This window comes from Dendrobates tinctorius, unplaced genomic scaffold (genome assembly GCF_039654945.1).
Source record: "Dendrobates tinctorius isolate UK_male_01 unplaced genomic scaffold, ASM3965494v1 ptg000208l, whole genome shotgun sequence".
NCBI classification, from domain to species: Eukaryota; Metazoa; Chordata; class Amphibia; order Anura; family Dendrobatidae; genus Dendrobates; species Dendrobates tinctorius.
The window spans coordinates 9,915,604-9,987,692 of record NW_027361875.1 but is presented as its reverse complement, the minus strand read 5'-3'; the positions used below and the strand labels follow the sequence as shown (position 1 = coordinate 9,987,692).

Below are 72,089 nucleotides of genomic sequence, written 5' to 3'. Positions count from 1 at the left end.
TTTGTTAATTGTCAGATTTATCCATGTTCATTGCTGTTGAACCACAAATTCAAGGCAATTTTTTAATGGACCGTTTTTTTTTTGTCCATAAATAGACATTGACGGCTGCTGACTAGCCGGCTCGCAGTATTTGTTAGCACAGGCCGGAAATGAGAGGTTAACAAGACATACGGACATTCCCAATTCTCAAATGGATAAAGAACAAAAACAGGAGGAAAGTGGGAAACTTAAGTTTTCATCCAAACAATGCGAAGAAAAAAAAACAGGTCCCTACTGTACCGGAGCTGTTACCGCTTTCCACAGAAGAACTATGTCCTTTTGACTCTTCATAGAATTTGCCAACAATACCTTTTATTTCATTTTAACTGATGCCAACTTTTGCATATGGTTGAGGCTCTTTGATAATATTCAATAGTTGATATAACAAAAAAAGTGGTTGTCCTCCTCCATCGGAGGTGACCCAAGATCAACAGGCACCTTGCTGTTCATAGGACATGTACATGACATCTGCCGGTCAGCATACACTTCAGTAGTCATGTGCAGCTGTAACGTTATTGGCACCAATCTCGTCCGATGTGGACGCGACAGGCGAAGGACAACCACATTAATTGGATATATGTCCATAAATACAATTTTGAGTCTTTGCTTTGAGATATTCCTGCTTTAGGGCAGGTGCAGACAAGCATACGTTCCCTCATCCGAGAGAATCAGACAATTCTGCAAATCACACTCTGATCGGATTCTCCATCTTCTCCATTGTATCAGTCTGTGGAAATCAGACTGAACTCATATGTCATGTACTGTAAGTACGATGTTTTCCACAGACTCATCGACTTGCTTGTCCAAGTGTGATCCGAATATCAGATCAAACTAGAGCAGGTAGCGTTTTTTTTTAATCACCTAGACCGGCTCTGTTCAATGTTTTGTCGAATTACATTCTGATCAAATATACTGTACGCTTGTTAACACCTGCCCTTAGATAAAGGCATCACCACATTGATGGATACAGCGGAGTACACTGTACATTGATGCGAGAGGGCCCATTATACATGTTAAAATGTAATGGGTGAGCTGCTTCAGAAAGCACGTTAGCTGTATGCTCATTTCCAACATTCGCACCCCTCTGGTCATCGACTTGCATCGATACAGAGGTCTTTGTCCATGCCAGTTAACAGATTGAAATGCGATTTGCCAACACGGTGGAAATCCACTCTGCATATGTTGCAGTGACTGTGGCAGTAGCAAGGAGCCCTGACACAGTATGTCATGTCGTATAGCCTGGGCCAATGCAGTACGGATGTGGTGCATATCACGTTTACAGAGTGGGAACAGATTAAGGACCTCTGCACCCTTCTGCACAGTTCTGAAATGGCTACTAAGATGGTTAGTGCTGACGCCACCATCATCAGTATCACTATTCCGGTCATCTACACTCACTGGCCACTTTATTAGGTACACCATGCTAGTAACGGGTTGGACCCCCTTTTGCCTTCAGAACTGCTTCAATTCTTCGTGGCAGAGATTCAACAAGGTGCTGGAAGCATTCCTCAGAGATTTTGGACCATATTGACATGATGGCATCACACAGTTGGCGCAGATTTGTCGGCTGCACATCCCTGATGCGAATCTCCCGTTCCACCACATCCCAAAGATGCTCTATTGGATTGAGATCTGGTGACTGAGGAGGCCATTTAAGTACAGTGAACTCATTGTCATGTTCAAGAAACCAATCTGAGATGATTCGAGCTTTATGACATGGCGCATTATCCTGCTGAAAGTAGCCATCAGATGTTGGGTACATTGTGGTCATAAAGGGATGGACATGGTCAGCAACAATACTCAGGTAGGCTGTGGCGTTGCAACGATGCTCAATTGGTACCAAGGGGCCCAAAGAGTGCCAAGAAAAAATTCCCCACACCATGACACCACCACCACCAGCCTGAACCGTTGATACAAGGCTGGATGGATCCATGCTTTCATGTTGTTTACGCCAAATTCTGACCCTACCATCCGAATGTTGCAGCAGAAATCGAGACTCATCAGACCAGGCAACGTTTTTCCAATCTTCTACTGTCCAATTTCGATGAGCTTGTGCAAATTGTAGCCTCAGTTTCCTGTTCTTAGCTGAGAGGAGTGGTACCCAGTGTGGTCTTCTGCTGCTGTAGCCCATCTGCCTCAAAGTTCGACGCACTGTGCGTTCAGAGATGCTCTTCTGCCTACCTTGGTTGTAACGGGTGGCAATTTGAGTCACTGTTGCCTTTCTATCAGCTCGAACCAGTATGCCCATTCTCCTCTGACCTCTGGCATCAACAAGGCATTTCCGGCCACAGAACTGCCGCTCACTGGATTTTTTTTCTTTTTCGGACCATTCTCTGTAAACCCTAGAGATGGTTGTGCGTGAAAATCCCAGTAGATCAGCAGTTTCTGAAATACTCAGACCAGCCCTTCTGGCACCAACAATCATGCCATGTTCAAAGGCACTCAAATCACCTTTCTTCCCCATACTGATGCTCGGTTTGAACTGCAGGAGATTGTCTTGACCATGTCTACATGCCTAAATGCACTGAGTTGCCGCCATGTGATTGGCTGATTAGAAATTAAGTCTTAACACACAGTTGGACAGGTGTACCTAATAAAGTGGCCAGTGAGTGTATATGCTGGAGCAGACTTTGAATAGCCTGCTGGAGGAGATGGTGGTCCCAGAAGAGGAGGAGAAAGCAGAGGAGGGTGCAGGAGGGATAACTTTGTCTCTAAGTTCAAGACTATAATCACACAGTCGGGTGCCAAGGGGGGCTGGTGATCAAGGGGGGGGGCTGGTGATAACAGACAAACTGTTATCGAAGGTGCCAGATCCGAGGAACAAATGAAGGAGGAAGAGGTGATAGGTGAGTAACTGTCAGATGAAGAGAATAAACCTCCCCTCTCTGATGTTTGTGGTTGGTGGGAGGGAAGGAGGAAACAAGCCTCATTATTACCCAGCCACCAACTCAGCATGGGCTTGGACCTCATGGTAGAGCCCGACATATGATTGCCTTCTTGATGCAATATCTGCAACATGATCCCCGTATAGTTATGATTAGGAATAATGCTGACTACCGGGTTGCCACTTTGCTAGATCCACGTTATAAAACCAAATTTTGCCAGATGATTTCCACCCTAGAAAGGGACCTGCAAATGCTGGAGTATCGAAATATGCTTTTACACAACCTTAGTGCTTTTACTCAAGACAGCAGTGAAGCACACAGTTCGCATTGCAGCTGTAGACTTCTAACCTCCGGAACATCAATTTGTCAATGCCAAAACATTAGCAGCAGCAGTGGTGGAAGAAGCAATTTCTGTGAGTCCTTTAACACTTTTTTAGACTAACTCATGCACCAGCACAACAGAGTCCAAGTCTTATACGTGGTGAATGAATGGAGAGGATGGTGCAGGAGTATCTAGAACTAAATATCAATGCCATCAGGGAGGGTTTGGACCCTTTAACATTTTGGTCTTCCAAAATTGACAAGTGGCCTGAGCTTGCTTCACACGCCTTGGAGGTTTCATCGTGCCCAGCAGCCAGCGTTCTCTCAGAAAGTGTCTTCAGCACTGCTGATGGTGTCCTGATGGATAAGCGCAGCCAGACGTCCCCTGAAAGTGTAGACTGCCTAACTTTCATTAGGATGAACAACTCCTGGCTCTCCAAGGACTTTTGCACCCCAATCGCAGACTGTACAGACTTGGTGATATTGCATTTTTTAGTGTGATGCATTAATGTTACGTAACTGCACTCTGTGATATCTTTAGTGTGGCTTCTGTGCCTGCTGTCGCTGCTGCTGTTGATGTTAACACAAATTTGTGGAGATGTGAACAGTCAAGGTTGGTCTTCATATGCTGGGTTAGCTGTAGTGGAAAACGTCTCGGTCACAATTATACTATTTCTATTCTCGTTATTCCATTTCGGTGGTGTCAGGCACTCAGTTTTTAAAATGTGAACATTCCTTGTTGGGTGTCCATCTGCTTTATTGGGTGTAGTGGAAGAACTGTCAGTCCCTATTATACTATTTCTACTGTGGCAAAATTGATGCCACTTTGGTGGTGTCTACCAATAATGTTTGGAAATGTGAACACTCCTGGTTGGGTGTCCATTTGCTGTATTGGGTGTAATGAAAGACCTGTCGGTCCCTATTATACTATTTCTACTGTGGTGAAATTGATGACAGTTTGGTGGTGTCTGCGAATAATTTTTGGAAATCTGAACACTCCTTGATGGGTGTCCATCTGCTGTATTGGGTGTAGTGGAAGAACTGTTGGCCCTTGTAATACTATTTCTACTGTGGTGAAATTGATGCCAAGTCTGTGGTGTAAGGCCATCATTTCTTTAAATGTGAACACTCCTTGTTTGGTGTCCATCTGCTGGATTGGGTGTAGTGAAAGACCTGTCAGCCCTATTATACTATTTCTACTGTGGTGAAATTAATACCACTTTGGTGGTGTCTGCCAATAATTTTTGGAAATGTGAACACTCCTGGTTGGGCCTCCTTCATGCGTGTTGCCTGTAGCAGTAGGCCTCCGAGACCATCAGGCCTCCACTTCCTTGGACTCAACTACCCGTGTTAATATCCTTAAATTATTCTGACAATGAATGGTAGTCTACAAAACTGATATTTGTGCCACCTGAGTGTGGCTCTGCATGAAAGCAGGTAGAGGTGTTGCATTTGGTATCAGGGCTCCCAGCAAAGAGGCCCTACACTGATCCCTCACCCATCTTGTCTTACTGTGACATTCAGTTGAAAGCTGTAAATGATGCTGTCCCAGACCCTGATACCTCATGCCTGGCTGATTGCTGCAGTGCCATGCTAAAATCTGTACTGTGGGGGAATTGAGGCCACTTTCCTGGTGTCTGTCCCTCATTTGATGTGTTTTGGCAGCATTTGGGGCCGCTATAAGGTGTTGTGCATGCGTTTGATTTTGCCTACCACTGACGTGAATGGCGTACGGTTATGGTCGGTGAAAATTCGACGAATTAATCAGCAAATATTGCAAATTCGGCGAACATAGTCCGGACCGAACATTGAAATATTCGCTCATCTCTACCCACCACTAACATTGACACTGGAAAACACATGTCAGCTGCATGCAAATATTACATTACCTTCATTCACAAATTTGCCTCTGCTTCTATAAAATAAACTGGGTTGTTTGTTAAGGAAGGATGAAATACTGCTGCTCTACATAGTGAATCAAGTATATTGTGCTCGTGTAAGGCTAGTTTCACATTTGCGCTTTATAGCGCAGCGACGGCCTGGGCACGGTTGCCGCTAAGCCCCACCCCCTGCCGGCTCCCTGCCCGCCCCTTCCGGTCATCGCCGCCTTCTAGCGCACATGGGCGCTTGCGATCTGTGCACCCTATCTTTAGCATAGGGTGCGCAGATCGTGCGCTGGCCGTGTGCTAGCAGGATTTTGCCGTGCACTGCGCACTTTTGAAGGTGCTCCCGTGTGCGCCGAACGCAGCATGCTAAAGATAGGGTGCACAGATCGCAAGCGCCCATGTGCGCTAGAAGGCGGCCATGACCGGAAGGGGCCCGGCAGGGGGTGGGGCTTAGCGGCGGCCGTGCGCAGGCCGTCGCTGCGCTATAAAGCGCAAATGTGAAACTAGCCTAAGAGAGAGGAAAGAAGGGAGAATCTTGCACAGAGGCTCACCGGAGGATTCTCCTGTTCCCCTGATGGCTGGTCCTTTCCTGGCCACAATAATCGTGATAACAATAATGAATGTTTCACTTTATATTTGTAATTAGTAAAAAGCCATTTTAATGCAAATTATATAATGAATTAATTTATGACATAACAAAGAGGGAGAATATCAACGGATACAACTGATAAGTACATTGTTAGAGAATTGCTATTTAATTCCCAATACTGTATATTCTTTAAAGTGTCAATATACAGTGTATTTCGATGACACTTTGCTCTGCTTTGTTAATTGGGAATGCGATCCTTTCTAAAGAGGAAAGAGACTTTTATAGCAAATTATCTCTATTAACCTCTAGCAAGCAACTGGTCTGTAAATAACCAACGTTCCATCGAGATCCTCCCAGCTGTTACCACAAATAATGCAAAGTACAGCATTGACAGTGTATGGCCTTGTCTCCATTCCAGAAAATTACTGTCTGCTTTTGTTTTATTTTGTGTTCAATTAGCAATTGATTTAAAAAAAAAATTACAGTTCTCTTTTACAGAACAAAATTAGATCCACGGAAGCCAATTATTCATCAATCTGGCTCAAAGTGAAATGAGACACGAATGAGGAAACACAGAATGAGCTCCATCTACTTTCCATTACCTTGTGTGCTGCCGAGAACGTATTGAAAATTCGCTTTGTTATTGTGGCCTTGTGTGATAGGCATGAAAATGGTTTCTTGTGTTTTGGGATGAATAGTATAGTTGCATTTGTTTTTTTATGACATACAACAGAAAAACGAAGCATCATAAAGATGATGAAGAGATCAGTTACAGAACGCTGCATGGAGCACTAACAATGGATCACAAACTGTATGTCTATGTGTGCGTCTCCATACTTAGCGGAAATGTGTCAGATGGGGTTACAAAAGTGGAGTTTTTTTTTCTTCCCTATATATTGCCGACTGCCTATATGCTTATACACACTTACTGATTTGATTAAACTAATAACACTAGATGCGATAGCATCACACCTCTTGCCATGTTAATCCTCAACACACACACTCCTCTCACCTTTCACTCCACATACGACCCCTTCTCTCACTCTGTCTCTCATACTCACGCTGCCATCGCCGCTGTTCCACGATCCCCGACATCTTCTTCCGCCGGCGCCATCCTGGATCCAGACGTTGTCCACGCCGGCGACATGTTCTTGCGGCGACGCCATCTTGATTATCGTGAAATCCCGCGATACTAAAGATGGCGTCGCCGGAAGAACATGTCGCCGGCGTGGACGACGTCGGGATCCAAAATGGCGTCAGCGAAATCTCGCGAGTTTTCGCCGACGCCATTTTGGATCCCGACATCGTCCTCACCGGCGACATGTTCTTGCGGCGACGCCATCTTGAGTATCGCGGGATTTCGCCGATCCAAAATAGCATCGCCGCAGGAACATGTCGCCGGTGTGAATGCTGTCGGGATCCAAAATGGCGGCGGCGAAATCTCGCGAGATTTCGCTGACGCCATTTTGGATCCCGACGTCGTCCACGCCGGCGACATGTTCTTGCGGCGACGCCATCTTGACTATCGCGGGATTTCGCCGATCCAAAATGGCGTCATCGCAAGAACATGTCGCCGGCGTGGAGGACGTCTGGATCCAGGATGGCGCCGGCGGAAGAAGATGTCGGGGATCGTGGATCAGTGGCGATGACGGCGTGAGTATGAGAGACGGAGTGAGAGAAGGGGTCATATGTGGAGTGAAAGAGTGAGTGGAGATGGTGAAAGGCGAGAGGAGTGTGTGTGTTGAGGGTTAACATGGAAAGAGGTGTGCGGTGACGTCACCGGTTACAACTGGACGGAAGTTGTTACAACTGGAAGCTGCTTAGGGCATTATTATAGATGAAATAAAAAAAATGCTTTTTCATTTATTTTTACATATTGACTGGAACCTCACAAAAATTTTGGCATACCATAAATTTTACCATTGGAAGTTTTAAAAAAGTGAGCTCTTACTCTAACTCAAAAACGACGTTGCACATTCCTGTTGGAGGAGTGGAATCAAAAGTGACTAAACACTCTGTTTTTGGCATTGGTGGATTCCCAGCGTTTACCCCCCATCACCTTCCTGATTACATAGCAAAAAAAAAGCAGGTTCCCGAAGTTTTACCGGGCAAAACAATTGGTCCTGGATAGAGATGAGTGAACCCCTGGATGTTCAAGTTTGACAGGTTCGGCCCAACAGTGAAAAAAAAGTTCTATTAACAGAACAGTACCCAAACTCGGGCCCCATTCACTTGAATGGGGGCCCAAACATCTAGCATTTGCCATGCTGACATGTGCATGATAGCATGGCAAACACTGCCTCTGATCGACAGTAAAGTCATTACCATTGGTCAGAGCTGCGGTTTCCACGCTGCGCGAGCCCGCAGCTGTGATTCTAAGTAAAAAGTTTACATCTGATCACTGGCGTCAGCTGAAGGGACTACAACTCCTATCAGCCTTTGCCTGCTGCCGCTAATAACAGCAAGAGCAGGAGCAGCTGATTGAGTATTCATCAGCCGGCGCTTGCGCTTGAAATAAATAATTTAAAAAAGCTGGCGTGGGTTCCCCTGCATTTTTGATAAGCAGCCAGGCAAAATTGACAGCTTCAGGCTGCAAACTTCAACTGTCAGCTTTAGCAAGGCTGTTTATCAAGAATACAGGGTTCCACACTCTGTTATTTTTAATTATTTACGTAAATTATTTAGGCTGGTTTCACACTTGCGTTTTTTTGCGCAAGAAAACTCATGCGTTTTTTTCCCTATACTTTACATGGGTGCGCATACACATGCGTTTGTACGCGTTTGTATGCGCATGCGTTTTTTTTGTAGTATGCGCTTGGGCACACAAAATGCATCCTGTTGCATTTTTTGTGCGTCCGACTTGTCCCAAAAAAACGCATGCAATGCGTTTTTTTTCACCCAAACACCCATTATAGTCTATGGGTGCACCGATGTGCGCATGATAATGTGCATGTCAGCGCCAAAAAAAGCATGCCTTTTTTTAAAAAAACATGCTCAAAGCCTCAAAAAAACGCTCACAAATGCATGATGCGTTTTTTATGTGCGTTTGCACTGCGCACGGTGCGTAGCACAAAAAAACGCAAGTGTGAAAGTAGCCTTAAAATAACGGTGTAGGGTCCCCCCTATTTTTGAAAACCAGCCAAGCCAAATCAGACAGCTGGGGCTGGTATACTTAGGTTGGTAAAGGGCCATAGATATTGGCTCACCCAACCTAAAAATAGCAGCCACCAAGAAAAGACGCATCTACTTGATGTGCCAGTCTATAAGATGCCTATTATTAATCCTATAAATTTCAAAACCTGACCGTCACATCCAAGCATAAGCATAGTGCGAACAGGTGCTTAACCTAGAGTCACCAACTCAAGCAAAAAAGGAAGCACACTGTAGCGCCAAACCATGCAAACATGAAAAATGAATAATGAATTGCATTACTGTATTAGAAGCGTGAAAAATTGAGAAAGCTTAGCGCATAAAATGGCCAAGTTATGTGTACCTGGAAGCCACGTTAAGGCATTTCTCATTTTCCAGGTCCCTATTCTATGCCAATCCTCACTAAGACTGTAGTCTCCATCTGAATGGGATTATTAATCCTATAGTTATATTGTAAATAAACAGACAGCCAGAATAAAGTTCTTTATTTGAAATAAAACAAACACACTTTTACATTTTTATTTATAAATAGCAAACACAGTTTTACTCCCCTAACTCCCATTCCATTGGTCCATGGTTCACAGTTTTCAACCTGGATGTTACCAAGATGCGATTGTCCAGGCTGAGAACCACCTAGGAAAGAGCTGCTGCGAGCACAGCCACAGTGACTAGCGGTGATGTCATCGAGTTTACCGCAGGTCAATGAGGCTATTTTCCCAGCCAATCCAATGAACTGTGGTGAGATCGGCGCTAATGCAGTAAGAAAAAGTCTCACGGTGTAAGGGTGAGTTCACCGCCGTTCACAGGGAGACTTTTTCTAATTGTGCTAGTGATGATCTAATCGAGGTCACCGCAATTCAGCCCGGTGGAGAAGACAGCCACAGTGACATGCAGTAACCTTGATGACGTCACCGCTGGTCACTGACGCTGCGTTCGTAGCAGCTCATTTCTTTGTAGTTCTCACACTGGACAGTCACATCTTGGCAATATCCAGGTTGAAAACTGTGTATCCCCAAACATGGATTATGCTGTGGGACAGAACGATGGACAGGTGAGGGATATGGTTGTTCCTTATTTTATGTTTTTTTTTTGTTTTTTTTACATGAGACCATGGCTTCCATGGAATGGGCGCTAGGTAAGTATAACTGTGTTTGTTATTTTTAAACAAAAAAAGTAAAAGTATGTTTTTCTTATTTAAAATAAAGGGTTTTATTCTGGCTGTGTGTTTATTTACAATAAAAACTCTCAGAGATTGATGTGAAATAAATCATATGGATTCTGTGGATTTCCCCAGCAGTAATAGGGACAATGGGAGGAATTTCATAATAAATAGAATAAGTAGGTTACTGCAGAGCTGAGGGTCTGGTCCAGTGGTAAATGTTCAACTCCCGGCATCAATAGAACAAGATCAGCATGAGTTGGAGTTTGTTGCTCGACAAGTTCTCTCACAGACCAGATGATTTATTTCACATCATGTGCTGATTTTATTGTTTAGATGGTTACTGATTTTCAATGATTGTCACTCATTTGTCTGGATTTTCACTAATTTTTTTGAACTTTTTATGATTTTCACTGAATTCAACTGATTCAAATCAATGTGACAAAAATGTGGCAGATTTCACTGATTTTAGGGGAAAACTTAAAAACTTAGGAAGTAACTCATGTGAAAATGCTAAAAATCACAAGGATGCACACTCATCCGTAAAAAAACTAGGAAACAAGTTAAAATCTAGAAAAATAGTGAATATCTAGAAACATATACCGATACAATGAAGAAAAATCTGATATTTATGTGAAATAAATCATCTGGACTCTCAGCATATCCCTGAAAACAATAATTAACTCTTTAAATATTTACTGTCTGAATGGGGACAGTTGAACCGGTAAAGTAAAGACCAATTGCAGAGCTGCTGCCCACCAGGCCAGTTATCCCAGTAATCGCCTAACCAGCACATTCTATTATTATAATCACCCCCAATAGCGTATTTAACTTGACAGTTATGGGGAATCAGTATAACAATAAATAGAATTCTCAAATTGCTGGACAGCTGAGGGTCTGGTCCAGTGGGTAATGTTCTACTCACAGCAACAACAGGACAAGACGTGCAGAGTTTGGAACCAGGTAATTTATATAACCTCATATGCTGATTTTTATTTTTAGATTGTCACTGATTTTCAAGATTTTAACAGATTTTTCTAGTTGTTACTGATTTTTGTGCACTCTGGTGATTTTCACTGAATTCAACTGATTCACATCAACGTGACAAAAATGTTACTGATTTCAGAGGGAAACATAAAAAATAGAGAGCGACTTAAGTGAAATTACTGAAAATCACTAGGATGCACAAATATCAGCAACAATCTTGGAAATTTGTGAAAATTTAGAAAAATCAGTGAAAATGTAAAAAAAAAAAAAAATCCCGAGACTCGTGAAATAAATCATCAGGACTCTGAGGGTTTCTCCAGCAACAACAAGGATGACGGGAGGAATTTCATAATAAAACTAGATCATTTATTTCACATCATATACTGTTTTTTTTAAGTTTTCACAGATTTTTATGCATTCTACGTATTTTCATTGAATTCAGCTGATTCAAATCAATGTAGCAAAACTGTTGCTGATTTCACTGATTTTAAAGGAAAACATGAAAAAATAGAGAGCGACTCATGAAATTACTGAAAATAACCATGATGCACAAATATCATTGAAAATCTAGAAAAATAGTTAAAATCTAGAGGAAAAAAAATCAGTGAGAACGTAAAAAAAAAAAACCTCCCTCCAGAGATTGATGTGAAATAAATCATCTGGACTCTGAGGATTTCCCAAGCAAAATAGGGACAATGGGTGGAATTTCATAATAAATAGAATTCTCAGGTTACTGAAGAGCTGAGGGTCTGGTCCAGTGGTTAACGATCTACTCCCAGCATCAATAGAACAAGACCATACACAGTGGGTGTTTATTGCTGGGAAAGATCTCTGAGAGACCAGATGATTTATTTCACATCATGTGCAGTTTTTTTAGATTGTCTCTGATTTTTCTTGATTTTTGCGCAGTCATGGGAGGGTCTTTACAATAATTAATAGAATTTTCAGCTTATTGCAGAGCTGAGGGTCTGGACCAATGACTAAAGTTCTGCTCCTAGCATCAATAGTTCAAGACCATGCAGAGCTGGAGTTCGTTGCTGGACAAGATCTCTGAGTTCAGAAGATAGGGTCTTTAACTTGACAGTCATGGGGGATCCATATAACAATAAATAGCATTTGATAGCTGAAGGCTGCTATCACAGCAACCTGAGCTTCCATAACACCCCAGCAGTGCCACAGGCTGATCGCCTCAATGCCACACCGTATTGATGCAGTAATTGATGCAAAAGGAGTCCCGACCAAGTATTGAGTGCATTTACTGAACATACATTTCAGTAGGCCAACATTTCGGATTTTAAATTCATTTTTCAAACTGGTGTTATAAAGTATTCTAATTTACTGAGATAATGACTTTTGGGTTTTCATTGGCTGTAAGCCATAATCATCAACATTAACAGAAATAAACAAGTGAAATAGATCACTCTGTAATGACTATATGATATATGAGTTTCACTTTTGTATTGAAGAACTAAAATATAATAATCTTTTTAATGATATTCTAATTTTGTGAGAAGCACCTGTGTGTATGTGTATATATATATATATATATATATATATATATATATATATATATATATATATAATAAAGGCAGCAACACATTCTGGGGTAAGGGTGCTTTCACATTACATTCTGTGCCCCCAATCTGGGCATATGTCCGAATTCACTTGCAAAACTGGGTCTGGATGCATGCGCTGACGGGGCCATAGAGTGTAATGGTGACTGCGGAGAAAAAGTGGGCTCTGCTGTGCATCATTTTCGGGTGTGGATGCCTACAGGATGCGGACGTCAGATGTAGTGGAGTGCGTTGGAGTGTACGCCTCCTGTGGGTATACACTTTCAAAAAGTCTGCGACAGATCACATTCGCTCTGCCATCACCATTATAGTCTATGGCCTGTCGGCGCTTGCGTCCAGACCCAGTTTTGCAATGGAAATTCGGACATATGCCGAGACGGGGGACACAGAATGCAATGTAAAATCACCATTGCCAAACATTTTTTTTTAGAAGCATATAAAGAAGATGTTGCAGGTTTAATTTGCTATGGGATTGAATAGGTTAAATGCCCAGAAAGAGGCGAATATTTAGAATTGAGAGTCCTCAGTGGTTGATACCTTTTAATAAGAGAAAAAAGAATGGATCTACAAACATTTTTGTATCCCGGGTCATAGCATGATGGACATTAAATTACTTGTATTAAAAGGTAACTTCAAGTCTCAGAGAGAGAGAAGAATCTCTGAGTACAAAATTTATGAAAACTTTTGACACATTCAGTGCAGGAATGAATGTGTTGCATGGATTTATGTCTTTTTACATGAATTAAGGAATTTACTCCTCAGACTTTCTGGGGTCATCACAACACAGAACCAGACCGCAATCAGAGGGCAGTAAAACCTTCACACTGCTTATCTATGAACTGCTTCAATATTTATGCTTTCGCGAGCGTGACGTCATCTCAGGTCCTTCGCGCAAAGCATTACTGGGAACAGAAGATGACGGGAGCGCCGCAGAGCAGATTGGGGGCCGTCGAAAGGTGAGAATAACAATATTTTTTTATTATTTTATCATCCTGCCTATCACATTCCAAACGATGCTAATCGCTTGGAATGCGCAAGCATTCTGCAAGTGAAAAACACTTGCAAAACTCTTGTTTTCCACAGGAAAAACATGCGAACTCGCATGCGTTCTACCCGCTGCGGGAGTGCAGAAATGTTGGGGAAATTTCGGGAGTATTTCTGCATCCTACGTATATAGCCTTAATCTAAGTACTGTGTGCACTGAAATGCCCTCCATCTTGTGGCCAAATGAAGGTACTACACTCTACTTATAAACCACAGTGCACAACCTATGTACTTGGTAGCAACAAGATATAAGACAGTATACATAAAGACATAGCAAAACATATATACATATTATAGATTTAACTTCTAAGGTACTACACCAGTAGGTGTAGCAATACCCTTAATATGAGTGGTAATACACTATAAGTGTAGCAGTACCATAACATTTTTGTCATACCCTTGCACTATGATACCGCTATGACTAACAGCATAATCTAATGCCGGAAACGCGTCAGAGATGCGTCTGTGAAACCACCAGAAGTCTTTTTATGGATGCCTAGTAAAGAAGTTTTATATTTTATAAGTGGTTGAACCCACTTTTGTCTCAACATTTTTTCAGGGTTGGTTAATATGTAAGCAGGTTGCGGGATGCAGTGACAGACAGGAGGCAGAGCAAGAGTTAATAACTTTACTTTAACAGGGGAATACTCCACGCAAGGAGGTAAATGGTTAACAGGGGACCTAAGCAGTTCAAAGCGTAAATAGTATGCAAAGTTATTGCACGGCAGAAAGCGTATCAACAGTTCTTGTTGGGTCACTTATTCTGTCAGACGTTTCCCAGGATGAGATGATTCACAGAGCAGGTGATGATGCCAACAACGGCTGGCGTGGCACTTGTCCAGTGAGTATCCTGAAGATAACGCGTATCCGTCTTCTTAAAACAGCGGTTGGTTTCTGGTACCTTCCACTGACCCTTGCCATATACTGATGTAGGCAGGAGAATGCGGACCATCACACTGTCTGCACCCACCGTGGTCCGACGGATATGCACTGGGGGATCAGGGCGTAAATGATGGGTCCACACTCGGTCTCTCTTAGGCGATAAGCGCATGGTACTCACAGGCCCGGATCGTTTGCACCTCGCTCCGTGGTGACTAATGGGCACACTGCACGTTTCTCCTCACAGTCTCTGCCAGCGGCGGTGGTGGTGCTCGGGCTTGCGCTTCATAGATGCTCCAGGGCCGGAGCACTCACCGGTCCCTGCTGCGCGCTGTCTCTTCCCGCCAAGTCTGCCTGCCTGTTTCCACGCACGATGAAGCTGTACCCCCTTAAACACACCCCCAGCTTCCGCACGCAAGGATTGGTCTGGTCCCTTAAGCTTTCCCCCGGACAACAAACAGTTCAGGAACTAGCACAGAACAGGTACCCATGGCATGGTCCTTCTTCTTACACTCCCCCTCTCCTTTAGCTCGCCATTCCACGGGCGAGAGTTCTTGCAGTACACGTTGACATTCCTCCATCTCCTGGATGATCCACTGCCAAATAAATTGGTCTTGTTCATATCGGTTGGGTGGTATTCCTGCTGTTGTCCGATCTGTACGACGTAAATCAGGTGGAGTAGTGGAGACAGGCGGAGTAGTGGAGTCTGGTTGAGCAGGCGAGGATGGGGATGCGCCCAGGTTTTATGGAGCAGCCAGGTCAGGAGCTTCAAGTTCCTGTTCCTCTTCTGGGTCCGTGGGTAGTCCTCCTCTGGATCCAATTCCAGCTCTGTGATTTCTCTCCCCTTCTGGCTGAACAGTAGGGTGTATATTCAGTCGCACTGTGCATCCGATTGTTGTACAGCCAGACTAAGTTAGCCACAAACTCAGGCCATCGAACTTTCCGGTCTTCCTCCTGGATTCTCAACATCTGAATCAGCATCCGATCAAAACACTCACAGGCTCCATTACCTTGGTGATGGTAGGGCATCGTCCTGGATTTCTCAGTCTGATACAGACGATGCAGCTCTTCCATAACCTGTCCTTGAAAGCAGGCGCCTTAGTCAGAGTGAATCCTCTTCGGACAACTGTACACTCGGATGAAGTCCCTGCAAATGGCCTGTGCCGCCGACTCAGCAGTCTGATCCCGGGTTGGAGTTACCATCGCGAATTTGGTGGTGAACAGTCATTACCAGACAGTGTTCATATCCAAGGTGAGCTGGGCCCACAGTCAGGTAGTCAATCAACACCTCTAGGGGAGCAGAAGTCATGATGGTTTGTGTAGGGGCCCTCTGTTCTGGGGGCTTCGCTAACTCACAGTTTCTGCATTGCCGACAACCTTCATCCACTGTGGCTTTCAGTCAAGAATGGTAGACCAACTTCTGCAGCCACTGGAACGTCTTTTCTGGGCCAAAGTGGGCTCCTCTCTCATGAGCTTCTGGGGCCACCACCTGGAGCAACTTTCCCAGGAGAACCACTTGCCAGGTGATCCCCAACTCTTGTGCCAACTGCACCTTCCTATACAGCAGGTCATCTTCCAGCTGGAGCCTCTACCACTGTCGAAGGATCTGTAGGGCTACCAGGGACAGGGCATGTCTCCATCTTCGGCTGGGGAGTTGCTTCAAGGCCACCCATTGCCTCATCTGAGCGAGTTCCTTATTTCCTGTTGAAGCTGTACCCAGTCGTCAGGGGGGTCGCCCCAGCGTGTGTCCTCTGGATGTCTCCCCGATCTGTCCCTGCATTGCCGCCAATGCCCTGGCGAAGTTACAAAACTCAGGGATCTCTTCAGCTTCCAGATCTTCGTCTCGGTTAGGTCCAGGTCGTTTGTGAGTCACTCTGGATAAAGCATCAGCATGTGTGTTCTCTGCTCCTCTCCAATAGGCAATCTTGTATTGATACTTGGCCGCGCGAGCCACTCATCTCTGCTCCAGGATTTGGCATCCTTCCTTTAGGTGCTTAGATTCTGGTTTGAAGGACACCGATAATGCCACTGTCCAGGGATCCCCCTGCTTCACCGCCAGCTGAACAGCCTCCAGTGGTATCAACTCTTCTGGCTTTCCCATGATCTGTGATACTTCACTCTTGGGCAGAAGTATGAGATCACCCTCCCCGATGTTGACACATCGCACTGGCGCAACAATGGTGAACAATGGCTAACGTCGGCGCAACGAGGAGCGCTGGAGGTAATTGCTCCGTGACAGCTGGCTCTATCTGGACTTTGACTCTTTCAAGAGGGGTACAGGTTCGGATAGGCAAAGAGAGCACAGTCTGACCTGGTGGTAAGATGAGATTGGTGGAGGCCGGAACGATCACCTTGTGTAAGGCTTTTCCTCCACTTGATGTCTCTTGGGCTTGAGCCACTCGTATCAACTGTTGGAACACTTTTCTCTGGGGGGTGTGAGGGCTTCATCGATTCAGGAACACATCAGCTGACCTGTTGATCAGGAGGTTCCCCAGTTCCTTCAGTACGTTCATTCCTAAATTCACAGTGGGGCCAGTGCCGGGGTCCCCAGTGGTCAGCACACCTTTTCGGCCCACATTCTTGCCACACAGTGATTTGCATCAAGACCACCCCTGTGACTGGGATGGGCAACTGATTGGCTGCTGTCCATTTGATCATGGTACCCCATTCAGTCCGCATAGTCTCGGGGAAATGACGTCTGAAGTAAGTCTCAGGCATAGTAGTCATTTGAGAGCCGGTATCAACTAAGCAGCGGACAGCCTGGCCATCCAGTTCAGCCTAAACAAGATGACTCGAAGAAGCTATACTTGTGGGACTTCTCCCTCTCCTTCTTGGCCCCCAGCCATAGAACCCACTAGTTTAACAGACGGCGGTGGAGGGGCTTTTCCCGGCGCACGCATTGTTGAGTTAAATGTCCACCGTCTCCACAGTTAAAACAGGTCGGCGACCCCTATATGCGATGTGGTCTCGACCCCTGGCGCGGCTTGAGACTAGTACTGCCTCCGGAGGGGTCTAGGGGTGCTGAAGGTTTCTTCTTCAAGTCAGACCATTCCTCTTGCATGTCATGGATTTCCTTCCAAAGTTCTCTCACCCAGCCTGGTTCAGTTGTCAAAGGGATGGAAACCTCTTTGCTCCAGACATTCCCTACTGGGACTGTCACCCTCTGCTCTTGCTCACGGGCACACGCTTCAGCTCCGAATTCCAAAAAGGACATGTGCAGGTTAACTCGCAAGCGCTCCCGCAAGGCTTGTTTAAGCAACACGTTTCTAAAGCCTGCTACCAGCTGATCTCTCAGAACTTTGTCAGGGGGACCTACACCATCTCGCTTAGCAATCGCGGCGTGGATCTCCTGCAGCGCGTTCATGTACTGGGTCACGGATTCCTCCTCCCTTTGGACACGGCTAAACAAGCGCATGCGCAACTCTCCAACATCCGTGGAGTCTCCATGCATTTCTTCTAGGATTTGTAGTACTTTGGCAAAGGTATCTCGTTCATGGGGAGGCTGAAACATGACGAAGCACCTTGCTTCTCCGTCCAGGGTCATCATAGCAATCTCTGCTTCCATTGAGGGGGACATGGGGTGCATCCTCAACATGCCCCTGACCCGCTCAGTCAAGTCTCTTAGCAAAGTGTTGCTCCCTGTAAACTTCAGAAGGTTGCTCAACATTGCCCCTAGCGGTATACTAGCCCTTGGGACACTTATAGCTGCTTGGTCTGTCCCCTCTGTGCCTGTAGACTGCATTCTGTATTCTGCCGACTACGCCAAGTTTTATCAGGATGCGGGATGCAGTGACACGCAGGGAGGTAAATGTTGACAGGGGAGGTAAGCAGTTCTAAGTGTAAATAGTATGCAAAGTTAAAGAACAGCAGAAATTGTATCAACAGTTCTAGTTGGGTCAATTATCCTCTTAGATGTTTCCCAGGATGGGATGAATCACAGAGCAGGTGATGATGCCAAACATAACCCAGATCCACATTCTGGCAACAGCTGTTAGTTTCCGGTACCTTCCGCTGCCCCTAGTCCATATACTGATGTAGCCAGGAGAGTGCCGGGCCACCACTCTGTCTGCACCTACCGTGGTCCGACGGATATGCACTCGGGGATCAGGGCATAAATGACGGGTGCCGCACTAGGTCTCTTAGGCGGCACGCGCATGGTACTCACAGGCCCGAATCGTTTGGCACCTCGCTTTGTGGCGACCAATGGACGTTTCACTTCACAGTCTCTGCCAGCGGTGGTGCTCGGGAATTTGATTTTCATTAGTTAATATTCAATAAATTTAACCCCTTTCTGCCATCTGACGTACTATACCGTCCATGTGACCTGGGACTTAATTCCATTGGACGAGATAGTCTGTCATAGCGATCGAGGCCGGGTGTCAGCCAATCACAGCTGACACACAGCACTGTATGTCAGGGGTGGTCACGGACCGCCTCCGGCACATTAACCCCTGGCACACTGCGATCAAACATGATCGCAGTGTACCTGGGGATTAGGAAAGAATCGCGCTGGGAAGGGGCTCTGTTATGATTGAGTCACCGTAGGAGGCAAAAATAGAACTGCTAAGTCCAGAAAACCAGAAAGGTTGGCAGCTATCGGACTGCAGACCCCTGATCCTATCACAACAACTAACAGTAGCCGTGGGGGGTTCCTATGATGCCCTAGACCCCTCGATCACAGCCGAAGAATTAAATAGGCCTAAAGAAAGAAAGGGGAAATCTTAACTGCCCCAGAGCAGACCCCAAAGCAATAGACAGCCCCCAACATATAATGACGGTGAAGCAAGATGAAAACACTAACACAGACAGAAAGATAGACTGAGCAAAGACGGGGCCCAAACTACCTAGATAGGAAAGGACAGGAAGGCTGCTGTCTGCAATCCGTGAAAAACCCTATGAAAATAAGAGCCAACAGACTGACAGTGAAAAAGGCCCTGAAGACGCTAGGCTTCAAAAAAGCTATGTCAGTACTCAGGAATATTCTGAAGACAGAGAAACCGGCAAAAGGAGATTCAGCTCATCCCAGCAGGGAATGGCAGAATCCAGAAAAGCAAGGAAAACAAAAACAAAACATAAATGCAAACAGGCAAAGCAGAAAACTTAGCTTTAGGGAAGCAGGAATCAGACTGGTGTCCTAGAAGTCCACAGAGAAATCACCCGCAGGGCAGAAGGGAGTCGGCAGCCTTATATCCAGTCAGTGACTCCACTCAGCCAGTCATCCTCATTAGACTCAGGTGCCTGATAATCAGGCTCATTACCTTCCTTTACCAGAATAGGGAGTTCACCAGACCTCAGTGACGAAGGGGAAAATGAACTCACAACAGGGCTCCCTGCATGCTTCCCTGAGACCCTCGGAGCAGCACGATGTGCTGCGCTGCTCCGAGGGTCTCCTCCCTCCAGGACCCCAGATCCAATATGCCGCGGGGGCCTTTGGGAGCCTGTAGGGAGGCGGCCTCCTCTGTGCCTGCTGAGAGCAGGCACTGAGAAAGCAGAGTGCTGTGCAAACTGTCAGATCAGCGATCTGACACTTTATTATATTGTCCTATTGTGGGACAATATAATAATGAAGTCAATTAAAAAAAGTGTAAAAATAATTTATAAAATCCTAAATAAAAAATTAAAAAATCCCTAATAAATTCTTTTTTTTGTAAATAAAAATACACATTTAGTATCGCCGCTTCGGTTAACCCCTTTAGTGAACCCCTTCAAATAAAAAAAACTATGCAAAAAACAATGCTTTATCATCATACCGCCGAACAAAAAGGGCACTAACATGTGGGATATCAGCGTACTCAGGACAAATTGGACAACATTTGGGGTCCAATTTCTCCTGTTACCCTTGGGAAAATAAAAAAAAATTGGGGACTAAACGATCATGCTTGTGGAAAAAATATGATTTTATTTTCACACCTGGGCGTTATAAACTTCTGTGAAACACTTGGGGGTTCAAAGTTCTCACCACATATCTAGATAAGTTCCTTGGGGGGGTCTAGTTTCCAAAATGGTGTCATTTGTGGGGGGGTTTCCACTGTTTAGGCACATCAGGGGATCTCCAAACGTGACATGGAGTCCGATCTGAACTTCAGTCAATTTTCTGTTGGAAAAGTCAAACGGAGCTCCTTCCCTTCTGAGCTCTGCCATGCGCCGAAACAGTGGTTCCCCCCCACATATCAGGTATCAGCGTACTTAGGACAAATTGCACAATAACTTTTGCAGTCCAATTTCTCCTGTTACCCTTGGTAAAATAAAAAAAATTGAACCTGAAGTAATTTTTTTGTGAAAAAAGTTAAATATTCATTTTTATTAAACATACAAAAAATTCCTGTGAAGCACCTGAAGGGTTAATAAACTTTTTGAGTGTGGTTTTGAGCACCTTGAGGGGTGCAGTTTTTAGAATGGTGTCACTGTTGGATATTTTCTATCATATAGATCCCTCAAAGTGACTTCAAATGTGATGTGGTCCCTAAAAACAAAAAAATGGTGTTGTAAAAATGAGAAATCACTGGACAACTTTTAACCTTTATAACTTCCTAACAAAAAAAAAAAAAAATGGCTCCAAAATTGTGCTGATGTAAAGTAAACATGTGGGAAATGTTGCTTATTAAGTTTTTTGTGTACCATATCTGTGATTTCAGGGCATAAAAATTCAAAGTTGGAAAATTGCGAAATTTTCACAATTTTCGCCAAATTTCCATTTTTTTTCACAAATAAACACAATTTATATGAATGAAATTTTACCACTAGCATGAAGTACAATATGTCACGAGAAAACAATGTCAGAATCACCGGGATCCATGGAAGCGTTCCAGAGTTATTACCTCAAAAGGGACAGTGGTCAGAATTGTAAAAATTGGCCCGGTCATTAACATGCAAACCACCCTTGGGGGTAAAGGGGTTAAAATGACTTGTCAGTTTCAATGACCATTGTGGGTTTTTCTTACTTTACCAAATTTTGTGTTTCAATACTATATTAAAATATTGTACAACATTCAAAAATGAGTATAAAAATGCAGTTAAGAAAAGCCTGTATTCCTTATGTAGATCTGTAGTCCTCTACTGTTCCACAGCCATGGTATCTATAATAATAAATGCCCTAACCAGCTTCCGGTTGTAACAACTTCCGTCCAGTTGTAACCGGTGACGTCACCACACACACACGCACATGTTAACCCTCAACACACCACACCGCCTCAACACACACTCCTCTCACCTTTCACCTCCACTCATGTCCACTCACTCTTTCACTCCACATACGTTCCTTTCTCTCACTCCGTTTCTCATACTCACACCGTCATCGTCGCTGCCCCGACATCTTCCTCCGCCGCCGCGATCCAGGATCCAGACGTTCTCCAGGCCGCCGACATGTTCTTGCAGGACACCATCTTGGATGTCGGGAAGTCCCGCGAGATTCAAGATGGCGTCCGCTGGCGTGGACGACATCGGGATCCAAAAAGATGGCGTCGGCGAAATCTCGCGAGATTACGCCGACGCCATTTTGGATCCCGATGTCGCCCATGCCAGCGACATGTTGTTGCGGCGACGCCATCTTGAATATCGCGGGACTTCACGACATCCAAGATGGCGTCCCGCAAGAATATGTCGCTGGCGTGGGCAACATCGGGATCCAAAATGGCGTCGGCGTAATCTCGCGAGATTTCGCCGACGCCATTTTGGATCCCGACGTCGTCCACGCCGGCGACATGTTCTTCCGGCGACGCTATCTTGACTATCGCGGGATTTCACGATACTCAAGATGGCGTCGCCGCAAGAACATGTCGCCGGCGTGGACAACGTCTGGATCCAGGATGGCGCCGGTGGAAGATGTCGGTGATCGTGGAGCAGCGGCGATGACGGCGTGAGTATGAGAGACGGAGTGAGAGAAGGGGTCGTATGTGGAGTGAAAGAGTGAGTGGAGATGGTGAAAGGTGAGAGGTGTGTGTGTTGAGGAGTGTGTGTGTTGAGGGTTAACATGGCAAGAGGTGTGATGCTATCGCATCCTCCCGATGCGATAGCATCGGGCCATAATCTAGTCAAAGAGAAGTGAGAATTTCTGCAAAGCAAAATGACCTGTGCACACGGTTCTCCTAGATCATTAAAACGAAGCCCGACCCCGACGCTTTATATCTGTTATATTGATTACGGCAACATAACACAGAACTCTTTTACAGCCAGCGGATCCTGCAGTAATTATACCTTCATCTTATAATGATCTCATTTCTCCATCTGCAAAGCACAAGGCAAAAAGCAGTATAAAGAAATTGGATTTTTACAAATGCATATCGACGTTTTAAAAAGTATGAATGCAGCCCGAGCTGCCGACTCCGGCATGCTGTTTTATGAAGTCCTTCTTAGAAAACAAAGACCGTTTATTTTGTTCCATCTCGCATGACTGTATGTAAACACTAATTGATTTGTGTGGTCGATACATGGGTTGTAAAGCTCGGGTCTTAAAAATGAACAGTTCATAGACTTCAGAGCAGCAATCCTAGGGAGGCTTGATAAACGCAAGCCATGAGCTAAAAATATTCCTCTCCTGTATAAAACGAGTGAGAAATAGGGCTTGGTTTTTGTGTAAATGCAAACTGCTGCTAAAAAAAAAAAATCTGGTTACCGTAAGAATGTCTTTATTTGTGTCTAATTACTTTAACCAAAAGAAGTCATAGTGCAGAATAATCCTCCCTCTCTAAAGTGGATAATTCCAGCATCCACGATTGAAAAATTACAAAGATAAAAGTTTTTCTCTAAAATTTAAAACACAAAATTAAAAACAAACAAACATAAGTAGTCTACTTGTTTCAAGCCCATGTAAGACTCTTAGTCATAGTCAATGTGTGTACTTTGCCAATATACCTAGCAGCCAAAATGACCAGAATGAATGTCCCTATATTTATTCCAGCCTGTACCTCACTACAAGATGGCATATAGAATCTGAGAGCAGCAGGATTTAGGGGCAGAGACCCTGATTCCAGGGATGTATCACTTACTGGGCTGTGCGCTGCAGTTTGGATAGAATCCCTGTTTTCTTTGCTGTTATCAGAATTCTGAGCTGTGTATAACCCTGGCGGCTTCCTGTGTGCATTGTCAGCAAGCTGCCAATTAACAGTGGGGACGGTGTTACAGAGATTAGCTGGACTGGTCTGCATGTGAGATCTAGTCAGGCTTTAATAATCGCCTGCTGATAAAATACTGATTGTATTGAAACTACAACACAGCTTAATAAGTGAGACATCCCTGCAATTAGGGTCTCGGCCCTTACATCATGGCGCGCTCACTTTACAAAGCAAAAACCTGATGACAGATTCCTTTTAATGGCAGAGTGATATCTTCCCTTAAACTAAGGACTGTAAATTTTGTGTCGTTCCTGGGTGCACATTGCCACCCAGGACATATCTACAGCCTGGTGGCAGGAACAGTTTGAATAAAAACAAATATTGTGTTCACTTTCTTTCAACCTAAATTATAAAAAAAAGCTGCACTTTGACGTCTAGTGCGTCTCAGCCACATGGTCTCAAAGGTTGTAAACCCCCTCTAAGCTTCAGGCCTAGGGGTGCTCTGTTAAAACTAATGTAAGAACTAAGTGGGCTACTTCTAAGACAGCAAAATTAAAGGCAAAATTAAATTAAAATTCCCCCAAAGTTTAACAAAGCAAAAAAAAAAAGCCAACAGTATTTACCTGCCCAGGTCTCAGAACTAATGCATTATTAGGATGCAGCAAACCCAGGTGCAAAATACTGAGGAGACAACCATTCACAACCTACCAATTCATGGAGGGGGTGACTGCTTAGTATTAAAATTACACACAAAGACCTGAAAGTTTCTGTGACCTGGGCAAGCAAATCCCTTTTGCTATGTTAGTTACAATTGTATTTTTATAATTACTTACTTCTAGGACAGCATTTCACTTTGCATATTTTTAATTTCAAATAAATTTACATAAAAAAGTGTCATATTTATGTGAATTATATTCATTGCTAGAATGTTACAACTTTTCAGATTCAGAATGTCCCATTATTTTGTAAAAAAAAAAAAAAATTATTAAATAATAATAATAATAATAAAAATTGACGCGTAGCGACTTGTTATACACAAACACACCATAATTACCAAAGTAAAATTTTATTTTCTGAAAACTGGCGCACAGAGACTGAGGTGACTCCACGACTATACAATGTGAGGTTCTAGTTCTCTAAAGTTGAAAGACACATATTTCTGTAGTGTGCAATGATTGCAAGAAAGTGGGCCCCATGTCCTTTGTCACCATCTCCTTTATTGTGCCTCCTGCTCTCAGTGGGATGAGGGAAAAAAACCTTTTAAATGAATAGGTGACACTGCGGACATCACCTATGTGTATCCGAAGAGCGGGGCTTCGGCTCGTTCCGTTCAACTCAATGGGAATTTCAAAAGGAGCGGAGAAAACATTTGATTTTTCTTTTTAATATGGCAAAATCCCAGCATTTTAACAGGGGTGTGTAGACTTTTTATATACAGTGTAGGCGACTATGCCATACATACTTGCAGGAGTCATCCGGCCTTGTAACACTGATGTTATATCCTAGCATATGTCATCAATATTAGATTGTCCCAGCCTCTTTAATGCTTACAGCAGCTTGCGGGCCAGTTCGTACTTGCCTGCGCCATATTTTTAAGATCTTGCAGCATTGAACTAATCTCACTCTCGCAGGACCATCGAAGTCTCTTCAAAGAGCTGATCAGAAGTGACAACTATTGTATAACGGGCCATTGCTGGTATCTCAGCTTGGCTCCATTTACTTCAGTTGGGTTGACCTGCAGTACCACATAAAGTCAGTGGACCAGGGTGGCGCTGTTTCTTGAAACATCATGCCAAGCTGGACCTAAACGAAGACGTACACTGCAACACGGCTGCCAAATCCTTCGGACCAATTTCCACCATATCTCGTAACAATGCCTCTAGTCATCCATGACACTTTTATACAATAACGAGGACACCAATTTCACTAGACACGTGGAATGAAGAAAGCAACAGAAAGTTACAGACGACAAAAGGGAGAATCACGATACTCCGGAGTAAGGGCAGCAATGTCCAAAACCACCGTAACTACATCTTGTCCAGAGACTCAACTTTAACTTTTTTGTAGAGAGATTGTCTGAGCGCGTTAATTTTTTGGTCAAGCTCCAACAGGGAGTAGCTCTAAAAGACAAAAATATATAAACTTTATCAACTCATCTCAATTGCAGTAAGCTTTAACCATAACTATATGTAGGAATGAATAGCAATATTTTCTTTTTTTATTACTATTTTTTTTATATATTATATATATTTTATATATTAAATTTTGCTTTGTAAGACTTTGCTTGCACTGGTTTTTACAAAATCATCGACTGATTTATTTTGAGATAGGCCTTGTTCATTAGGCTCCGTTAAAGGTTGGTCCGAAACAAACAATTATTTGTATCATATATTTTAATATAATATTTTGTCTAATATGGTTTCATTAAAAAGACCCTAGTCTCTCATTTCTACTCTAAATCGTTTTATTTTTACCTATTTCTGTTTTGACGAGGTTTTGTTTGAGAATCCCAAGTGCTTGCTGGGATACTTAGGGGCCCGTCAGACATAGCGTGATCACTAGCGAGATCGTTGATTTTGTGACGCGCCAGCGATCTCGCTGTGTGTGTCATGCATCAGCGACCGCCCCCCCCTGCCGGGTATTGCTGATCGTGCAGGAATGTCCTGGGCCATTTTTTGATCGTCGGTCTCCCGCTGGCCATCGCGCATCGCTGCGTGTGGCAGCGGGAGACCATCGATCAGCGAGCTCCCAGCGCTGTAAGCAGACGCTGGGAGCTGGTATCCAAGGTAAATATCGGGTAACTAAGCGAGCGCGGCGCTTAGTTACCCGATGTGTACCTTGGATACCAGCGTGCTCGCGCTGGGAGCTGGTATCCAAGGTAAAAAGCGGGTAACTAAGTACTGCGCGCGCTTAGTTACCCAATATTTACCTTTGATACCAGCGTCCTCGCTGGTCCTGATCGCTGGTGCGTCTGCCTGTTTGGCAGCTCACCAGCGATCATGTAGCGATGCACCAGCGATCCTGACCAGGTCGTATAGTTGTCGGGATCGCTGGTGCATCGTCTGGTGTGACGGGACCATTAAACAAGTCATCATCAGGGGGCAAAGGCTGTGGTCACTGCAGGAGCCTCTGTCCCTACTCTTAATCGAAATGATATCAGTGACATCCTTTCCAGGGGCTGGACTAATAACTGCTCTACTGAGCATGTATTGCTTGTCAATTCCACTGTATGCCCAGTACGAGCTCCCTTCTTACTGGGCAATATTCTTTTCAGTGCACAGTGACAGTGTGCTCCCTTTACCAACTATGATGAAAAGTGGTAAGATGGCGTACTGTCAGTGTGCATTGTATGACGATAATGAGAAAGGAGAGACCAGTCCCACCCTGAAACCAATGTCTCTGTTCTTCTTGCTCACCGGGTAATCTTCTTACAATGCGCTTTCTTGCTTCTCGTCAACTCTCATCAGAGTCGGCAAGCAAGCGCACTGGCATTGTGCACTGAGAAAAATATTACATAGTTAGGGAAGAGTCAGACGGCTGTATAAACCAGACGAGGATCGCAACACTCGGACTAGCCGTCGGTTCTCAAGAACCGGAATAGTGAAATAAATCGTAGCACTACTGTGAAGGTGCTCAAGTAGGTTCCCAAGCCAGAGAAATAATTAACAAGAACTTGCAACTCAACTTTTGGTAAGAAGATCCAGAAATTTAATATGCAGTCAAATTTACAGAACGTTTCAGTCCCAGTTGGACCTTCATCAGCCTGACAATAATATACCGTATACAAAAATAGGATTAAACAAAAAATAGACGCAAATGAATGCAGGTGAATGATTTTAACAAAGTAAAAACATGCCAAATCTCATGATGAAGCGAAAAACAATATATGCAACAAAAGAAAAAATGTGGGGGAGGGAAAGAAAAGGTTCAGGTACCTACCCGACTGCTGTGAGAAACGCAATGAGCAGTCGGGTAGGTACCTGAACCTTTTCTTTCCCTCCCCCACATTTTTTCTTTTGTTATATATATTGTTTTTCGCTTCATCATGAGATTTGATGGCATATTTTTACTTTGCTAATCATTCACCTGCATTCCTTTATTTGCGTCTATTTTTTGTTTAATCTTATTTTTGTATATATTATTGTCAGGCTGATGAAGGTCCAACTGGGACCGAAACGTCCTGTAACTCTGACTGCATATTAAATTTCTGGATCTTCTTACCAAAAGTTGAGTGCCAAGTTCTTGTTTATTGGTTCTCAAGAACCGAGTGTGACAGCATGTATTTCTATGCAGCTGTCACGCTTGGGTCATTAGGGTCGATGGCCAGACTGAGCATTGCACTGCGATCCTCGTCGGGGTTATATGGCTGTTTGACTCTTCCTTTAGAAGGGCACTTGTGCTGAGCATACGTCAGAATTGAAAACTGACACATGATCAGTAGAGCAGGGACTAACTCAGCCCCTGATGTTTCATTTCAGGGAGGGGACAGATGCTGTGGCAGTGACCGCAGCTTCTGTCCCTTGATGACGACTCGTTTAAAAATATTCTATCAAGCACTGGAGATTCTTAAAAATAAAAAAAATAAAGTCAACATGGAAATAAGTAGAAAAAACAACAACATTCAAATACCGCATTTAAATTAGAGAGAAAAGGGTAGGGACGATTAAAGTCATATTAGAAAAATGATTATTAAAATAGACATTTAGTAAAAGTAAATGAATAAATATTAGTTTCAGACAACCGCTTTAAAATTTCAGTGGTCACATTTCGCTTTTTGGCCAGTTGCAATAGAAACGAACTCTAAATACCGATGTCAGCCAAGCCTAAGGATGGAGGGAGAATATGCTGTATGCAATGTAATGTACATTAAATACGACATGAGCACAGAAATTATTTGCTATGGATTATATTCAGTATAGATTTTGATTCACTATCATGAGCTTGTTCATTATATCTTCTGAAGCATGGCCGTATACTGTAGCCTATATATCCATATATCTACCTGTGAAGTCTGGACTTTTCTTCGCTTACTGGACATCTCCTGCAACACAGAAAACAAAGATAAAATCACAAAAAGTAGGCGTAGCAAAATATTCTCTTAGACTTATAGAATTTTCTTTTTTTTTTTATAGCTCAGTTAGTTACTTTTTAAAATTTGGGCTCTTAGGGGCACATCGCTGCATTTGTACTAATATGCAGGAAAGCGCATTCAATTCCAGGCAGAACATACTGCACAAATGAGTTGGATGCAGCAGAGACTAAGCGGCCAAAGTTACAAAAAAAAAAATAATAAAGCATTAGAATAAATCTAAATCCCATTTCTCAATTTGTAGACTTGCTGGTCTACAATGTGATAACAATATGTATATGATTATAGGACTCCAACTAATAGCACGCTACAACTAACAATTTCTAGCGCATCTCCACCATCCGCGGCAGCAGCAGGGGCTGGAACATCATGTCCCAGCAGCACACAGTAATGTGCAAGCAATTTAACACTGGGAATGATTGCACTTTTAGGGATAAAAAGCAACTTTAGTGCTTTAAAGGGGAACCGCCATCAATGAGCAAAAGCACAACAGGGTCTTAGTCTAGAAAGGATTTGTGCTGATAAAAACAAGAGCGAATAATAGACTGCTTCTTTCTCTTTTATTGTGATCGCTATCTGCCCCCTCTCTCTAATTAAGAAAGTACCTCCCATTATATACCTAAAAAGGTTATTTGACATTTCTATTTCTACCAGGCACCAGTATCTTTACTTTCTTTTATCAGTTTTTGATTCGATTTTTCTATAGTTTGTACATGTTAATAAAGCAGCCCACATCTTTACTGGCACATGTCAGCTGTTTTGAGCAGCTGACATGTGCCTCTAACAGCTGCGGGTGAAATCGTGATCCACCTGTGGCCGTTAACTAGTTAAATGCCACTGTCAAAATCCAACAGCGGCATGTAACACGCGCGTCCGGCAAGCGCGCCTGAAAATCCCACCCATCGGTGACCCATGTCACGGTATTTGCTGGTCACCGATTGGTTGTCATGCTATAACCTGAGGTCCAGCAGACCTCAATGGTTGTCACTGCTGGATTGCTATTGTCGGCGCTCATAGCAAGTCAGCAATTCTGCTACATACAGGCGATATGATTATCGCCCGTATGTAGCAGAGCTGATCGTGTTACGGCAGCTTCAAATCTCCCATGGAGACTATTGAAGCATGCCAAAGTTAAAAAAAAAAATAAAGAAAAAAATAAAAATTTATATAAAAATAGGCAGCACTCCAAATTAAATGTGAAAAAAGTGGATACTTTACTGATCCTCAGGTGGCGTCGTTTCAACGGTGACCCGTCTTTATCAAATCACTCCCTTTCGCCCCATTCAAAATAAAACAATGACACCTTATCCGAGCACGATCACTTATCACTAGTCTGTGGCCATGATACAAGAGCCATACGTACAGATTCTTTCCGTTTGGCATCTGTGGCTCTTCTTTGGATTAGTAGGCCTGGCACGATGTCACATGTGACGTCATTGTTGCGGTGTAGCACACCAGGTTGGCAAATCAAATGAGATTGCCAGGAGGTAGGAGGCTCTTTCCACAGCTCTCGTCTTATGGTCACAGATACCCAACCCGATTCTTACCACGTCTACTCCTAGGAGAGCAACAATTAAAAGGGAACCCGTCAGCTGGTGAATGCTGCCCAAATCACAGGCTGTAAAAAGCGGCGCCTGGCAGATCAATTGTAGCCAGATATACATTTCTCTGTAAGGCTTCAGAGAAAATATACTACAAAGTTAAGATTCAACACAGCTGCGGGTGAATGACCAGTCTCTTCTATGTGTGTACTTATTAAGAGACCTGTTAATCATGTAAAAGGGGCATTTTGATTTTCACTAGAGAGGAGCAAAAAGATTCAATCTACCCTGCTCCAGGTGTTCAAGTATATACTCAGATACATTTATATAGCGCCATTCTGCAGCACTTTACATACATCATCACTGTCCCCAATGGGGCTCACAATCTAAATTCCCTAACAGTATGTCTTTGGAATGTGGGAGTAAACCAAAGAACCTGGAGGAAACCCACACAAACATGGGGAGAACATAGAAACTCCTTGTAGATGTTGTCCTTGGTGGGATTTTAACCTAGGACCCCAGCGCTGCAAGGCTGCAGTGCTAACCACTGAGCCACCATGCTGTCCATTACAAACATCTACGGCCATCACTTAACTGCTGGCATCTTAAGAGCCTCTTCCAATTACAAGACCCCACACAACATCATATAGTAATCACAGGTGGTACCAAGGATGCCAGCATTTGAGTACTGGCTAAAGAAGTTAGCAGTGTCCTGGTATTTAGACTCTCAAATGATTCATAATTCTGTTGTGATTCATACAATGTTATTTCTAAAAAAAAAAATAAAATAAAAATTTATTATAAATATATAATTTTTTTCTTAAAATAAGGTAGAAATCACAACAGAATTATGAACCATTTGATAGTCTAAAGACAAGGACACTGCAAACTTTTTTGCAATGTCCATGGGAAAATAAATTGCACTTACAGTGACCATACACATTAGAAAGAAGCTCAAACAAAACTCCAAAACTAGTAATTCCTTTCGCTAATATTTTCAGAGCGGTCAAAAAAAAAAATAAAAATCCTGAAATCTCATATAAAAAAAGGTTCTCACCATTGTCTGAAAATACTCTGGAGAAATGCCTTCCAACTCCAAGATCCGATCTTCTAACTTTTTAATTCTCTGATAAATGTCTTTCGGCACGGGTCCACCTAGGAGTGTTACAGAATAGATGTTTAGAATTGAACAAGCACACAAAAATTCTACATTCTAGAAAAACTAAAGAAGCCTGTGTAAATTATGCAGCCGCTTGGACTTGAGCATATTATTCGAGCATGCCAAAGTCACTCGGTTAGAACACGGTCATGCTCGGGTGACACCTTATCTCAGCACAAGTAATGATCTACACTGCTACCTGGGTTCAGCCGTAGGTGACTTTCAATACTTTGCAGCCTCTCCTCCATGGCCTGATTCCCGCAGTCACGAGGAAGAGGATGTGCCCTGGAGCTGGAAGTGGAGCCGTCAGTTCTAGTTTGAGGCCCATAAGCATTCACCACCCTGGATACTGAGATGGGACATTAAATCGTTAAACAGATATTAACATTTCCATTACTGTCAACCAAACACTTTCTCACATATCTAAGATGCAATTCTAAGCAAAAAAAAAAAAAAAAAGCAGAACATTGGAGTGGATGAAAGATGAACAGCGAACAATTGTTTAAAGAATAACCTATGTGTGTACTTTTAATTGCAAGCGGATCTTTCTACGAACAGAAAAGGTTATAAGATCAGTGAATAACTAATAGTCCTCCATTAGCTCTCCCACTAATGCAGGGGTCTCGGGTGGTCCTGCAGTGATGAAGTACTCTGCATCATTCACACAAGCACTGGCAATGACATTTGCACTTACAGTATAAGTTTAGACAAGGGATTGGGTGCAGCAGTCATGAGAAGGATTTATGGTGTATCAGCACAGCAGGGACCACCTTGTGCTGGAGGATTTGCTAGATGGATAAAGGTTATCTTACTTTGTAATACTTCCTGCCCTCAGGAAACATTCAGAAAATCCTAGGCAACTCTAATAGCGTAAAAACGTGTTATCAATCTGTCAGAAGGGATCTGCGCATGGCGCACGTGACATGGACAGAAAACTTCCCATCTTCTAGCCGCTTCACACATTTGTGCTTTGAGGACCATACTCGGACCGGTCTCTAGATCCGAACACGGAAGCCTCATAAGCATATATGAGACTGCCGAGGTCAGGAGACCCACAGCCGGTCCAAGTATGGTTCATGAAACAGGAATGAGTCACACTCATGTAAAGGGAAACAGTCAGTTTCTGAAACTGAATAAAATGATACCTTGATATGTGCATTTCGATGTCTTATTCCAGAGAAATCCAGGTTTTTTTCTTAAAATGTAAATGAGTTCTTAAGATCTATGGGCCGGACATAGATCTCACCGAGAATCTGCCTCCAGAGCTTATTTCATATTTGTAAGGGACGTTAAAAGTATGAGACATGTACTCACTGTCTGCTCTCCTGATCTATATGTCTCACACTGCTAACACCTCCTTTCATTTATAATTAGCCCTGGAGACAGATTCTTGGGGAGATCCATGTCCGACTCATAGATCTTAACAGCTCATTTACATATTAAGAAAAACGTGGCTTTCTCTGGAATAAGACATTAGATCGCAGATATCAAGGTATCATTTTATTCAGCTTCCTATGACCTAAATGCCTATATAGATGGCTTAAGAGGATTCATGTTACTGACAGATTCCCTTTTAAAAGGGGTTGACTTACATGCATACGATTTGGTCTAAAAAAATTATAAATAAATCATTTTTAAAATTAGATTTGGCTTTTACAGGCTCCTTGTTTCCCTGCACATTAAACTTTGATGTGATCTATGGAGAGGAACTATATAAAAAAAAAAAAAAGGATAAAAGATACAAACTTTCTTATTGTACTCTCAGAATACGCTCACAGAGAGTCTCAGTTCATCCTTATAGCAGCCACCAATAGAGAAGTCCTGCCTGGAGGCTACAGAAGAAAACGCGGTGCAATATTTTTAAATGAGACCCAAATTAGGAAAAAAAAGATTATTTTTAGCCAAAAATACATGCATTTAGAAAAAAAAAAAAAGAATCTCAGAAGGGGACAACCCCTTTAACCCCTAATCTTAATGCTTTGTGAAATTGGAATATCACAGAGATTATGAACATTATGAACACAGGAACAATCGCAAATGATCAGTGGAAAGCAAGGCACCTTTTATATGGCTCTTGAATCCTGGAAATGGAGTAAATACGGCATCTGTTCTGGCGCAGCTATTCTCTGCAGTAATAAAAAATATATATATTACGAGGAGCAGATGATTGACAGATCATAAACCGTGGGAATGGCATAGCATTGCTACTGGATAAGATCAGGGGACATCTTTTATAGCAATATTATAGAAGTAAATGTAACAGACGTTGATAACGTAATGGTATTTGGTGAATAAATGAGATACCTATAATGTAACGATGCCGCACTATTCGCTGTATCCCATCTGTTCCAGAATAAAGCCCCTCGTGTTTGTGTGGCAATTTCAAGACCTAACTATTCTTTGCAAGATGAATCAAAAGTGAACGTGTAGCTGTACAAAGCCGGGAATAAGACGGCGCGTGGACATTTCGAGTCCTCTCTCTCTCGCAGAGATCACTGGGGAATGGAGCGACTGGAGGAACATTTACCTTGATTACAATCAATAACGTTGCAGAACTCCCGGACGTTGTTTTCATTGATCTCTGCTTGCTTTCTCTCTATGAATGCCAATATCCTTCTGTCAATCTACAGGGAGTAAGAGCGGCAAAAAAAAAAAAAAAAATAGATGGAGTGAAGGGGTAGGCGGAATCGGCCAAGAAAAAGAGAAACACCGCATGTGGGCGCCCATCTACTTTAGAAACTTGCCTTTGATTTTGGACACTCTGAAAGCTACAGAGAAGAACAGCTAGGAGAATTACTGTGAGCGCAGCAGGAAAAAAGACATCAAGGCTTACATTACTTCAAGGGAAAATACAGGTAGAATACAGTTTCTACATGAGAAAGTGGCACATCTTTAAATGTAAAAATAAAAGGAAATCAATGTTTCTATTCTGATAAATCATTTGCATTTCATATAGTCTAAATTAAATGGCTGCTTAACCCCTTACTGCCATTGGACGGTATAGTACGTCCGATGGCAGTATCCCTTATTTAACAAGCGCTTCCGGCCATCGGGCCAGAAATACACTCACCGGCGACCTGCGTGTATGGTTGTTGATGACGGTGGCCGGCGCTCATAGCAAGTCTGTAATGCTGCTATATAGAGACGATCTGAGCATCGCCTCTATGTAGCAGAGCCGATAGGCCTTCCATAGAGGCTATTAAAGCTTGACAAAAGTTAAAGAAAAATAGTTTTCAAAATATAAAAATCCAAAAAAAAATATATATAAAATCACCCCCTTTCGCCCCATTCAAAATTAAAAAAACAATAACGGGCGATCAAAAGAGCGTATCAGTGGCGGTACCATTAAAAACGTCAGCTTGGTGCACAAAAACTAAGCCCTCACCCTACCCGAGATCATGAAAAATGGAGACACTACGGGTCTCGGAAAATGGCGCATTTTGGGGTTTTTTTAAGCAAAGTTTGGAATTTTTTTTCACCCCTTAGATAAAAAAGAACCTAGACGTGTTTGGTGTCTATGAACTTGTAATGACCTGGAGAATCGTAATGACCTGGAGAATCATAATGGCAGGTCAGTTTTAGCATTTAGTGAACCTAGCAAAAAAGCCAAAACAAAAAACAAGTGTGGGATTGCACTTGTTTTGCAATTTCAACGCACTTGGAATTTACACGACATGGTAAAACCAATGGTGTTTTTCAAAAGTACAACTCGTCCTGCAAAAAATAATCCCTCACACAGCCATATTGACAGAAAATTAAAAAAGTTATGGCTCTGGGAAGAAGGGGAGAAACTAAAACAAAAGTGGGAAGCCGCAGCTACATCTCCCTCCTCTTCTTCCTCGCCATTGCTTTAAATTACAGTAGATGGGTTTATTTGGTTTATGAACAGTTATACAGAGCCTGCATTCAGGGAAACAGACAAATAAGTGCTGTAGGGGGTTCACGCTCTCAGGCAGCCGCTTGGATATAGGTGGCACAGGGTTTTATATCAAAACAGCATGTAGTTTATAGTTCATCATAAACTTTACAGTTGTTTCAGTATCAATTGATAATGTAAACAGTCCTTTTCTTCAGGCAGAATGAAATATAAATATAGCAGCCTCACTAACCTCTGTTTTCCCAGCAGCAGCTCACACTTGTATTCAATGTGATCACCAAACACCTCTCTGTTTGGCTCCAGCACACCTGTTTGCGGGGTAGACTACCCAGCAGCTCAGATTTTCTCCACACTGCTAGGCTAACCCCCAGCTACTATTAAAAGGCCTGTAAATCCCAGACTGGATCATAGCATTGACTATTCCCAGTTAGATTCCTCAAAAAAACCCCAGACCCAAAATCCAGTCACATTAAACCCTCTCAGTAACCTGGTGTTACTGGTACAGCTTACATTACCAACACATACAGTGCTGTGCAAATTAATTGGGACAAAGCATTTTTTACGTAAAATTGTAAGGTTGGTTACCAGTCAGTGATTCAAACCAGTTTTAACTGCTTTGAACAGGCACTCACATCTGTACAAAGCAGTTAAAAGTGGTTTGAATCACTGACTAGTAACCAACCTACGATTTTACTTAAAAAAATGCTTTGTCCCACTTAATTTGCACAGCACTGTATCTAGATGGAAGATACACTGATTGTTGGGTAAGACGTTTAGCAGACGTCTGATTTCATAAAGCTGATCACCTTGTTTTCCAAGAGATAAGCCGGGTGCAGAGATGGCAGCTGGTGGCTTTCTTATAGAGAACACAGAAGCGCTCGCCCGACGGTCACACAATGTCTATGACTGGTTTAAGGATATCAATATCAGGTCGGCCGAGTCCGACATGTGACACTCATCTGATCAGTTGTAACTTACCTCTGTCTTATCTGCATGTATCTGGATGACAGCGGGATCAGGCAGACACTCCTTATTTGGAGCAAGTTTTGGACCAATATCAATGTTCTCCTTCGCTTCCATGATGTTTCCAGTCCCGGGAGCTTCTCTGGTGTACAGTGGGTCAGCACTCTTCTCTTTGACATTTACCAAAGTTTGAAGCTGATCTAAATGAGGCTTCAAAGAAAAAAAAAAAGGATCATAAGAAACTGCTTTTAAGCATCATCAAGCATCTCTGATGAGGCAATCATTTTCATACACGGCCGAGCTGACAATCATCAGATCATTCCACCATTTATAACAAATGTAACAAAGCGGAAAATATCAATAAATGCCACTTTTTGGATATTAACTAAAATAGGGAGTTTTGTGTACTCACTGTAAAATCCTTTTCTCCGAGCCAATCATTGGGGGACACAGAGACAGTGGGTGTTATGCTGCTGGCCACTAGGAGGACACTAAGTAAACCAGAAAAAAAGTTAGCTCCTCCCCTGCAGTATACACCCTCTCTCTCGCTGGCTGAGATTTCTCCAGTTCGGTGAAAAAAGCAGTAGGAGCATAAACAGTCAACAATAACCATAACTATGTCAAAGCCTAAGAATGCTACAGTGAGCCAATAGGCTAAACAGGGTGGGTGCTGTGTCCCCCAATGATTGGCTCGGAGAAAAGGATTTTAAGGTGAGTACACAAAAATCCCTATTCCTCCTACGCCTCATTGGGGGATACAGAGAAAGTGGGACGTCCTAAAGCAGTCCCTGGGTGGGGAGCATACATCTGATAATACCCCATGTACCACTGAGTCAACACTGAGGTACTGCCGATTGCAGGCTGCGTCTGCCGAGAGCTGCATCTGTAGAGGCCTGAGAAGGAATTAGGCAATGTTTGTAAAGGTATGCAGGCTGGATCAAGTCGCAGCCTTGCGGACAGGCCTGAGAATGAATTTGGTAATGTTTAGTAAAAAGAATGCAGGACAGGGCTGCCAATTCCGAAACTCACCTGATTGACATATTTGCCACTAGAAAGACCACGTTCCAAGAGAGGACGGACAGTGACACGTCCTGCAGCGGTTTGAAAGGAGCCACCTGTACGGCCCCGAGAACCAGGTTAAAGTCCCATGATTCCAAAGGCCTTCTATAAGGAGGCGCCACATGGGAAACTCCCTGAAAGTCTTGACCTGAAGTTTGGTGGCAATTTTGCGTTGGAAAAGTACTGACAAGGCCGAAATTTGGCCCTTGAGCGATCTAAACGCGAGGCCTGATTTTAATCCAGATTGAAGGAATTCCAATATGGTCGGAATGGAAAAACACCAGAGGTGATCGACCATGATCCTTGCACCACGAAAAGAAGGTTTTCCAGGTGCGGTGATAGATGCACACGGACACAGGCTTCCTAGCACTAATCATGGTGGAAATCACGTCGTGAGAGAACCCAGCCTGTGCTAAAATCCAGGATTCAACGGCCACGCCGTCAAAGACAGGACCCCGGAGTTTCTGGTGGTAAATCTGGCCCTGCGAGTGTAGATCCATGCGATCTGGAAGTCGTCAGGGGACGTCGGCGACTAGTTGTATTAGTTCTGCATACCATGCTCGGCGCGGCCAATCTGGCGCGACTAGGATCACTCTAATCTTCTTGATGACCCTCGGAAGCAAGGGAAGAGGAGGGAAGACGTACGGGAACTGGAACCGGTGCCATAGCAGAACTAGGGCATCCGCTCCAATGGTGCATGGATCTCGCGATCGGGAAATTAACCGAGGAACTTTGTTGTTTAGTCTTGAGGCCATGAGATTCACATCCGGAGTCCCCCAACGATGACAAATCTGCTGAAAGACTTCCGGATGAAGGAGACCACTTCCCCGAGCCAATGCCTTGGCAACTGGGAAAATCTGCCGCCCAATTTTCTACGCTCGGCCCAATGGAGGATGTGACTCACTTCGTGCACGGCCATCCTGCTCCGGGTACCTCCCTGGCGGTTGATATACGCTACAGCCGTGGCGTTGTCGGATTGGATCCTGATGGGGTGACCTGCGAGATGGTGGAAACTTCGTAGAGCTAATCTGATCGCTCGTATCTCCAAAATGTTGATGGGGAGACGTGACTCTCGGTTTGACCAATGACCCTGTGCCGTGTGGCAACAAAAGACCACACTCCAGCTGAGGAGACTTGCGTCGGTGGTTACTACCAACCATCTGTCACGTGCCCCGTCCTGTGTGACACGGCCAGCAGGCCGGTAACTAATACAACAGGACACGGCACGTGTAATTGTCCAGTGTGACGCGGCCCGCAGGCCAGTAACTAATACAACCAGACACAGGGGATAGGGAAACATTTACAACAGAGGGCCCTGCGATAGGGAACGGGGGACGTGGAGGCCTCCTGCACTCCCCTGAGTCAGTGTCCCTAACGCTCCTAACGTTCCCTATGCCTGTTCCGCACCGGGCGCCGCTCAGGATACCTGTCGCCCTAGCACACCCTACACCTATCCCTTGCTAGGGAGCTGGGTGGTGCAGGCACTGGCCCCACCGCTGTACTAACACCAACATGAGGAAAAGTGACAAACAGGGAAACACTTAGCTTTGCTCTGTTGCACTTGCTCCAGGCAACAGAGTCCAACACCTGAGTGCATCTTCCTCCCACCGTGTGCAACACCTGGGTGCAGCTGTCCAGCAACAGAGTCCAGCACCTAAGTGCAGCTTCCAGCAAAAGAGTCCAGCAACTGAGTGCAGCTCTACACCATAGCTGCCACTCCACCAAGCTTTGCAAATCTTCACTGACACCATAGCTGCCACTCCACCATGCATTACACGAACTCCTCGCTGACACCATAGCTGCCACTCCAGGACTCTGACTGGGCTGTCCTGGACTCTCCTCAGCTCCTTCCTTCACCCAGCATGGTTGGAAAAGCCCAACAATAATATATCACCAACATCAGTGAGCACAACTGACACACCTTTATTGAGTAAACACACCAGATAGTGATTCCCATGCAATTACACTAACCACCACCGGGGGCAAAACTATCTCTGAAAACACCAGTGCAATGACCATACTGGACACCGGGGCAAAACTATCTCTAAGCACACAGTGCAATGACCATACTGGCCACCGGGGGCAAAACTATCTCTAAGCACAAAGCTTAGAGAGAGGAAAAAAAAAAAAAAGTAAATAATAAGAGGCGCCAAGAGGAGGGGGTGGCGATGTTAATGCGGAAAAGCCGGGGACTAAATTTTTGGCCTACCCAGGATGGGGCGCTGGTGCACCGCCGCTGACATTAAGTCAGCGGCTCTCCCTGGGGGCAGGACCCGATCCCATACCGCCACTCCTATGCTCAGGCAGGTCGTTGCTGTCCGTGGTCTTCCAGCTGCAGTGTGTCTCATCCTCCGGGCGATGTAGCAGAGCTGGAGGAGGTCTTAAAGGGGTATTGCTCAAACGATCCACCCTGTGGTAGTGGGATGGAGAGCTCTGGGGCTGATTCAGGGCATCTGAAAAAGCGCGGCTCAAGTCCTTCTCCATGCACTCCTGTGCTACGCCCTGTTGCGCTTGCCCTCGTATCCGTGGAGTACCGACAGTAAGGGAACCATCGTCAGAGGAATCAGTCCCATTCATCGCAGGAAAATGTATGGGGAGGTATACTCCGCGTGCTTGCCTGTTGTTGGTTCGGGGGAGAGCGGGCCGTAGAAAGGAACTGTCGCCCCCTTCATTCCGTTAATAAATAAATAAAAATGTACATAAAATTCAAAAATAAAATAAAAACGGTGGGGTCTGAAACCAGACCCAAGTGCCTCCTACAGACACTAAGCAAAGAACTGGAGAAATCTCTGCCAGCGAGAAGGCGTATACTGCAGGGGAGGAGCTAACTTTTGATGGTTTACTTAGTGTCCTCCTAGTGGCCAGCAGCATAACACCCACTGTCTCTGTGTCCCCCAATGAGGCATAGGAGAAAAGTATTACCCTGGTTTTGTGGGGGCACCTGGGTAAAAAAAAAAAAAAGGAAAGAGGACCAACATCTACCATGCAATGCCCATAATTCTCAAAATGGAGAATCCATGTGGCCAGTGCCATCCTGCACAGATCACTCTCAGCCTCAATCACACCCCAATATTTTTGGTCTGCAGAGGTAGAATATTTGGGATTTTCCTACCTTCTCTGTGTGTCACTATTTTCTTTAAAGAAATAATATAGATTGAGTGGTGATGATAGCCGCTGACGAGCACAGAAAATCTCAATGACTGGTGAAAAAGGGAGCTTCCATTAGTGCCTCAAATAAGCTGCGCTTGTCGGCAAGGAGCTTTTCATAATTTTTTTTTTTTTTTTAAAGTGTTTTAATTAATTTATAAAGAAATAATAATGGATATCTGCTCCGAGTACAACCTCATTTACATAGCTACATAATTACCAATTGTTATGCCTTCCTCATAGTTTGCATCCAGTTCCCTTTCCTGATGCAGCATTTCTGATTAGATATCTTTTCATCCAGCAGAATAAAAAATTACAGCGAACAGAAAAAGTGTAATATGTACACACATGGTCAAAATTGTTGGTACTCCTCGTTTAACCCCTTCATGACCAAGCCTATTTTGACCTTAATGATCAGGCCATTTTTTGCAATTCTGACCAGTGTCCCTTTATGAGGTAATAACTCAGGAACGCTTCAACGGATCCTAGCGATTCTGAGTTGTTTTTTCGTGACATATTGGGCTTCATGTTAGTGGTAAATTTAGGTCAATAATTTTTGCGTTTATTTGTGAAAAAATCAGAAATTTGGCGAAAATTTCGCAATTTTCAAATTTAGAATTTTTATTCTGTTAAACAAGAGAGTTATGTGACACAAAATAGTTACAAAATAACATTTCCCACATGTCTACTTTACATCAGCACAATTTTGGAAGCAAAATATTTTTTTGTTAGGAAGTTATAAGGGTTAAAAGTTGACCAGTGATTTCTCATTTTTACAATAAAATTTACAAAACCATTTTTTTTTTAGGGACCACCTCACATTTGAAGTCACTTTTGAGGGGTCTATATGGCAGAAAATACCCAAAAGTGACACCATTCTAAAAACTACACCCCTCAAGCTACTCAAAACTACATTCAAGAAGATTATTAACCCTTCAGGTGTTTCACAGGAACTAAAGCAACGTGGAAAGAAAAAATGGAAATTTTAATTTTTCCAACAAAAATTTTCTTTTAGCATCAATTTTTTCATTTTCACATGGGCAACAGGATAAAATGGATCCTAAAATTTGTTGGGCAATTTTTCCTGAGTACACCGATACCTCATATGTGGTCATAAACCACTGTTTGGGTGCACGGCAGGGCTCAGAAGGGAAGGAGCACCATTTGACTTTGGAAAATATGCTGGAATATTTAGCGGTTGCCATGTCGCGTTTGGAGAGGCCCTGTGTGCCTAAACATTGGAGCTCCCCCACAAGTGACCCCATTTTGGAAACTAGTCCCCCCAAGGAACTTATCTAAATGCATAGGGATCACTTTGAACCCCCAGGTACTTCACAAATTGATCTGTTAATAAAAAAAAAAAAAAAAGTACTTTTTGCCTCAGTTTTTTCATTTTCACATGGGCAACAGGATAAAATGGATCCTAAAATTTGTTGAACAATTTCTCCTGAGTACACGGATACCTCATATGTGGTCCGGAAGGGAAGGAGCACCATTGACTTTTTGAATGGAAAATTAGCTCCAATCGTTATCGGACACCATGTCGCGTTTGGAGAGCCCCTGTGTACCTAAACATTGGAGCTCCCCCACAAGTGACCCCATTTTGGAAACTAGACTCCCTAAGGAACATATCTAGATGTGTAGTGAGCACTTTGAACCCCCAAGTGCTTCACAAAAGTTTATAACACAGAGCAGTGAAAATAAAAAAAATTTTTCCTCAAAAATGATTTTTAGCACACTATTTTTAATTTTCACAAGGCTAACAGGAGAAATTGGACCACAAAAGTTGATCAGTTTGTACTGAGTACGCTGGTACCCCATATGTGGGGGGGGACCACTGTTTGGGCACACGGCAGGGCTCAGAAGGGAAGGAGCGCCATTTGACTTTTTGATATGTAAATTACTTCTAATCGTTAGCGGACACCATGTCGTGTTTGGAGAGCCCATGTGTGCCTAAACATTGGAGCTCCCCCACAAATGACCCCATTTTGGAAACTAGACCCCCTAAGGAACTTATCTATATGCATAGTGAGCACTTTGAACCCCCAAGTGCTTCACAAGAGTTTATAACGCAGAGCCGTGAAAATAAAAAATATTCTTTTTTCCTCAAAAAATTATTTTTAGTGCGCAATTTTTTATTTTCACAAGGGTACCAGGATAAATTAGACCCCAAAAGTTGTTGTCCAGTTTGTCCTGAGTATGCTGGTACCCCATATGTGGGGGGGGAACCACTGTTTGGACACACGTCGGGGCTCGGAAGGGAAGAAGTGACATTTTGAGATGCTGACTTTGATGGAATGGTCTGCGGGCATCATGTTACATTTGCAGAGCCCCTGATGTACCTAAACTGTGGAACCCCCTCACAAGTGACTCCATTTTGGAGACTAGACCCCCCAAGGAACTTATCTAGATGTGTAGTGAGCACCTTGAACTCCCAAGCACTTCACAGAAGTTTATAACGCAGAGCCGTGAAAATAAAAAATATTTTTTATTCCTCAAAAAAAATGATTTTTAGCCAGCAATTTCTTTTTCACAAGGGTAGCAGGATAAATTGGACCCCAAAAGTTTTTGTACAGTTTGTCCTGAGTACGCTGATACCCCATATATGGGGGAGAACCATTGTTTGGGCACACGTAAGGGCTCCGAATGGAAGTAGTGACGTCTTGAAATGCAGACTTTGATGGAATTCCACAAAAATATTTTTTTAGCCCCCAATTTTTTATTTTTCCAAGGGTATCAGGAGAAATTAGACACCCAAAGTTGTTGTGCAATTTTTCCTGAGTACGCTGATACCCCATATGTTGGGGTAAACCACTGTTTGGGCACACGTTGGGGCTTGGAAGGGAGGGAGCACCGTTTAACTTTTTGAACGCAAAATTGGCTGGAATCAATGGTTGCACCATGTCGCCTTTGGAGACCCCCTGATGTGCCTAAACAGTGGAAACCCCACAATTCTAACTTCAACCCTAACCCCAACACACCCCTAACCCAAACACACCCCTAACCCTAATTCCAACCCTAACCCTCTTTCCAACCCTAACCCTCTTTCCAACCCTAACCCTAACGGAAAAATAAAAATAATTTCTTTATTAGTTGATCCTGCCTATGGGGGTGATAAACGGTGGGGTTTATTTACTTTTCATTCTATTTTGATCACTGTGAGAGTTTATCACAGTGATCAAAACGAATGAATGGAAATTGCATCCGGCGGGCGCACTGCGCATGCGCCCGCCATTTTCACAATATGGCGGCGCCCATGGTCCGGGACCGCGGGACACCGGGAGCCATAACGGCACTCTGTGAGTACCGGGGGGTGGGAAGAGGGGCGATCGGAAGCCGGGGGGGAGCGGAGGGAAGGTAGTGGTGGTGGGGGGGGGGAGATGATGACAGCGGCGGCACATCGCCGCTGTCATTCAGTGGCGGGGGGCAGATCGCCCCGTTAACGGGTGTGGGGGGGGGGGGGGGTTCGGATCGCTGTCACCAGCCATGTCCGATGCTACAGCAGCGTCGGACATGGCTGGATTGTAATACTTCATCAATTTTCATTGATGAAATATTACTATCGCTCTGATTGGCGGTTTCACTTTTAACAGCCAATCAGAGCGATCGTAGTCATGTGGTGGCGAAGCCACGCCCCCTATGCTGAAGAACAAAGCCCCCTGTATCCGCGGGTCAGGTGACCTTTCAGTGACTTAGGTCACCCGACCCGCAGGGGGGCTTTAAAGTCATGACGCCACATAGGCGTCACTGGTCAGATTGGCACATGTTTTCATGACGCCTATGTGGCGTCATTGGTCGTGAAGGGGTTAATGACAGAAAATCCCACAATGGTAATAATAATAATGGAAATAACTTGAATCTGACAAAAATAATAAATCAAATCTATGAAAATAAAGAAATGAAAGTCAAATGTTGCTTTTCAACCATGCTTCCACAGGATTTAAAAAAAATAAAACTCATGATATAGGCCTGGACAGAAATGATGGTACCCTTAACTTAATATTTTGTTGCACAACCTTTTGAGGTAATCACTGCAATCAAACGATTCCTGTAACTGTCAATGAGACTTCTGCACCTCTCGACAGGTATTTTGGCCCACTCCTTAAGCGCAAACTGCTCCAATTTGTCTCGTGTTTGAAGGTTTCCTTTTCCAGACGGCATGTTTCAGCTCTTTCCAAAGATGCTCAATAGGATTTAGGTCACGGCTCATAGAAGGCCACATCAGAATAGTCCAATGTTTTCCTCTTAGTCATTCTTGGGTGTTTTTAGCTGTGTGTTTTGGGTCATTATCCTGTTGCAAGACCCATGACCTGTGACTGAGACCAAGCTTTCTGGCACTGAGCAGCACATTTCTCTCTAGAATCCCTTGATAGCCTTGAGATTTCATTGTACCCTGCAGATTCTAGACACCCTGTGCCAGATGCAGCAAAGCAGCCCCAGAACATAACAGATCCTCCTCCCATGTTTCACAGTAGGGACAGTGTTCTTTTCTTGATATGTTTCATTTTCCGTCTGTGAACATAGAGCTGATGTGCCTTGCCAAAAAGTTCCATTCTTGTCTCATCTGTCTATAGGACATTCTCCCAGAAGCTTTGTGGCTTGTCAACATGTAGTTTGGCAAATTCCAGTGTGGCTTTTTTTCAACAATGGTGTCCTCCTTGGTCGTCTCCCATGAAGTCCACTTTGGCTCATACAACGACGGATGGTGTGATCTGGCACTGATGTTCCTTAAGCTTGAAGTTCACCTTTAATCTGTTTAAAAGTTTTTCTGGGTTCTTTTGTTACCATTCATATTATCCGTCTCTTTGATTTGTCAGCAATTTTCCTCCTGCGGCCATGTCCAGGGAGGTTGGCTGCAGTCCCATGGATCTTAAATTTCTGAATAATATGTGCAACTGTAGTCTTAGGAACATCAAGCTGCTTGGAATATGCATCATACTAATACAAGTCAATGGGAAGGCTGGAAAGTTGCCCGGGCATCTTCTTTAACATTTTGTCAGCATTAATTGTTGAATGGAGTTAAAAATAAAATAAAAAAAAAAAAAAAGAGGACTTGGAAATCGACAATACAAAAATGCTTGGAAAACGCTCAAATAGTTTACAAAATTCCAAAGAAAAAAAGAGTTTACTCTGATTTGATTAGGCAAGCAAGTACGGTTAAGAGTCAGAAATGCCAAAAATCAGCCAAAGAGTCTGCACCGACACTGCCCGAGCCTGGCCGCATGCAAGCAGTGACAGTGTGGGAGGGGGAGCATTCTACTACCTGGCTCCTTTTTGCTGCCAGAAGTGTAGCAAGTGGCTTCAGAGAGAACGCTGCCTCCCACACCATACGACATCACCGCTCATCATGCTGGCTCTCGCGCTGCCCTCGTGTGACACCGGCAAGTACTGCTGTAACCTTACTGATGTCACAGCAGTCGAGTCTCGCGGAACGCTGCTGAGAACCAACAGTAGCTGCTGCTCCAGTCTATGGAGCTCCATACATGGGACGAAGATGACTGGGATCGACGTGGTACCTCCATTTGGATTACGGCGGTCTAGTGTGGATTGTTTTAATAAATGGATGAAAGGGGGAAATTGTTGGGGACTAATTTTACAAATAAAGGAAGTGTGTGTTTATTTCTTTGACTATGGGTTTATTAACAGGGGTGCTTGACAGACGCCTCTCCATTACTAACCCCTGGGATTGATGTACGCAACAGCTGCTGAAGTCATCCCCACAAACTTATTACTCCACTTGCCTCCGCACCAGGACAATTGGGAAGAGTCGAGGCTAAGTGCCAGAATTGGCGAATCTATAGGATGGATTCACTAAGAATTAACCTATTTTTTTTTTCTTTTTATATGCCAAATCACAGCTCAAAAATAGCGCACAAGTGTTTTTGTTCAAGTGACAAGTCTGTGAATTGCTGTCGTGCAACAAGGCCTTAGTGTATACAGTATATATACATATACAAAATGTGTATGGCTATGCAGATACTGCTCAAATAGCACTAGTCATCACTGCTCCACCCAGTGTTGACAAGGTGACAAAAAGAATGCAAAAAAAATGTTAAAGTTTTTAATGGCTACCTGAAGATCAGCTATGTGCTGGTGAAGGATGGAGCACAAGAACGCTGGTTTGACATCGGGCGACCACTGGATCTTCTCCCAGTTGATGGATATATTCACAGCATCGTTAGGTTGTTGGAGCTTAAAAAGTTAATAAAGAAACAATTCTATTTATATCTTATACTTGACATCCATGAGGTAGTTAAGGAAAAACCCACAAAAACATGTAAAAGTAAGGTAATAGATGTTCCCAAGAAGGCATTAAATTGTTAAATCTGTCCCATTGCTAATTAGATGGACAAATAAATGTGGTTACTGACTCAGGGCTGTGCATTGATTGGCCGATATGGCCATGTGATGTTACGTCAACTCCTCGAAGACCACACTGGGGAATCATTTCATTAAAGAAGTTTTCTACTACTTAAGACAACCCCTTCAGAATCCCTATGTTTTCCCCCATTCCAACGGTGTTAGCACTGCCTCTCCTGGGGATAGTGTGACGTTGACTGCAGGGATTGCATGACATAATCAGCGCTGGCTTTACTCTACCCCCATTCGGACAAATCAAGATATCTGGAGGAGCTGAAAGTTGGTGCCGCCCTTCCACTTCTCCCGGATGTCAATTACGTCCATAGGAAAGGTGAGGGACGCCAGGGATGATCAGCCGCCGGAGATGTGTGACGTTACAATGTCAAGCAATCCCCGGTAGAGCCACCATAGGTTAGTACAAGTATTACTATTTTACTGGGAAAATACGGATTCAGAAGAGGATCTCAGAGTAGTGGAAAGCCCCTTTAAAGTATTGCTGGTAACAGAGCTGATGATATACATTTGCAAGATCCAGGTCCAGTGGTGACGTCTAAAGTCCGTGCCTACAAGACAGGAGAACTGTGAATCTCCCACTACTATTTGCGATATCCCTGGCGCCTCTTCTGATTACTAGGCCAGGCACTATGTCATTTCGACAAAAGAGGCGCTGTAGTCGACGATTAACAGGGCTCTGGGATCTTGCAGAAGACCAAAGTGGCAGATGGACTAGGGTCCTGCAAATGTAACTGCTTAACTTTAGCAGCTAACAATCTTTTTTCCGAAGCTGAATAGACTGAATTTATTTTTTTCTGACATATGCCTTTATAGTGCAGTATTTCAAAAATTCATTCAGGTCTTTACAACAAGTTTTCTTTCCAAAAATAAAATGTGGCTCATTAGCTTTCTACATACTTGACAAATCTCTTAAAATGCTCTGGAGGCTCCCGAAAAAAAGAATAAAAACCCCTCTCGAAAAGGGTTTGGTTTTTTTTAAATATCTTCACATGTCCTACTGATCAGAGAAGGGTTCAGATACCAAGATCCCCACTGATTGCTAAAAAAAGAAAAAAAAAAAAAAAAAATGAAGAAGTGTGGTACTAAGCACCTGCACAAAAAGGTGTACAAGGTCATAGACTTTCTAATGAGCCTGTATAACTCTCTACACTAACTCATTAGGCCGGGATCACACTACCGTTTGTGATGCGAGAAAATTGCCCGAGTCGCATCAACAACCGGCACTCAGGACCGGAACTGCGGCTGTGTATAAATACATGCAGCGGCAGCTCCGGTCCTGAGTGCCGGTTGTTGATGCGAGAGACTCGGGCGAGTTTCTCGCATCACAAACGGTAGTGTGATCCCAGCCTTAAGGCTCCTTTACATTTAGCAATGCACCAGTGATCCCGACTACGATATGACGCAGTCAGGATCGCTGGTGCATCGCTAAATGGTCGCTAGTGAGCTGCCAAACAGGCAGATCTCACCAGCGACATAGCAACGGTCGTCACTTACCTGTCAGACGCGGCGATGAAGACGTCCTCCCGCCCGCATCCACACGTCGCTCGTCGGCGCCAGCAGGAAGCCGCCGATGAGAAATGGACCTGGACGATCTCGCGCGATCAGCGATAGTCAGCCGAAGGTAAGCATCACATGTAGCAATATCGCTGCTGCGCCACAAAATCGGTGACGCTTTAGCGATATCGCTAGCAATATCCCTATGTGTAAAGGCCCCTTTAGCATGGTGCTTCTGCCTGCTTTTTTTCAGCACTGGTGTGGCGCTTTAACGTTAAGCCCTTCCCTTGGTTCTTATACTAACCTTTTACCAGCGATGCTCTGGTCCCGCAGCGCCATCTTGTGCCTGTAACTTCCTACAGGCCGGAAATCAGAAGTTACGTCACAAGAGATCAATGCAACTCTATGAGGGCAAAAACATTGGGGCGCTCCACGAAACACTGGAGCTGCTGGCAGGTCACTTTTTGCCGGTGACGGACGGGAGCAAAGCTGGGAAAGGATGAAGACGGCAGCAGGCAAGTATGAAACAAGGGAATTATATCTAAAGCACCACTTCGGTGGTGCAATAAAGAAAAACGCTGGAGTGGTGCTCTAAGTGATCAGTGGAGTCTCAGGACCTGGACCTGGGCTGACCTACAGGAAATGTCAGGAAACATAAAAATAATTCAAGAAAAAGCTAGGCACTCTTTAATAGTATTTTCCAGCTGATGAGTGAGAGTCTGACCGCTGGGTACCGCACTGATCAGCGGAACAGTGAACGTTTTTCCCCTTTTCCAAAATGGAGCAGCAGGTCAGACACTTCACTGCCGTACAGTCTCAATGAGGAAGTTCATGGCAAAAGCAAAGGCGCAGTGCACGGCAGCCCTATAGAAAATGAAAGGAGGAACGGTGGAGCAGGTGCACAGCAGCGGTGGAGCAGGAGCACTGATGCTCTATCACAAGAGGGATAAAGTGTACCGTTCTGCCAAATGGTGCATTTGGACCCCCACTGATTGATATGTTTTTGCCTATCTTGTGGGATTGGGATGGCATTCTTTCACCAGACAAGCTCTTTAAAGGGAACCTGTCAGCAGGATTGTGCACAGTAACCTACAGACAGTGTCAGGTCAGCGCCGTTATGCTGATTACAATGATACCTGGTGATGAAATCCATCATGTGGTCGTTGTTTGATCTTTATTTTCAGTTTTGAGTTAATGATATGCTTGGAGGAGGAATTTTTTCGTCTCCAGCAAGATGGTGCAAGAGCATTTATCAGATCTCTATATATACACACACACACACCCCGATAGCTGCTACCGCGCAGGCGCCATTTTAAAATTGATTTTTTTTTTTTTTACATGCTCGATAACATCAATAACAGTTATTACTAGGACACCAAACATGAGATCAAGCTGCAGCGCAGGTGCCACGACTGGCAAATGCCTGCAGAAGGTTTTTTTTCTTCAGTATGTACAGATATTCATTTTGTAAACTAGGGGGCAGGTCAGTGAGGGATCAGTGACCTGTCAGAAGACCTAATCAGAGCACCACAAGACCCCCCCCCCCCTCACAAGCCACCCCGGGGCACGAGCAGAGCATCATTAACACAAAAAGGAAAATAAAGATTAAACAACAACCACAAGACGGATTTCATCACCAGGTATCATTGTAATCGGTATAACGGCGCTGACCTGACACTGCCTGTAGGTTACTCAGCACAATCCTGCTGACAGGTTCCCTTTGAAGATGTCTTCTTTGGACATGAAGAAGTGGCCAAAACTTATTTTTACACTCTGCAGACTTCCCGTAAGGTCTTGCCTAAACAATGGCCGGTGTGTTGTTTTTTTGTTTTTTTTTATCTCCAATAAACTTTAACGCGAAGAATATAATCATAGTAACATGAGTGATGTGCACTATATGGCGGTACATTCTTACCTTCTCCACACAGCTCTGCAGCGTTTTCAGCATCCCTTGCACGATCTCCTTGCAGCCTTTCGTCTGTGCAGACTCTCCTTCTACCATCTTTGCTGTTCTCTTCACTGCAGCGGCCATAACTCAATCCAATGTTAGGGTGACCAGCCTGCAAAACGTAAAAGATAAATAAAAAATGAAAAGCACCGATAATGGCATGAACAGCATCCACTGAGCTCATCTCCCAGATTTGTGAGCACCATCACTGTGTAACAAGGTGTACTGCTGCCATTCAGGAATCTGGGAAAGTAGGGTCATTGCACAATGCAGGTCGCTATATAGCCAAGAAGCAGCAGAATATTTTTAATCCAAAATTGCAAAGACTAAAGCACATGTAGCCATTTGGTAATTATTTCATTTATTTAATTTTTTGCTTGTTTTAAGAAAATAAAAAATTAAGAAGTCTCAGCCATATAGTACACATATGGCTCTCCAGCTGTCAAAACTACAGTGCCCAGCATTCCCTAAAAATATGCAGCTGCGAGGGCATACTGGGAGTTGTAGTGTTCCAAAAGCTGAGAAAAAAAACACATAAAAAAGCCTACAAAGAGAGGAAGCATTAATGCACACCACACTACAATGCAGCCATACTGGTCTGCTGTTCTCATGGTGAATGAATGTAGCAACACAGATTACAACTCCCATCTGCCTTACCTGGTAGAGGATGGAGGGAGTAATCACTGACCCCCCACAACCACGTGCAACCGTACACAGAGCAGAAGAGAAGCAACACCAAGCATCTAACCAGGTAAACGTGCCACTGCTCCTAGTTGGGTACTGCGCATGCTCCGAATGTCCGGGCAGAAGTGAGGTAGAAAGTCAGGGAGGAAGGAAACACACGAGACGCACTGAGCGTGCGCAGCATGTAAGGGCGGAAGTGAGCACATTTGGACATACTGAGCATGCTCAGACTGTAATGCTGGTCGTGACAGAAGTGAGCTCCTCTCCACAGAGCCATGACTGGTCAAGAAATGTGACTTCATCCTCACAGTGGAGAATTAAGGCATGCTGTGTGCGACACACTTCTCAAAATAGCGCTCAGGAGTTGATAACTTTTTCACATATGAAATCCCTTTTTTTTTTTATTTTTGCACTTTCCTTTTTTCCTCCTCTTTCACCCAGAGTCATAGGTTTTAGTTTTTTTTTTTCATCGACGAGGGGATCTTTATTTGCGCGACAAGTTGTAGTTTTGAATAACACCGTTCATTGTACTATAAACTGGGAAACAGGAAAAAAAAACCTCCCGAGAGATTATAAATTGCAATTCTGCGCTAGTCTTTTTATTGACGGTATCTTTTGTGCTGGAAAAACTGACGAGGCGGTACGACTCCGCAGATCAGTACGATCACAGCCGTACCAAACCTACAATTATATATATAGATTTACTTTTTTAAGCATTAGAAAAAAATTCTGAAATATATAAAGAAACATTTGGGTTTATTTTGCCATTTTCTGAGATCCAAACAATTTTATTTTTCTGCTTTATTAAACCATTGCTTTATGTGTGGCGAGTTAGCGATTTTATTGCAGTACATGCAATATTTTGATCACTTTTTTTTGCATTTTTTAAGGCGTTGTGGCGTTATTTTTTTCTTTCTCTTTACAGCATTTACTACACTGATTGCTCCATTTTATGTATTGGTAGACCGAACTTTTACAGATAATGTGATACCAGATGTTTGTTTTTTTTCACTTTTTTAATTTATTTATGGTGGGGAGGTGCCGTTATATAAATTTTTATATTTTGGGGGTTTTTTTAATTGAAACTTTTATTTCTTAATTTTTTTTTTAGTGTCCCTTTAGGAGACCTGAGCCTGTGATAGTCCAATTGTATTTAATGTATTCTGCAATGTCACATTATTACAGTTACAGTATATGGTAAAAATCTCAGTCTTCCATGAAGCTGAGCCTGAACCTGTGGCAGTGATGGGGGGCCTTCAGCAGGTACAAGCTACAAGGGTAACCCATTGGTGCCCTGCTATCAGTTATCATGTTGCACAAAGGTGATGGTAGTCGGTGTATGTGAGCACCAACAAGCCTTTCATTTAAGTGACATTGTCCAAGATTGACTGCTGCATTTAATTATATGGTTAACAGCAGAGATCGGAGCTCAGCTTCAGCTGCATCTACTGCGCATAGAGGGAGATATCTACTGAAGCGATCATCTCCTCATGACTTGCAAATCCTCACAGTGTGCACAGTTGGCGCTATAGGGATTCTCTGTTCCCAGCGCTGGAGTCATGTGACTGCAAAAATGCAATTTGCATACTCCGGCTACATTTCGATTAGACATGTCCGGGACTCACTCAATTCACTTGTATTGAGTAAAGTCGCTCACGTTTAGTTGGCATGTGATTCACTGCATGTATTCAGATCACATACTTGCAGTCACACACCAGCATCAAAGAATCCTAACAGTGTGCACACTGTCAGGTAGAGTGACTGCAGACTTCAAGCCCAAGCATGGACAACCCTTTTAAGTGTTATAAAACCACTGAACGTTGTAATATATTTTTGCATCTACAAGTTGTGCAAAAATTTTGGAGCATTTCAAATACTTTTACGCCAGAAACATGGCCAAAATCTGATGAACTGGCTCCTCAGTGATAGTTGAAATTATAGGAATGGAATCTAATAAGAATAATAATCCTTTATTTCTGTAGCACTAAAATATTCCCCAACACATCATAATTTGAAGAGAACATGTACAAACAGTATGAAATATATATTTTTTATTTTAACGGCCTTCGGCTTGATATCGAGCTATGGCGACATGATGGATGAATTCTCTGTAGGAATTTTGATCTCGGGTAAGCCTAGGTAGGTATACCAGGATCTTTTCCACCATTATCTTAATAGTATCAAGCCATAGGGTTGCTGGTCTTCCTATTCACCTTTTCCGTCTATTCTTCCGACCATGATGTCCGTCTCCAGAGATTGCACTCTTCGTATGATGTGTCCAAAATAGGCAAGTCGTAGCTTGGTGATCCTTGCTTCCAGTGACATGTCTGGCTTGATTTGTCACAAAATTGATTTATTTGTTCTAATTGTCATCCATGGTATTGCTAACATTCTTCTCCAGCACCAAATTTCGAAGGCGTCAATTCTTCTGTCTTGTTTCAGGACAACAAACTAAAAAAAAAATCAATCAAGATGAATGAGGACCCTGCTCACAAGAACTTACAATCTATGAGAAAGTAAGGATGGCACAATAACTAGAGGTTCTTGCTTTCTACAAAAGGTCTAGCCATCTACAAAAAAATGGGTTAGTAGATCGGGTTTTGAAGATGATGGTTTTCATTCATTTTTCTTATATGCAAAAAAAAGTTGGATATAGGCTTCACAATCTTCCAACAACCAGCCATTGAGAATTACACCAGACATGGATGCCATTGACGTTTTTTTTTTGTCTCTGACATATTTATATAAATGGCTGAGTTCCTTCTGTAAAACAGACCAGTTATGATTCTGTATTTTTCATGCAGACATGTTATTGCTCCAAAAAATTGAGATGTGAATTGAACTGTCAGTGGAAAAAAAATGATAACACATGGTAATGGTGTGTGAAAGGGCTGCCAAAAAAGATATGTTTTTTGGTACGTCTAAAATTAGCTGTTAGGAATTGCTCTGTCTGGGAAATTGATCCGCCCCGGAGGCAGTAGGGTACTCCGTGCCGGGCCCGTTGAATTCAATGGGAGATGTCACAGTGGCAGTGACCCGGTCCGTGGCCTCAGGCAGTCAATTTAAAAGGGGTAGAGTGATGGGGATAAAGTTATTGAGATGATTCGTGACGCCACCTGTGGTTTCCGGTCAGTTTGACCAGCGTTGCAGGGTAGCTTCTCTAGGGCAGATGGTGTGGTGCAGCAATGATGTTGGAGCTCCCCACAGGTGGAGCTGTAGTCCCAGGGCAGTAGTAATAGGTGTTGAGGGAGAGGGTGCAGTGTTAGGCACAGAGATGTACCAGTGCTGAAGGGGTTGCAGGAAGAAGGCAATGACACAACAGGGTGCAGTTTCCTTTACCTTTACTGTGCTTTGTCAGTGCAGTCCAGGATCCAGATCACAGATGGAACAGAAGTTGATTAGCCTGGAAGCAACTTAGGAATCTCTCTATGCAGATGGGTTATGTAGTCTCCTTCCTAGCACTTATCTGAAGTACTTGCATTACTGAGTTACACTGAAGTCCCCCTTGCTTGCTCTCTTTAGAATGCCCCTCGTATGGCATGCAGCCGTAGCCTTCTATCTCTTCTGGCTCACACATGTTACTGCTGTGCCTCCGAGTCTTAGTTGGGAACAGAGCATTTACAGCCTTCTGTTCCTCCGGTTTCTGCTGCAGGACCATCAGCATCCATACAACTTCGGATACCGGACTCCGAACCATGCGCTTGAAGCCTGAAGTGGGCCTGAATTCCCCTCAATCCTCCAGCTCTTCTTTTCCACATCCACACACTTTGCCCTCCTCACAGAACTGACTAACTTCCCCTTCCTGGCCCCCAGAGAGCAGCTCCTCCCCCAGTTTGGTTCAGAGCTCCCTCTGCTGGCCTGGAGTGGGAAATGTGCTGTGTGTTGCATTTACCTGATAGAGAGACCCTTCATTGCTTCCAAGCATGACATCACCCTCCCTAGGAGGAAGTTAATGCCACTGTGGCGACCATACTCCTGGGGGCACCACAGAAGCACATTCTAGATAATTGTTTAGATTAAGGATAGTCCTGAAGACAACAATAAGAGGTAATTTGCCAAAATTTGGGAAACTTCTGAAAACAGAGATCACCAGAAATTCAGGAATAGCAGGCACCTGAGCTCTACATTCTGTGTTCATTGCTCCCATGCCATGCATCTTTCCTCTCTTATTATAGAAAGTCACATGACTGTCATTTTCTCAGCTTTATGCCCACCTAATAGGCAAACTGTAATGGCCAATGGCATTTGCCATAAAGAAGTATAATGGTCTAATGCAAAATTTATAACAGGACTTGTTCATGCATGCTTGGCTGAGCCTCCATCAGAAGCTTTGGAAGTTGCTTATCGTCTGCCAGGTCTGAACACATGCAGACCAGAACACATGCAGACCAGAAGGCATAAATTGAGTGTTGTCACCCATTGGGCATGTGACTCATTACTCAATGCTGATGGGTCGCCCCTCGCCGGCTTCACCCAGGACTGTGGGGTACTCGGTACCGGGCTGGTGTCAGGGGGATGATGATGTGTCGCAGCAGCGGTGACCAGGTCCGTGGCCCTGGGCGCCCAATATCAGTGGCGGTGATGTTTGTTTGTAATGTAAAGTTTGTGACGCCACCCATGGTATTTGGCAAGATGGTAAGCCAACGCTGCTTGCAGATCCTCTGGGGCTGATGGTATATTGCAGCTTAGATGGTATAGCTCCCCACAGGTAGAGCTGTAACCCCAGGGCAGTGTACAGGTGCGATGGAGGAGTAGGGCACGGGATGGTGTAGATGTTGATACCCAATGTAGCGGTGCTGATGCGGGAATGAATGGAGGACACTAGAGCTTGCAGTTTCAAAGCTTTACTCACAGTTCGTAGTGCACACAGGTGCCTACTTCGGTACCGTGTCCTCCAGGGCAGAGGCCCAGCCAACCTCCAGGCAAGATAAGACTCTCCCCGCCAGCACCCCGCCAACATGTGCCTTCCTGAACGACTCCTCTATTGCACCTTGTAGTGTGAAGAGCTCCAGTACCGTGGTTCTCTGAAGTTCCTCCTGTCAGATGTTCCTAACAACTCTCACTTGTATGACAGACAGCTGTAGCCTGCTTCGGGGACTCCCTTCTCCTGAATCCCGGCTCTCTATCAGTTTAGCTGTTTTGTCCCAAGTCTTGGATGGGAGTAATGCATTTACCGCCAACTACTCCACCAGTGTCTGCTGCAGAACCATAAGTGTCCATACAACCTCGGGGACTGGGCCCCGGCCTTGCGCTGAGAACCTATAGGCAGGGTTCCTATCCAACCCACTCCTCCTCTCTGTTCTCTCTCCACTTCGTTCCATACTTGTCTTTCTCCCTCTTATGGAAATGCAGGTTACAGTTCTACGTCTCTCCTTCTCTTTCCTTTCCTGTGCCAGCTGGCTCAGGTCACTGAGGCAGCTGCAGCACTCCTTCCTCCATCCCTTCTTCCAGGGACCTCTGGGACTCACTCCAGACTGACCCTCTGTCAAACTGTCCTCTCGGAGACTGACATCAGTCTCCCCTGACTGTCCTGTAATTCTATCTTTCCCCGTCTTTTTATACTAACTCCACCCACCTCCCAGCACATCTCGTGTTACGAAGCAGGGTTCCACGAAAGGTGCTCTGCTACACCCCAAGCCTAAAGCTGCAATGTGGCCCTGCTGAACTATCCTGTGTGTGGGATGTAGGTGTTGGAGTGTGGCGAGGAGTTCCCACCTTACCTGGATGGTGGGGCACTACACCTTAGGAGAAGGTGCAGTACCTCTGTGGCGACTGAGCCTCAGGGGCGCCACACTGACATATATTTTTATATTTTGGCTACTCTTTTGTTATCAGAATGGCTGAGACATTACTTATCAGGGAGTCTAAAAGTTACTTAATGCAAAATTACAGAAATTATAAGTTTCTATTTAAAGGGGTAAAAATGAATAAAACTACAATTTATTTCTCATTGAAAATCTGTTTAGTTTTCAAAAATAAAGGGATTTTGAATTCTTCTATAGTTTGCAGCTCTTTTACATAGCTACCAGCCACCTCTGCAGTATGTCAGTGGTGGCTGGTTTCCTAGGCAAGGAGTATGCGTTAACAAACTCATCCATCTTAGGCCTCTTTCACACTTCCGTTTTTGACAATCAGTCAAGATCTGCCAAATTTGAAAAAAAACGGATCCGCCATTTTTCTTTGCGGATCCGTATTTTCCCCATTGACTTTCATTATTGGCGGATCCTGACTGATTGCCGTCCGTTGCATCCGTTTTTGTGAGGATCCGCCACAATGTTAGTGTCCGTCAACATCCTCAAAGATTTCCAAACGGAGCTTGCAACGTTTTTTTGGCCCGCGGATCCTCCAGACACTGAATTAACCCCAAATTCTCTCTCTCTCTCTCTCTCTCTCTCGCCCCCTTCCCAGCCAGCGGTTCCTTTAAATTTCCTCATTTTCAGGATCTGTCTAAAAACGGATCCTGTGCCATCCGTTCACATCAGTTGAGAATGGATCCGCTTGTCTGCCTTTTTGGTGGATTATAACTGATGCAAATAACTGAAGTGTGAAAGAGGCCTTACTGCTCTTGAGATTCAAAGTCCTCGCTGCCCATATGCCTTCCTGCTTGCTACATAAACACCCGGGTTCCATGTGCTCACCCAGACTTCAGGCTTACAGAATCCACCTCACCAAGTAACCCTAAAGCAAGAACGTCCCTTCTCCTCAGCTGTAGACACAAAGGTGCCCCATATAGCAGCATGGGAGAGCACACAGTTTAGGTCAGTGTCTCAGCCTTACCGCTAGCCTGAACTCTCAATCTTTGGGAGCACATTGCTCCCAGGCAGGCAGGAAGTTGGGAGGCCAGGGAGCAGTGCTCTCCTGAAGACAACATGACAATAACTCTTTAAAGCACTACTCCAGTTTTTTTTTTTATTATTTCACCGCTGAACTGGTGTTTAAAATCCAAAGTCCCCTACCCCCTGTCGGATACTCACCTTCCAGTGTTTTCTTCTGTTTTCACTGCTGCTCCAGTCCATTTCCTGCTGTTTGTAACCTGTCGACTGCTCCAGTGTTTCATGGAGCGAGCCGGAAGTCACTAATCAATGTAAGTCTATCAGAGCTTCGTTCTGGCCTTGTTCTGGCCTCATTAGGGTTCTCATAGACTTACATTGAGAGCTTGTGATGTATCTTCTGACTTCCAGCCAGTTAGAAGATGCCCTCACAAGATGGCGCCGGGAGACCAGAGCAGTGCCGAAAAACGGTGAAAGCACCGGAGAGTGAGTATATGACCAGGGGCATGGGACTTACATTTAAAGCACCACTCCAACGGTGGAAAAAAAACCTGCTGAAGTGGTGCAAGTAAAGATACAAAATTATGGCAAAAAAGTCGTTAACGGGTGTAGCAGGGGAGAATCTGACAAGTTTGCTTGTTGGGTGGCAGAATAGCGGATCTAATGAGCCTCTCTGCCTTGGACAAAGTATTTAGATGGAAAGCTGCAAAGTCAATCTACAACTACATTTATTGTTATCTTGTATCTGTGTAGGTTTTATATGGAAAGGCCTTTGAGATATACAGCTAATGTTAGTCATTGAGTTATTGCACAGTTTTCTATTTTTGCAAGGATAATACAGCATGCTCGATTATTAGCTATATGCAGAGTTTTGTATATACAAAGCTATATAGAGTGCTCAACAGCTTCCATTTTACTGCTGTATTTTCTATTCAAAGTATTTGTACTAAAAAGGTGGGGAATCGTCACTGCCGCTCTTATGGGGGCACTGTGGTTGACCACATGTCCGCTGCGTCTAAAGCACTGCCGTCTATTGAACGCATGTGAATCCTCATGTGTTCACTGAACCTTGCGGATTTACCATATCCAATACATTCTATTGACGTAATTTCTCCAGCGTCACCACAAGAGAAATTGACATGCTGTGGTCGGGAAAGAAGCGTCTCTGGATGCATAATGACCAAAATTGGTAATTACGTCACTCCTGTGGATGGTGCCCAAGTAGGATCCTACCCCATGTAAATATTGTGGAAAACTTGGCACTCAGGTAAATGTTTTAAGCAGGTAATCTTATTTTATGAAGGCAATCCAAGAAATGTTTCGGTCCAACAATGATCTTCATCAGTCATACAAATTGCAGTGTGCACAGGGTTACAGGCAAAAATGAAAGCTCAGGATACGCAGCGTCAAAGCAGCAGCAGTTCCTGATCATGGGCACATACCCTTAGACATAAAATGATAGGATGATTTAAAAGGAAAGTGAATTTTCAACAAGCTTTACAGAAGTCATTAGTACAGGCAAATATAACAAACTTTACATTATATCTTATTAGAGATCAGCTTTCTTCTCCATTTATGAGCCACTTCTTCCACCCTGCCTCTTGAGCTTGTCATCCACTCTGAAAAAACAGGTCAACTCTCCCTTACTCGAACAAGAGTGGGCTCATTGTGTCATATAGCAGTCCATTATATCATTCATTGATTGCCAAAGTCCAATACTAATGGCCAGATCATAATTTTAGGATTTCCGTAGTATTGCACAGGTGATGGATCTATTAATAAGGCAACAAACACAGCCTGGACAACCTGTATAACCCCTTCACATCAAAGCCTGTTTTCACCTTCCTGACCATGTCAAATTTTACAATTCTGACCAGTGTCACTTTATGTGGTAATACCTCTGGAACGTTTCAACAGATCCCATTGATTCTGAGACTGTTTTCTTGTGACATATTGCACTTCTTGATAGTGATAAAATTTGTTTGATATGACTAGTATTTATTTACTAGATTATGGCCCGATGCTATCGCATCGGGAGGATGCGATAGCATCACACCTCTTGCCATGTTAACCCTCAACACACACACTCCTCAACACACACTCCTCTCACTTTTCACCATCTCCACTCACGTCCACTCACTCCTTCACTCCACATACGACCCCTTCTCTCACTCCGTCTCTCATACTCACGCCGTCATCGCCGCTGCTCCACGATCCCTGACATCTTCTTCCGCCGGCGCCATCCTGGATCCAGACTTTGTCCACGCCGGCGACATGTTCTTACGGCGACACCATCTTGGTTATCGTGAAATCCCGCGATACTCAAGATGGCGTCACCGGAAGAACATGTCGCCGGCGTGGACGACGTCGGGATCCAAAATGGTGTCGGCGAAATCTGGCGAGTTTTTGCCTACGCCATTTTGGATCCCGACGTCCTTGCCGGCGACATGTTGTTGCGGCGACGCCATCTTGAGTATCGCAGGATTTTGCCGATCCAAAATAGCGTCGCTGCAGGAACATGTCGCCGGTGTGGATGCCGCCGGGATCCAAAATGGCGTCGGTCGAAATCTTGCAAGATTTCGCCGACGCCATTTTGGATCCCGACGGCATCCACGCTGGCGACATGTTCTTGCGGCGACGCCATCTTGACTATCGCGGGATTTTGCCGATCCAAAATGGCGTCGCCGCAAGAACATGTCGCCGGCGCGGAGGACGTCTGGATCCAGGAGGGCGCCGGCGGAAGAAGATGTCGGGGATCGTGGATCAGCGGCGATGACGGCGTGAGTATGAGAGACGGAGTGAGAGAAAGGGTCGTATGTGGAGTGAAAGAGTGAGTGGAGATGGTGAAAGGTGAGAGGAGTGTGTGTGTTGAGGGTTAACATGGAAAGAGGTGTGCGGTGACGTCACCGGTTACAACTGGACGGAAGTTGTTACAACCGGAAGCTGCTTAGAGCATTTATTATTATAGATGGAAATATCAGAAATTTGAAAATTTGTAGGCCCTTAAATCAGAGCAGTATGTCACATAAAATAGTTAATAAATAACATTTCCCACATGTCCACTTTACATCAGCACAATTTTTTAAACTTTTTTTGTTTGTTAGGTAGTTATAAGGGTTAAAAGTTGACCAGCAATTTCTCATTTTTACACCAAAATTAACAAGCCCATTTTTTTTAGGGACCACATCACATTTGAAGTGACTTTGATGGGCCTATATGCAGAAAACACCCAAAAGTGACACCATTCTAAAAACTGCACCCCTCAAGCTATTGAAAACCACATTCAAGAAATGTATTAACCCTTCAGGTGCTTTACAAGAATTAATGAAATGTGGATGAAAAAATGAAGATTTAACTTTTTTCACATAAATTTTACTTTAGACCCATTTTTTTATTTTCACAAAGGTAATAGGAATAAAATGGAACACAAAATTTGTTGTGCAATTTCTACTGAGTACGATGAAACCTCATATGTGGGGGAAAACTACTGCTTTGGTGCATGAAAGGGCTCAGAAGGGAAGGTGCGCCATTTGACTTTGCTGGAATCATTAGCGGATGCCATTTTTATTTTCACAAGTAACAGTAGAAAATGCACCATAAAAGTTGTTGTGCATTTTCTCCGAGTACGCAGATACCCAATATGTGGAGAAAGAACTATTGTTTGGGTGCACGGCATGGCTCAGAAAGGAAGGAGCGCCATTTGACTTTTTGAATGCAAAATTTGCTGGATTCATTAGCAGACGCCATGTCAAGTTTGGAGAGCCCCTGATGTCCATAAAGAGTGGAAACCCCCTACAAGTGACCCCATTTTAGAAACTAGACCTCTCAATGAACTTATCTAGATGTGTCGTGAGCGATTTGCAGGTGCTTCATAGAAATTTGTAATATTGAGCTGTGAAAAAAAATCACATTTTCGCCACAAAAATGTTATTTCAAAATTTTTCATTTTCACCAGAGTAACAGGAGAAAATGCACAAAATAATTTGTTGTGCAATTTCTCCTGAGTATGCAGATACCCGATATGGGGGGGAGCTGTTTGGGTGCATGGCAGGGCTCAGGATGGGTGGAGTGACATTTTGGAACGCAGATATTGATAGAATGTTCCGCAGGTGTCAAGTCGCATTTGGAAAGCCCTTGATGTGCTTAAACAGTGGAAACCCCCCACTAGTGACCCTATTTTGGAAATTAGACCCCACAAGGAATTTATCTAGAAGTGTGGTGAGCACTTTGAACCACCTGGTGCATCACAGTAGTTTATAACGTTGAGTCATGAAAATAAAAAAAAATCACATTTTATCCTACAAAAATGTTATCTATTGGCCCCAATTTTTTTATTTTCTCAAGGTTAACAGGAAAATGGACCCCAAAATTTGTTTTGCAATTTCTCCTGAGCACACCAATACCCCATATATGGTTGAAAACTGCTTTTGTTGACCAATGCAAAGTTCAGAAAGGAAAAAATGGAAAGGAAAAAATGCCATACTGCAGTTCAGATTTTGCTGGACTGGTTTGAGGGTGTCATTTCACATTGGTAGATCCTGAGAGGTGTCAGAACAGCAGAATACCCCCACAAGAGACCACATTTTACAAACTATACATCTCAATGAATTCATATACTGGTGCAGTGAACATATTGACACCACAGATGTGTCACAGAATTATTATACCATTTGGCAGTAAAATAATTACATTTTTACCACCAAAATTTTGTTTTAGCCCCAGATTTTACATTTTCACACTGGGAAACGGGTAAAAATGGCACCAAAACTTGTCCCACAATTTCTGCTGAATGTGGAAATACCCCATATGTGGCTGTATGGTACTGCTTAGCTATATCGTGAGACTCGGGAGGGACAGAGCGATATATGCCTCTTGAAGCACAGATTTTGCTATAATAGTTTGTGGACTCCATATACAGAACCCTAAGTGCTAGAAGAGCAGAATCACCCCTCAAGTGACCCCATTTTGGAAATTATACCCCTTTGGGAATTTATCTACAGGTGTAGCGAAAATTTTGTCTCCATGAGTGTTTTCCAGAAACAAGTAGCTGTGGATGTTGCCGAGTGAAAATTGCAAATGCCATTGTAGTGCCCAGTACGTTGTTGTCACCAGTACATTGTAGTGCCCAGTACGTTGTGATGCCGAACTCATGCTGGGACACTCACTGTGATGTATAGCGTACAGTTCATATAGCATCTTGTGCTTGGGTGCGAGGAAAACACAGGAGACTGGTGCGATTAGAAAGGACTTGTATTACTTCATACAAGTAATCAAAAGGGTTCACACAGTTTGCAGATACAAGGCAGGAGACACAGCAGGCCAGAGTAAACTTTTAGCACAGCAGAAGTTCCACAACAGATTCAGGGTCTCTCTCTGTTACTTCCCTTGTAACTGTGGATTTAGCAGGCAGCAAGTATCCAGTGTCCACAAGTGTTCCCAAGTCCATCAGCAGGCGGTGGCTGGAGTACCAAGTCCAAGGCTTCCAGGTGCCAGATCACCGGCTAACAGCAGACTTGATTCTGAAGCACAGATTGATCAGCTGAGGTTGCTTAAAAGGCAAGAGGGAGAGAATCAGGGCAGGAACATAAAAGCTGGAAGCTCCATACTAACTGAGGGCAAGATAGCTGCAGCAGGACAGAAAGCAAAATGGCCGATGGAAAAGCCTAAGTTTCAAAAACATGTCCAAAGAGACTGAGAACCTTACACTCACCTGTAGTTTAGGTGGCTGTTATCGCTAGAGAAATGCCAAATATGTTGATGCTAAATGTGGTTTAGACACTCTGGGGCTCAGAATGGAGGGGGGCGAATTTGGGAGTGCAGAATTTGCTGTATTTGTTTTGGGGGTGAGGAGTTATAGCGCTTTTCCAAAGCCTTTGTACTACCAGTCTCATGAACCATTTTTGGATCTGTGGCAGATCTGGCTTCTCAGATTAAAACTTTTTTCCTTTCAGGCCATCGGGGTTAATGTTATTTTTTTCCCCCGCTGGCCTGCTGGTGTAATTGCATTGATGCTGGGTTTGCTGATGTGGGTGGTGACCACTCCCACCTTCCTTCAAAAGGTCACCTGATGCATCAGCTGACGGTCAGAATTAGAGGTTTCTACAGTGACCACTATTGGAGAAAGGAGCTCGCTGGGTGCAGTGGTGCTTTGTTGAGATCGCTGATCTGGTGTCTTTATCCTGCTGTGCGGTGCTTTGCAGCAGAAAGCTAACTGTTGTATTTTAGTTACCTTGTCCCCTTGGTGCATGTCACTTCCCCCTGTGTGTTGTATTAGTGCAGCGGTGGGACCAGTGCTGTCACCTGCCAGTTCCCTACTTAGGGATAAGAGCTGGGAAAGTGAGGGATGCTTGGCGACGGGGTAAAAGAACCCGTATAGGGACAATAGTGAGATCGGCGCACATTCTCAGGTGAGTCCAGGAGGTGTCCATTCCCCCGTTCCCTATCAATAGGGCCCACTGTTGTTATAGTTTCCCTGGTGTTCCCTTGTGTGTTGTGCTGTTTGGTGACCAACCAAACGTTGGGTTGTGTCACACTAGGTGAGTCACTCCGGGACAACCAGTATCATGGAAACCTCCTTTATTTCCATTAATAGATGACAGAGCAGAACAGGGACTTACTTTTTTGTGGATTGAGTGGAAGCTTTTGTTGGGAACATTTTGCATAACATTTATCCTGCGCTCTACGCTGAGCACTTACATTGGGATTTCCATCTAAATCTCAAAGACATGATTTAGATGAAACCCCCAAGGGATCCATTCACTATTATGTGGTATTAGAGTTACTCTGGACTCTGTATGGCCTCTGTTCAGTGGTGTCCATTTATTCAGATGTGCACTAAAATGAGGCTGGTTGCGCTTTAATGCACACCTGAAGAGACGGACACCATTGGATCATAGGCGGCCAAACGTTGTCCACAGTGCCTCCATCTGTGTCATGGCCGACAAGGTTAAGACAAGCGGAAAACACAACTTATACCTATAACGGGATGGAATGGGATGAGGATGGCCCTAAACGTAGGGAATGAGGGATGGGGGGCGCCTCCTGAGCCTGTCCCTACACTCCCCTAACGCCCTAAGCAGGTCCTTCCCCCCGCCGCCGTCATGTGCCTGGACCCTACTTGTCACCTCACTAATCCATGGCTACTGCACTGGCTGGCAAGGATGCTAGCCTCACCACTGCAAATGATGAACAACACAGGGAGAGTGACAAACCCAAGACAGAAGGATAGAGGGTAACTTAACAACTGTCTCTGCTGAAAAGCACCACACAGCAGAGGATAAGGCACCAGGACCCCGAACTCCACAAAAACAAAAGATTCACCACTGCAACCAGAGAGCTCCTTTCTCCAGGCTTGGTCAACATACATTGCATAGCTGATGCTTCAGGTGACTATTTAAAGGATGGTGGGAGTAGTCACCACCAACATTAACTGACCAGCAACACAGCAGTTGCCAGCAAGGAAACTGACATTTAACCCTTGCTGGCCTGGTAGGGAAAAAACTACCGTATATACTCGTATATAAGTCGAGATTTTCAGCACTTTTTTGTGCTCAAAATGCCCCCTCGGCTTATATACGAGTCATTGTGAAGAAAGCCAGCGGGGAGGGGGGAGTGGCGGCAGGAGAAGGTGCCTGGGACATCATACTCACCCTCCTGTGCCATCGCTGAACGTCCCCTGCATCCTCCATTGTCCCAGGGCTGACAGCTACTTCCTGTCTTCAGCGGTCACATGGTACCGCTCATTAAGGTCATGAATATGGATGCCACTCCACGCCTATGGGCGTGGAAGCATAATAAAGCCATCGGTCCCATGCCATCGGTCCCTGCACCCAGAACGCTGTGATCGATCAGTCAATCTGACTGACCGATCACAGCATGACCACGCAGGAGATCCTGAAATATCAGCACCTCCTGCCCAGTCAGTGCAGGAGCTCAGCACTGCCAGTGGCTGAGTTTCTGCACTGGCAGCCAGGAGCAACGTCCTCACCGCCCCTGGCTGTTTGCTCCCTAATTGCTGTGATCGAGCATGATCACAGCATTTGGGGTGACGCAGAGGGACAGGAGCTCTCTCTGCCTTCAGATCGGCGTCCCCGCGATGTCATAGTGGGACCCAATCTCTGACATGGTGACCTGGGGTTGTCATGACAACCCCCGGGTCATCCAGCTACGGAAAGCCTCTGAGACCATGCTCACAATACACAAAAATTCAAATGAACTCATATAAATAGGCAGCGATCATAAAAAAATGCAAATGTGCAAACATATTGGAAGCATATTGCTTATAGCGGTGATAGACAAGCACGTAACCGCAAGGAATACAAATGACACCATGTAAATAGGAAACTAACATAGAAAAGTGCAAAATGCAAAAATAGTGGTATCAAAATTATTACATATAACGGTGATACACAGACACCTAACCGCAAGAGTAATAGACCTAAATAGATCGCAAAATTTGCAGAGGTCAGAGAGTAAAGCATAAGAAAAAAGTGCCCAATGCTTGCATAATAAAGCCAAAACTGCTGGATAAATGAACCGATGGTCAAAATAGACCTAACTATATAACGCATAGCACAAATGGGCAACTTACTGCAAAAGTGGTGACCTGTCGTGTCCCCGTCACCCCACACGCAGAACGAAGAAAAAAAAAAATTACTGAATTGCTGTTTTTAGTGCATTCTGCCTCCTCAAAAATCGGAAAAAAAAGTGATCAAAAACGTCATGTGCCTTAGTTTCCAAAATAGTGTCACTTGAGGGGGGTTTCCACTGTTTAGACACATCAGGGGCTCTCCAAACGTGACATGGCGTCCGATCTCAATTCCAGCCAAAACTCACATATACAGTAACTCAGCATTGAGTCACCATTGATTGTTCAAGTAACTAATGCCTTTGGTTTGGTTGCCTTCCACCAAACGTGACAGTTACTTTAATTTCTCCATCTGCCCCTTTTTTCCTTGTTTTTTTCTCCTTGTTTTTTCCAGACTCATTTGCATGCATCAGAGCCTAGTCTATAGACTTTTGTCTCATCACTACAAATCACCTGTTTCCAATCTTTTACTGTCCACTTTTTGTACTTTTTCAAACTCAATCAGGATCCACGGACACTGTGACAACGTGATGACATAGGCAGGGGTCACCACCATCTTTCAGAAGGGCATGCAAGTGATTGGCTTGCTTTGGTGGGCGTCACAGGGGTTATAAAAGGGCATGCACGCCGACCGCCATCTTACTTCTGCCGATCTTAGCATAGGGAGAGGTTGCTGATTCTGTAGGGAGAGCGTTAGGCAGGGAAGAAGAAAAAAAAACTGCTTCTGCTGCTAGCGATTTTGCCTGTACAACACACCAGTCACTGTGTGTGCAGTGCAAGGGGAGGCTATATTGTGGTGGATCAGCGGTGTTGGTTGTTAGGCTGCCTTCTAAGGCTTCCTGACAGCTGCATTGCTGTTTACCCACTGCTCTGCAAACTGATTTTTTAAAAGCAATCCCAATTTTTTTTTTTGTCCTGCTGAGGTACTGAGCGTGCATTTTTTCACACCATACAGCGGTGTACGCTCCTCACACAGTACCGTGTAACGGCTGTTATCACAGCCACAGTGAAGCTATCTGTGTGTCACTGTGGAAGGATAAGTGGAGGACTTGTTCCGTTCTTACAGACCTACACTCTAGGGAGATTCCTATTCTGCCCAATTCTACATACACCTTGTAGTTTGTGATACACTAGCCAATTTCTGCCTGTGACATAGCGCTCTGATATTCAGTGGGCCTCACACAATCCAAAAGTGTCCAGTGTCCACTAGTGTGTCCAGAAATTCAAAATCTCCCTTATCCTGTAGTCACTTTTTTCACACCTGTGCCATCGAGCCTGTGACATAGCGCTCTGATATTCAGTGGGCCTCACACAATCCAAAAGTGTCCAGTGTCCACTAGTGTGTGCAGAAATTCAAAATCTCTGTGATCCTGTAGTCACTTTTTTCACACCTGTGCCATCGAGCCTGTGACATAGTGCTCTGATATTCAGTGGGCCTCACACAATCCAAAAGTGTCCAGTGTCCACTAGTGTGTGCAGAAATTCAAAATCTCTGTGATCCTGTAGTCACTTTTTTCACACCTGTGCCATCGAGCCTGTGACATAGCGCTCTGATATTCAGTGGGCCTCACACAATCCAAAAGTGTCCAGTGTCCACTAGTGTGTGCAGAAATTCAAAATTTCCCTTATCCTGTAGTCACTTTTTTCACACCTGTGCCATCGAGCCTGTGACATAGCGCTCTGATATTCAGTGGGCCTCACACAATCCAAAAGTGTCCAGTGTCCACTAGTGTGTGCAGAAATTCAAAATCTCCCTTATCCTGTAGTCACTTTTTCACACCTGTGCCTTCGAGCCTGTGACATAGCGCTCTGATATTCAGTGGGCCTCACACAATCCAAAAGTGTCCAGTGTCCACTAGTGTGTCCAGAAATTCAAAATCTCCCTTATCCTGTAGTCACTTTTTTCACACCTGTGCCATCGAGCCTGTGACATAGCGTTCCGATATTCAGTGGGCCTCACACAATCCAAAAGTGTCCAGTGTCCACTAGTGTGTGCAGAAATTCAAAATCTCTGTGATCCTGTAGTCACTTTTTTCACACCTGTGCCATCGAGCCTGTGACATAGCGCTCTGATATTCAGTGGGCCTCACACAATCCAAAAGTGTCCAGTGTCCACTAGTGTGTGCAGAAATTCAAAATCTCCCTTATCCTCTAGTGACATTTTTCACACCTGCGACATCGAGCCAGTGACATAGCGCTGTGATATTCAGTGGGCCTCACACAATCCAAAAGTGTCCAGTGTCCACAAGTGTCTGCAGAAATTCAAAATCTCCCCTGTCCTATAGAAACCTTGTACCTTGTTTTACATTACTATATAGTTTGTTGGATTTTGTCTACATTTCTACCAAAAATGAGGAAGGCTGGTGGAAGAGGCCGTGGAATTGGGCGGGGGTTGGCAGCTGGTAATAATGGTGTTGGTGGTGGATCTGATGGTAGTGGCAAAAGCAAAATAGGACCGAATGCAGGAGGTGTTGAGCCTGCGTCATTGTCTGGCTCCACAAGGCCTCGAAGGCTTAGTTTTCTAGGAGTTGGCAAACCGCTTTTAAAGCCAGAGCTTCAGGAAAAAGTTTTGTCTTAAATTGCTGACTCAGCCTCCAGCTCTATCGCCTCCTCTTCTGAAGTTGTAAAAAATAAAAGCACTGAGTCGTCATTGGAGGCTCATGTTCATGAACCACACCTTTCCTTGTGTCCTTCACCCCAACCAAGATTGAAGGATGATGCAGGCCATACTACTGATTACTCCATGGAGCTGTTTTCACATACCATGCCTGGATTATCAAGTGAAATGGTGAATTACTCAGGCCAAGATGAATCTGACATGGAGTGCACTGATGCACAGCCGCTGATAGATGATTCTGCTGGTACATTCACTCAGAGCACTACATTGTTCTCGCAGTGTACAGAGCCAGATTCTGACCCTGATGAGACTCAGGTGCCCCTTCCCGCACACTATACCACCATACACGGTGACACAGAGGAAGATGCACATGACATTGAAGAGGAGGTGATGGATGACCCAGTTGTTGACCCAGATTGGCATCCATTGGGGGAAGAGGGTGCTGCTTCCAATAGCTCAGATGAGGAGGAGCATCCACAGCAGACATCGACATCGCAACAGCTGTTATCTGGCAGGCCCGGAGCACTCCAAAGACAGGTTCCAAAAATCAAAAGAGTTGCTGGACAGCTTGTCCAGAGGGTCAAAAGATCACAGAGTGCTAGGCCGCAAAATGTCTGCCAAAGTAGGAAGAGTGCAGTGTGGCACTTTTTTGAACAAAATCCTCATGATCAGGCCAAGGTTATCTGTAAGAAGTGCGCAAAGACCTTTAGCCGAGGGAAAAATCTGAAAAATTTGAATACCAGTTGCATGCTTAGACATTTAACCAGCATGCACTTGCAAGCGTGGACACAACACCAAACCTCATGTGCCACATGTGCAACTGATCACAAAGAAGGTAGTCAACAACGCTACATTGTTTCCCCCACTGTAAGCCCACCGGTTAGCACAGCAGCAAATGTTGAGGTGTCGTTGCAAGGCCACAGCAGTCAGGGAATCCCACTGTTATATCAACGAAATACTGAATCTAGGCCATCAGAAAGAACACCAACTCCATCACCATCATCAACCCTCTCTCAGTCCGCCCTGTCCACCGCTACTTCCACCATATGCAGCTCTCAAGTCCAGCTCACCCTCCCAGACACTATGAGTAGGTCAAGAAAGTACTCAGTCTCTCATCCGCGTACACTGGGTTTGAACGCCCACATTGCCAAACTAATCTCGTTTGAGATGATGCCCTATCGGTTGGTGGAAAGCGCAGCTTTCCGCGAACTCATGGCCTATGCAGTACCACGCTATGACCTACCCAGTCGCCACTTCTTCTCTCGCAAAGACATCCCAGCCCTCCACCATAATGTAAAAGACCGCATTGTCCATGCACTCAAGCAGTCAGTGAGTGAAAAGGTGCACCTCACAACTGATGCATGGTCCAGTTGGAATGGCCAGGGCCGTTACGTGTCCATCACTGCGCACTGGGTTAATGTGGTGGATGCAGGGTCCACAGGGGACAGCGGTGGTGGGACAGTGCTGCCTAGCCCATGGTATAGGAAACAGTTGGCTGTAGGCGTTCGACCCTCCTCCTCCTCCTCCAGAAGCGAAAGCTCGTCCACAGAGCGCAGTCGTACGAGCACTCCATCTGCAGCTGCCACTGTTGCACACGAGGTGTCCCCCTATCGAGCAGCTAGTGGAAAGCGTCAGCAGGCTGTGTTGCAGATGATGTGTTTGGGCGACAGACACACCGCCGAGGTGCTGGCCGAGTACTTGAAGCGACAAACTGAGTCATGGCTGGGCAGTGTACATCTTGAGGCAGGCAAGGTAGTTAGTGATAACGGCCGTAATTTTGTGGCAGCCATAGCCCTTTCAAAACTCAGCCACATACCTTACTTGGCTCACACCTTGAACCTGGTGGTGCAGTGCTTCCTCAAAAATTATCCGGAGTTAACAGCCCTGCTCCAGAAGGTGCGAAGACTGTGCGCGCACATCCGCCGGTCGCCTGTACACTCCGTTCGTATGCAGAAGCTGTAGCGATTGCTCCACCTTCCCAACCACCGCCTCATTATTGACATTGCAACAAGGTGGAACTCCACCCTGCACATGGTGGAGCGGCTGTGCGAGCAGAGGCAGGCCATAATGCATTTGTGGGAGGATACACGGCCAGGCACTTTGAGAGCAGACATGGAGTTGACAGGTGTGCAGTGGTCGAAGCTGAAAGACCTCTGTAAAGTACTTCAGTGTTTTGAGGAATGCACACGGCTGGTAAGCGCAGACGACGCCATCCTAAGCATGAGCATCCCACTTATGCGTCTGCTCATGTAAACTTTGACGCACCTTAAGGAGCAGGCGTCTGCAGCCAATGTTGATGAGGAGGAAGAGGAGGAGGGAATCCTTGATGACATTCAGCCATTGTCTGCTCAGGGACCTCTCCTGGACGAGGTGGAGGAAGAAGAGGAGGAGTAGGATGATGATGGGGATGATTACTTAGGGGAGGAGGATGCATCTCGTGGGGCAAGTGAAAATGTTGGCGTGGCAAGGTCTGGTACAGGGTTTGTGCGTGACTGGAGGGATGTGGATTTGTCAGAAAGTGCTCCTCCACCCAGCACTCGCAGTGCATCATTGACACCGGGAACATTGGCCCACATGTCAGATTATGCCTTGCAGATCCTAAAAAGGGACCCCCGCATTGCCAAAATGATGAACGATGACGACTACTGGTTGGCCAGCATCCTGGATCCACGCTATAAAGGCAAATTACAAAACATCATGCCACAGGAGAACCTTGACCTAATATTGGCTAATAAACAAGCAACTCTGGTAAATCGGTTACTTGAGGCATTCCCAGCACACAGCAGCGGTGATGGTTCTCACACGAGCCGTACGGGCCGGGGGCAGCTTGGCAGAGGTGTTCATGGTGCACACAGCAGAAGTGGCGTTGGAGACAGTGGTTTCATGACAATGTTGTGGACTGATTTTTCAAGTACCACTCACACAACTGGTAATACTGCATCGATGGAGAGTGACAGGAGACAGCAGTTGTCAACTATGGTTACAAACTACTTTTCCTCCCATATCGATGTTCTCCCACACAGGTCATTCCCCTTTGACTATTGGGCCGCTAAACTGGATACCTGGCCTGAATTGGCACAATATGCCTTACAGGAGCTCGCTTGCCCAGCTGCAAGTGTGCTATCGGAAAGAGTCTTCAGTGCAGCTGGATCAATCCTGACAGAAAAAAGGACCCGTCTATCAACCCAAAATGTGGATGATCTAACCGTCATTAAA

The 72,089-nt window shown here is 44.4% G+C and overlaps 1 protein-coding gene across 2 annotated transcripts; it reads right to left on the bottom strand.

Annotated features, from left to right (window-relative positions):
• Window positions 1-24,613: 24,613 nt before the first annotated feature.
• Window positions 24,614-51,045, bottom strand: MBIP (MAP3K12 binding inhibitory protein 1). Of its 2 annotated transcripts, none has more exons than XM_073554208.1 (10): window positions 50,873-51,045; window positions 50,183-50,327; window positions 46,471-46,590; window positions 36,208-36,402; window positions 33,880-33,976; window positions 33,413-33,478; window positions 31,549-31,701; window positions 31,251-31,348; window positions 28,566-28,604; window positions 24,614-25,683 (listed from the first exon to the last, which is right to left on the bottom strand). In XM_073554208.1, exons 2-10 carry the CDS (start codon window positions 50,297-50,299, stop codon window positions 25,591-25,593), a joined length of 978 nt encoding a protein of 325 aa, XP_073410309.1. In that variant the 5' UTR covers window positions 50,300-50,327; window positions 50,873-51,045; the 3' UTR covers window positions 24,614-25,590. The 2 variants fall into 2 exon arrangements, with proteins under 2 accessions (XP_073410309.1, XP_073410310.1); XM_073554209.1 differs by having other exon boundaries at window positions 31,552-31,701; window positions 50,873-51,043.
• Between the last annotated feature and the right edge of the window lie 21,044 nt (window positions 51,046-72,089).

Coding starts and splice junctions, on each gene's coding strand:
- MBIP (XM_073554208.1), bottom strand. CDS start 50,299: ATGGCCGCTGCAGTGAAGAGAACAGCAAAGATGGTAGAAGGAGAGTCT. Junction 46,591..50,182: donor TGCAGAGCTGTGTGGAGAAG/GTAAGAATGTAC, acceptor TAACTTTTTAAG/CTCCAACAACCTAACGATGC. Junction 31,349..31,548: donor CCTACGGCTGAACCCAGGTA/GCAGTGTAGATC, acceptor TAACACTCCTAG/GTGGACCCGTGCCGAAAGAC.